This window comes from Martes martes (genome assembly GCF_963455335.1).
Source record: "Martes martes genome assembly, chromosome: 2".
Classification (NCBI taxonomy): Eukaryota; Metazoa; Chordata; class Mammalia; order Carnivora; family Mustelidae; genus Martes; species Martes martes.
In genome coordinates, this window is record NC_137889.1 from 172,156,875 (window position 1) to 172,228,963 (window position 72,089).

The 72,089-nt window shown below is 43.3% G+C and overlaps 1 protein-coding gene across 4 annotated transcripts; it reads left to right on the forward strand.

Annotated features, from left to right (window-relative positions):
- Positions 1-581: 581 nt before the first annotated feature.
- On the forward strand, positions 582-46,539 carry RHOH (ras homolog family member H). 4 transcript variants are annotated; one of them, XM_080796756.1, is made up of 6 exons: positions 654-954; positions 3,717-3,981; positions 6,458-6,614; positions 9,942-10,027; positions 43,662-43,750; positions 44,296-46,539. In XM_080796756.1, the coding sequence occupies exon 6, from the start codon at positions 44,542-44,544 to the stop codon at positions 45,115-45,117; it is 576 nt and encodes a 191-aa protein (XP_080652882.1). In that variant the 5' UTR covers positions 654-954; positions 3,717-3,981; positions 6,458-6,614; positions 9,942-10,027; positions 43,662-43,750; positions 44,296-44,541; the 3' UTR covers positions 45,118-46,539. The 4 variants fall into 4 exon arrangements, with proteins under 4 accessions (XP_080652884.1, XP_080652882.1, XP_080652883.1 ...); XM_080796757.1 differs by lacking the exons at positions 3,717-3,981; positions 6,458-6,614 and having other exon boundaries at positions 684-954; XM_080796755.1 differs by lacking the exons at positions 654-954; positions 3,717-3,981 and having other exon boundaries at positions 5,976-6,614.
- The last annotated feature ends 25,550 nt before the right edge of the window (positions 46,540-72,089 follow it).

Genomic DNA, 72,089 nt, shown 5'->3' on the forward strand with positions numbered 1-72,089 from the left:
CCCACTGAGCCACCCAGGTGCCCCAAGAAATTTTAGAACCTTTAAAACTGTTGAGACAATAAACACATGACATTAGATTCCTATGTATGATATATAAGCATGTATGACTTTATTCAGTCAGAATTTGAGCACTGACAGAGCTTCTCAAATTATGAAATTTAACACTTGCTATTCAAAGAGACAATAGGGGTGGAGGAAAAAAAACTCCAGAAGGCAAAAGTCCAAAAGAGGTCTGACTATTAATAGTCACTATGTAATGAGCCATCTACCATATTTCAAGGACTTTACAGCCTTTTTTTTTTTTTTTTTAAACAAAATCCTTCCAAGATAGGTATTATTATACCTGTCTTCCAGAAGGGAAGATCAGGGCCACATCCTTGCAATTAAATGGAGATGGGATTTCAATCTTTCTTTGTCTTAGTTCAAATTGACACTTTCTCTAAAATTTCAGATTGCCTTTGGGTAGAGGCCTCAACCCATTCCCTCCAGAACTGGGCAGGAGATCTGTTATTTTGGAGAGAGGGCAAGTTAGCACTCTCCGTTCTCTGCTTTATAACTGAAACCTTTGCAACCCCCGCGCTGGGCAGGTGTGCTGAGCTGCAGTTAGACGCTGTGATGTTTGCGCCTGAACTGAAGATCCCTATCAAGGCAACGAGTCAAATATGAATGTGAGAAGAAGCCGTGATGGCCTTCTTCTGCTTCTTCCTCTTTTCTCAACAACCCAGCATTTCTGCATCAGGGTGAAGGTTGCGCCTTTCACAGGGGTCCCCTGGGAGTTTAATGCACTTGACCCCAAGACGCTGCTCTGACCTCATGTCTCATGCTCTTCTTCTGGCTTTGCTTTGAGCCCGAGGCTCATTCTTTGACCTCTCTTCGAGGATAGCTCGTCTTTGTCCTTTTCGAGAGGATGTGATTTGGAGAGACAGCCCTTCGGAACTTCATCCAGTGACCAAGGTGGGTGACCAAGCCAGATGATGTTTGGAGTCAAGAACACGTTGCAAACAGAGTGTCATGATTCTGGGTTTCTTCTATGGTTTACTAAACCAGGTCAGAGGGATATTATACAAAGGTTCTCGAAGTGCTTTGACTAAAGCCTGCAGCGGCGGAAAAATGGTCCAGCTGCTAAGGGACTGCCTTGAAGAGCAATGGTCATCTGACCAAATGAGCTCTATTCTGATGGTTAAAAAAAGAAAAAACCCATAACTTTCGAGCCACCGGTTGTAGGACGACTTTGGGTGCTCTCATCTTCTGCAAGGAGGGTCTGCGTTGCTCTGAACGATGGTTCTGCAATAAAAAGAACCAGGATGTCAATGCTTGCTAGAGACACACAGTTTACACAGAGCACACAAACCCGGATAAAAATGGCAGTTGAGAATTCTGAGAACCTCCCAGTCGCTCAAACAAAAGGCAGCATGTTGCATTAAAATAGTCGAAGAGAAGATAGATGAGGAGCGGAGTGGTGGGGGAAGTGATGGTTCTGGCAATAAGCGGGAGGCAAGGAGATGTTTGAAATGATTTTCTTATCGGCTGAGGGTGGCTGTTGTTTATAATGAGTTAAAACGCGTCAGGAAGAAATTGGGCATGTGATGCCTAGCCCTACGGCATTTCTAAGATAGCTTAATATTCAGAATTTTAAATGGCATTTTACGTGAATGTATTTTGCACCAATGTATCATACAACAGGATTAAGCTCTTTCTCTTACAAAGGGCTAACATTTTACAATCCCCATCATGAAATCTCTCGATCAGAAGGAATGTGTGTTTTGGCTTAATACAGTTATCACGCAGTGGGGAGCTGGGTAAGCATGATTACAGTATGACTAATGCCCTGGGTTTCAAAGCATTCAGACAAGGTTTTAGTTCATATTTTCCATCTTCAGAACCCACTGCAGTATTTTATCTTATTAGGTGGTATATCACAGATGGGGGTCTGTGTAAACATTAAAAGGTACCCACTAAATCTAAATCGTTTCAGTTAATATGTTAATAGTAAGAAGAAGGGGGAGGCATCTTACTAACCCAGGGGAGAAATAATTTAGTAATGATTGATATATCAATCGCAAGGTTCCCAAGACCTTACTGTTTGTTATGATTACCATAGTTATTAAGAGTTCTCTTTGGAATAAATGGCAAGGTGTTTTTACAATGGGCAAGAATACCACTTCTGCATGAGTCCCGGGTGCACAGATGGTTTTCTTATTGTTTACATAAAAATCCTCAGTAAAGAAGGTCCTTGTTTTTAGGAGACTGTTAAAGAGAAAATAAACCGTATTTCTGCCATAGCAAAGGGTTTTTCAAACGAAGGTGTTTTTAGAAAGCAAATCCTGGCTTTGTGTTTGGATTGTGTCTGCCTGGGAATCTCAGAGGAGGGGCACCCTGGACACAGAAAATGGACTGGTGGCCCCGGGGGCCTCTGGCTGCGCCCTCCCTCCCTACAGTGGCCCAGCTCGCCTCATTGGGAGACGGTGGTGTGAAGAACCAGGACAGCCGGACGGGGTAAATCTTAGTTCTGCTTTTCATAGGTCATAGAGTTCCAGTCAACCCGCTGAGGTCTCGTTGGTTGTAGAGCATATTTTAAAATGTTTACCACATAGAGCTATGGCCAGACTTAGACGAGAGAACCAATCTGTCATTCAGCAAATGGTTCTCGCATGACTGACTGGTTAATGCCTAAGAGACGCCAGTGAGGAGAGCCAGGCCCTGGGCCTCATGGGCCTTGGAACTGGGCTTCATGAGGCTGTTTGGGGGGTGGTGTGTGTCTCTGGCAGGGTCAACATGGCTAGTGTGGGAGCTCATGGAAGATGAGTTCCCAGAATGTGGCTTTTAACAAGGGTCAGTTCCCTATTAGGAACCTCATACCCATAGCTTCCTTCCCGCCTGTCACTCTGAATTCCCCAGGATTTCCCCCCACCTCGGTCTCAAGGCCGGATTATGTGGCGTAATAACGACACCCCGAGAGGTTTGGGGGTGTGTGTGTGTGTGTCTGTGAGCGTGTGATGTGTATGTGTATTTTAAGGCATTTGCTTTCGTCCCTCAACATGACCCCTGTCTATTAACAGAATGGGGGGGTAAAAGCAAGAGAGAGAGAGGTGGCAACAGAGAGAGAGAGAGAGAGGGTGGGAGGGAGAGAGAGAGAGATTGGGAGAGAACCAAAAAGAGAGATTTCCAGAAAAGGAAGGAAGTTAAGTTGCTGTCCCCAACCTGCTCCCACCCCCAGCAAAAAAAAACCCCTCTGGGATTAAACTGTGTGTGAAAGTTAGACGTGTGGAAGAGGCAATAGGAGAGACGTTCTCATGTCAGGAGCAGCAGGAAGCACGGAGCCTACAGGAGAACACCAGAAACGATAATCATGTACACAGAGTGAGCCAGGCCACCAGAAGAAGAGGGGTCGGCCAGGAGCCATGAGGCAAAGGGGAATGTTGGGAGTGCTTAGACCTCTGGACACACCCCACCCGAGGAGTACGTGTGCCTTTTTGTGACGAAAAGGCACAAGGCCTGAGGCCTCCTCCCTGTAGCCCTCTTGCTTTGGGACTTTTGTCTGAAAGGGCAGAGCCTTGCCTCACCTTCTACGGCAGGTGGAGGGGTCTGTCCACACAGGCTGCTGTCGCTGGTGGCTCCCCTGCTCTCTCAAGAGATGCTGGGACACAGAAAACCCCTGAATCTCTTGCTGGAAGTATGACCAATTGTGAACCCTTTTGCCGCCCCCGATCTTTCAGGAACATGGATGAGAAAACTCTTCCAGCCCCCATTTTCTGAAGAAAATCTGAACTCGATCTTCATCTCTGCATTAAATTGGTCTCTCACAGCAGCATGAGGGGTAACATTCCTTGTATTATCTACCACCTTCCGGCACACGGTCCCCTACTTGCTCCCCACTCCCCACCCCCCCGATTGCTTTTAGTCAACTCTTTCGGGAGATGAAATCAGCCTACACTGAGAAACAAGGCAACGGACCACTGCACAAAACTCGTCGCTGGCTGGGTAAGGACAGTGTTTCATTTCAGCCATGATGTCCTCTCTATGAGAAGCCAGGGGCCAAGTTCCTTTCTAGTCTCGACATCTGGAGCAATGATACAGTTATTTTACTGAGGGGGCATTCAATTTTTGATGTTTCATATGGTGGCTTAAAGGCTTAGCACCACATGACACATCTTTTCTGTATCAACCTCACCCCTGGTTTTAGAATTTCTGTCTTCATTTCTCTAGGTGTCATCTTTTTATTTCGCATTTTTAATTGGTTTGATCTCGCTAAGGGGTGTATATTTTTACAAGCTGCCCTACATCTTTTGATGAACAAAGACAGAGGTAAATAACTAAAGGATCCACAAGCCCTGTGTTCAGCTTATCTAATAATATCATGATGGTGATCTGGCTTTCCACAGGGAATTTTCTAGAAGGAGATAATGTACTAGTCTGAGAGCTCAAGGATCTCACCTGGCAGTTTGAATTCTTCCTGCCCATTAAGGATTTGACACTCGGGTTCCTGTAAGAGTCTCTGGTGGGCTTAGTGAGTGTGTGCCCCTCCCTGAGAAGGCTGTTCTTCCACCCTTTAGGCCCGCTATAGCTGCACTCCAGACATAGTAATCCTCTTCCAATCCCTTGAGTATGGCAAACTCCTTTCTGACTCAGGGACTTTGCGCATACAACTGCCTCTGCTTGGAGGGCCCTTCCTCCAGCTCTCTCCAGGCCTCTTTTTCTCATTATTAGAGCAGTAGCTGTAGGGGCACATTAGAATGATTGGGTTGGGGGTTGGGGGGAGAAGAGTGTATTAATACCCAGGCTCCAACCCAGACAGATTAAACTAGGGGCAGAGCCTTGGTACTGGTATTTTTTTTTTTAAAGCTTCCCAAATGATTCTAATTTTTAGCCAGGGCTTAGAATCACCGATCTCAGCTTAAATGTTAGCTTCTTAAGAGGCCTCCTTGGGCCACCTCTAGGACACAGATACCCTCTTGCTGTCCACCTCAGCTTCTTCTCTGGTTCCTTTGTAGTAATCACTACCATCTGTAATTAGTGCATTCATTTGAATGGTTCTGTTTGTTCCCCCATCCCCCCACCCAACTAGGACATAGGTGATGTGACGACAGGAAATCTATCTGTCTCGGTCTTTGTGCTTCTCTTCGGCACACAGTGTGAGGTGCGTAACAGAATTCTAAGTCTACGATGATGAGGATGGTCCTCAAACGATGCTACTGCTCTGTGGGGCCTCTGGGAAGCCAGTGAGTCTCCCTGAAGTATTTCAAGAGAATCCATGTCAAGGCTCAGTGGCTATTTTAACTGGTAAAATGGTTGTGCACGCTTTCCTTTTACCTGACTCCTGTGTCCCAGGATTTTTCCAGTGAGATCTGTAATGAATCCTGATTTGGAGTATCTCCTTTATGTGCACGTCCTTCTCCTTCACTTGGTTTTAACCATTCTGAGTGAGGGAGTCCATCTTGTTTATCTTCGTGTTCCCGCCCTACTCCAGCACCCCGCACAGAATCTTACACATAGTAGGGGCTCTAGAGATGATTGTTGACTTGAATGGAGTTTCTTTTGTCTCTAGGGCGCATAGATATTTTGACGAAGATTTCACCCTGGACAGTAGCATTTGTCATTATTCAGGGCTTGGAGGCACGGGGGATTGTGAGCATGTCATAAAAGTTCAATTTGTTGGTCTAGGCAACCTCACCATAACCTAGATACAGATGGTCTCTACACCTGGATTGCACAGAAGGAAAAAAAAAAGAGTAATTTGTGTTTGGAGGCATATAATGAAACTGTGAGGAGTCTGAAAACAACTCAGTCACCTACCTCACAACACAGGTGCTGGTCCAAAAACGGGTGAATTCATGGTGGGGCTGCTTGAGCTCTCGCTCTGGCTGAGTCAGTTCTTTCTAAATTATTATGTGAGAGTTATTAATAAATCAAAGAAAAACAAACCACTGACCTACTGTTTTCCTTCCATAGTTAGTATGTTCACCAAGTTGACGCGTATGTTCTAAGGTGTTTTTCCCCCCCCAAACTTAAATTAACTAAGATCAGTTAGAGGAGTGGACATGTTTTCTTTCTTTCTTTTCTTTTCTTTTCTTTTTTTTTTTTCTGTTTTATTTCACTTCCTTAAGGAATCATCTGTGTTTTTCGCTCTTCCTTTCCTCAGTTTTACACAGGCGATTTGTTGGTGGGAAATGGAGAGACCTCTTCTCTGGGGAAGTTTTCATGTTGTCACGGAGAGAAATGCACGTGCGCGTGCACACACACACACACACACACACGGGTAAACCCACACAAATGAGATCCCCTCTTCAGAGAAGCCAGCTACAGGAAATTGACTTATACACAGGAACTTGCTAATCTCTATCGTCACATTCCGATTGTTCCTGCCACTTCAGTCACCGCGCACATGAAACCCGACCGTCTGGGGTTGGATTCTCTACCAGCTCAACTCTTACATTTTTGTTCTTCCAATGTGAATCAGTTATGTTCTTGGGGAGGAAGGAAACGTTGATCCCAGAAGGAAATCACAACGGTGAAAGGGCTTGGGCAGATTTTGTTTCTGCTTACCTGTCCTGAACAGATTAACTTCCGGAGTCAGTCATTTTGGTGTCAAGAAATTTCTTCGGCATCTACAACAGGTAAGACTCTGGCTTCTTTAAAAATATTTCCTCGGTGTCAAAAGAAATCTCTCCAATTTAAGTAGCTTTTACTTTAGGCTAGACACAATAACGATCTTGCCCTACCTGTTGTAAAGTTTGAAACCATTTTATGGGGGAAAGGGCAGTTGCTCTGGTACCCAACTCCCCCCCCCCCCCGCCCCACCATCCTGACAAGGTACATGTAGTTTTTGAAATGTTACAAGTTATAATAGTTGGCTTTTGTTTTTTCAGATATTTTCCTAGAGAATTCAAGCCCTTGTGATTGACTGTGACTGAGTTCAAATATTTGGGTAGTTTAAATATCACCCTATATTTGATAAGTAAATATAAAGATCCTCTCAGTTGTACAAATAAGAATTTTTTAAAAGATTTATTTGTCAGAGAGAGAGAGAGAGAGAGAGAACATGAACAGGGTGAGCAGCAGCAGGCAGAGGGAGAAGCAGGCTCCCTGTTGAGCAGGGAGCCCGACGTGGAACTTGACCCCAGGACCCCGGGATCATGAGCTGAGCTGAAGGCAGATGCTTAACTGACTGAGCCACCCAGGTGTCCCTGTACAAATAAGAGTTTAAACTTTTCTAAATCAGAAAAGAAACCAGCCAAGATCCCGATGATAAGGATTTGGATCTGGAATTCCCAGCTTGTTGGTTTCACCTATTGTCAATGCTCAAGTTCTCCTTCTACAAATAGCATATGATGTCCAAGTATTTATTTTTAAATTGAATTAAATTAAATTTAGTTTTTGAGGTGGTTGGATTTGGAGACGTGCTGTGACCATCCATAGCCTGGGTTGTAGCTAAATAAAACTAGGAAAATCGCTAGTTTTAGGTGTTTCCCTGAACTAGAACTGCCAGTAAAATATTCAGGCAAGGAATAAATAGTCAATAATCACTTAATGATTCCAAGCTGGTGTGGAGGATATAAGACACATATAAGGAATCCTCCACCCGAAGGAACTTATTATCTAGTAGTCGTGGTGAGATGTAAAATTCAGGAAGCAGTACAAGGTGGGAATTGTGTGAATCCTGGGGTGATGTGGGCTGTAAGTTAGAGGAGTTCCAAGAAGGGGGTCTGAGGGTAAGCTAAAGCGGGTCTGGAAGACATGGCCTGGCCAAGATGTGAGATTTGAGTAGGTGGGAAAGGGGAGGTTAATTAGCGTGGGAGCACTGTGTGAAAAAAGACCCACAGGTGAGACTGATGAGATGAGCGGTTCAGTGGAGGAGACTGGGCCCCCAAAAGAAGAAAAGATTGTTTTATACATTGTCAGGAAATAAGCTTGGAAAACTCGGGTGTAGACAGGTTGCAGAGGACCCTGAGAGGCTGCTGGGCAGAACAGATGCCTGTCAATAGTGTTCTGGTCTTCTTAGGCCATCAGGCTCCTCTTCTCAGGTCTCACAGCTCTCACAGAATTCCAGGTGGCAGGGAGCCCAGAGAGCCTGGCCTCCTCATGTTGGGGCTGCTTTATGTGTCTCCACGTGTGTGACTTTCCACTTGCTTTCCTTCTGCTGGCTTCCCTTACTACACCATTGATGCCGAGAAAGGCTTGTGTGGCTGGAGGTTCCTGTAAGACTTCCATCTCTGGGTCTTACATGTCCAGCATCCAGTATTAAAGTGGCATTCCTCTTGGGAGGATGACTTGTTTGACCCAGTGAGCCTCTAGTCTTCAACAACCAGTCCAAAAATTCCATGAAATCTGTGTTGCTTCCTTTGCATATCTGAATGAGATGTTATTGATTAGCTGGTACTTTTCCCCCAGTGATTCAGAGCACTTTTCTTTTTTCATGCAAAATTTGCATCCACCTAATGACAAAAATACAGTATGGTGAACAAGAATCCGGAGTTTGGAGCCAGATTACCTTGTGTTGAATCTGGTGCTTTTGCTTCCGAGCTGTGGGATCCTCGGACACACATTCTTCAATCCTCAGATTAAAAACAAATATCTGTAAAGTAGCTCCAATAACTGAAAATACCTATTGAGATAAAAAATATGTAAAGCATTTAGCCTAGTGCTTGGCATAAAATAAACTGTCAAGAAATGTAGCTATTACGGTTGTTATTAAGGACTTGGGGACACGAGAGTGAAGCTGATATCGTTCCCGGTTGGGAACAAGGTATCTGTAAGTAACTCTCTTAATGCCAGCGTCCCTTTCAAAGGAAAAGGGGGCTACTGGGTGAAAAACAGTAGTTTTTTTTGAGCACCAAGTATGGGATAGGCACAGGGTTAGGTATTTTATGAAAAAAGGAAAACAAGATTAGAAATGGATTTTTTTGAGGCTCTCCATATCTGATGGTCGGACTTAGAAGAGAACTCTCCGAGGGACTGCTGTGTTATATATTGTGTTATTGTTATTTATCTGGGGCTGATGTTGCCCTCTGAATGCTTCGGGTAGAATTTTAGAGGTGTTTTGGCATTAGAGGAAGAGGTAGAGGGTGACTCTTCTTCCCCGGCCAGCTGAAATTAAATTATTTAATTTTATGGTATTTTAGTATTAGTAATTTTATGGTATTTTAATATTAGTAATATTAGTAGCGAGGCATAGCCAAAAATCCATTTCTATTCATTGACCGTGTTGATGAGGAGCACCCAAAGTGCCTCTCTGGGTTCTAGATGCTGGGGTCTTGGGTGAGCCAAAATTGAAAAGCGTTCTGTTTTCCTGTTCTATTCTCCAAACTAGAGATTTTTTGTGCGTGTGGGGGGGTGTATAGTAAGCACCCTTTGGAAAAAAATGTAAATATGGCCAATATGTTCATTATACAGGAATGGCTCAATTATATGTGCAGATCACCTTAGGCAAATAGTAATACCGTTTTTCTTCTAGAACCCCACTCATAACAGAAGGGAGGCAAGTTTGGGGCTTTGTGTATGCGAAGGGGTGAGTCCAAGTCAGGATAGGGTACCAAACTGGGGCATAACAGAAGGCAGCACAACAGTAGTGGGTGCTGGGGTGGGCAGTGCAGGCAAGGAGGGTGTCCAAGATGGAGAGGGTGAATGGAGGCAGGGGGCTGGGCCCTGGAAACAGTCACCTTCTCTGTGGCTCTTTGGTCCTTTGACTCAAGCAGTTGCTTGAGGCCCCAAGCAACCTCTTGGTGCTTTGTGTAAGAAGACGTACTGTTCCCTGGATGTGGACAGTTGCTCAAAGATGATTTGATTTGTTCAGTTTTGGCCTGGAATCATAATTCCTAAAGTTGGCTGGACATCAAGACCACTTGGGGAATTTTTTAAAACTAGCATTTCTCATGTATCGCCTTGCAGCCCTGGGGTTTGATCCAGGAATCTGTGTGATAATCAGTGCAAACCCTCGCCCCCAGGTGACTTGGATGCGGTTGTTCTATAGATGAGCATCTGAGAGCCATTAATCCAGAACTCTTCGAACAGGGCCCCAAGCACCAAGATGGTAAGTTGAGTTAAGTGCTAAAATGAGGCCAAATGGTCTTCTCTTTGTTGTGATTCATATCGACATACAAAAGTATTTTCCTTTGTTTTGAATTAATTTCTTAGGCGAATTCCTGGGGGTGGGATGACTTGAGTTAAAGGTGGGGACGTGTTTAGAGTTTTCATCAACCACATTTACATTTTAACACTCCAGTCGTAGGCGCCGCTTTAAAAAGACCGTATACACGGAGAGGCTGTTCGTTACTACTCAGGGAAAGCCCAGAGAACGGAATTTGCTTTCAAGGGAGAAAGTGCCAAATCACCCTTACATTTCTCTTTTCCAGTAAAACAGAATACTAATGAATTACCTTTGGAAAAAATTTTCAAAACATTGTAGAACACTCAACTGCTTCTTCGAGCCCAAGTTGGAGCCTTCTTATCTCCACGCTTAGATTCTTGTAATACTGTAGTCAGCAGTGACCTCTTCCCCATTTCGTAGAAAAGAAAACCAAAGAAGAGAGTGGTTAAGTAACAGGCAGTATGGTTCTAATCACATCTGCCGTGAGAACTGCGCGTGAATGTCACTCAGTCGTTGCTTGAGTTAATTAATAATTGGGTAGCTGTTATAGGTGACCCCATGAAAAAGACACTAGTGGGTAAGTGCATGAAGAGACTACTGTCCAAATTGGGAGAGGGTGGGTGGAATTAATTGGCTCAGATAGACCTCCTGCTCTATTTTTTTTCATTATTCCTTATTCATTATATATTTGCATAACTTGCTAACCTAAAAGCATGGTTATTGTTTGTGACTGCAGATGGGCATAGATTTTTCAATGGCTTCAGTTAAAAAAAAAAAAAAAAAGACGTGCTCTTGCAAAATATTCATGTGAGATATTTGTAGTGGGTGAGGGAGCCTGCCTGTGCTTGTTTGCAAAAGCCGATTGTAATATTTTCAGAAATTTTGCAATTTTGTTAAAGCACAGCTGCCGTTAAAGATGAAATTCTGTAACTTACAGTTCAATAAGTTCTGTTAGAAATAAAGGTAGGAGATGCTCAGAACGTGTTACTTCCTAGTAATTTACTACATTTTACTATTATCGATGCTCTTGAATTTATTTCAACTTACCTGTTTGATAGAAACATAATATAATAGTATGCTACTGAGCGTCTCTTTCCAACTCTGTATTCAAGTTTGTAGCTTGAACCTGGACATGGTAGGAGTGTTTACACCATGGAAATTGGCAAACACCATAAATCAGGCTCCCTGCACTTGTTTTGAGGGGAGGCGGTTAAACATCTTATCAGTATACCATCAAGGAACTATGGAAAATACAAATATGGCAACTTGGCAATATGTGTTAAGAACTGTTAAAATGCGGGAACCTGGGTGGCTCAGTGGGTTAAAGCCTCTGCTTTTGGCTCAGGTCATGATCCCAGGGTCCTGGGATCGAGTCCCGCATTGGGCTCTCTGCTCGGCAGGGAGCCTGCTTCCTCCTCTCTCTCTGCCTGCCTCTCTGCCTATTTGTGATCTTTGTCTGTCAAATAAATAAATAAAATCTTTAAAAAAAAAAAAAGAACTGTTAAAATGCTCATACATTTTGATCCCTTAATTCTATCCCTGGAAATTTATTCTAAATAAATAATTCAAAGAAGGAGACTATAACATGCAGGAACATAGTCACTCATAACCTGACTAAGGAATAATGATTCTGAGCATTAATTCCGTGGAATACTTTGTAGTTATTCAAGGTAATGACTTTGTGGTAGTTATGAAAATATATCTGGTATGGTGTTAGATTAGGAAAACAGGTTTAAAATTTTAACTTATATTCTGATTTTTTTATGAAGGAAGATTAAATGTGGGGTGAAACAATGCAAGCATTTAGTGGGTTAGTATGGTGAAATGACAGAATTTTGTTTTTATTTCATTTATTGGAGTAGTATGTGTGCATTTAAAAAATAAGGAGAGGGCCTGTAAATAAGTGATCTTAAGCAGTTTTAACATTTGACTGGGAAGACTACGAGTTTTGTGGTCCAGATGTGGTTTGCCTTTGACATGCAGATATATGACTCTCTGGGCTAAGTGTTGTAAAGGGAGTTTATACCCAGGCAGCCTGGAGTGGTGGATAATAAGAGGGTCCCTTCCTTTCTTTTCTTTTCCTTCCTTCCTTCCTTCTCCTTTCTCTCTCTCTTTCTTTCTTTCTTTCTCAAGATCGATTGACTGATTAAGAGAGAGAGAGAGCAAGCAAGCATGCACACCCATGAGCAGGGAGAGGGGGAGGAGGATGGGGAGGGAAGGAGGAGGGGCAGAGGGAGACAAGCAGACTCCCTGCTGAACTGGGAGCCCAATGGGGGGGCTCCATCCTAGGAGGGATCCTAGGAGGGATCTCAGGGTCTGAGATCATGACCTGAGCTGAAACCAAAGAGTCCGAAGTTTAACCGACTAAACCACCCAGGTGCCCCATAAGGGGGTTTCTTTAGGGCAGCTCAGGAAGGAGGAAGGAGTGACTGGCTGGGTACTGAAGATTTGCTAACGTAGACTGCAGAGGCTGGGAAAGAGCCCAGAGAAAATCAACTGGCAAGGCCCAGAGAGAGGAGAGAACATTTCTTTGGAAAAGACAGGGAAATGCTGACCTCAGGGATGAGTAAAATGGATGTGAAAGAAGTTGAATCTAGATCTGAGAACAATAGATCTCAAACAAGAGGGGAAATGATTCTTCTAAATCAGGGGTTCTCAAATTTTAGTGCATTTAAGGGTCATCTGGATGGATGGGGGTCATGTTAACAAATGCAGACTTCTAGGCTCATCTTTGTGGATTCTGTTTCAGTTGTCTGGGGGGGGGGTTGCTTGGCAGGAATATGCATTTTTTTCTAATTTTTTATTTTTTTATAAACATATAATGTATCTTTATCCCCAGGGGTACAGGTCTGTGAATCACCAGGTTTACACACTTCACAGCACTCACCATAGCACCTACCCTCCCCAATGTCCATAACCCCACCCCCCTCTCCCGACCCCCCTCCCCCCAGCAACCCTCAGTTTGTTTTGTGAGATTAAGAGTCACTTATGGTTTGTCTCCCTCCCGATCCCGTCTTGTTTCATTTAGGAATATGCATTTTTAACAAGTCTTCCCACTCCATAAAGTTTTTTGATACAAATGGTCTGCAGATGATACTTTGAGAAACACTTCCAGATTAAGGGTAAAGGTTTGGATGGGCCGACCGGCATGTATATCACTGTGTGTGTGTGTGAGAGAGAGAGTGTGTGTGTGTGTGTGTGTGTGTGTGTGTATGTGTGTGTGTTGGGGGTGAGACTGTTACCTCAAGGCTTAGGCTCTAAGGGCTTATGATGTAAAGGGGTATGACAACAGAGAAGCCCAGAAGGGACAAGTCACTGTGTGGAGTCTGTTGAGACCAACTAAAAACAGGAGGCCGTCTTTATGCCACTCATTAACTAAATAGAGTTTGTACCACCAAATTCCCTTCCACCGTGAAGCAACTTTTGTGAGGCGTTTGGACCAACTGGAAGCAGCTGTGAAGGAGGGAACTACAGGGAGGTAGCACAGAGAGGAGGTCAGAGGGGGAGTCTAGGACCCACCAACATTGTATCTCTGACCACTGCGAGGTGGTCATTGAGAAGAAACGTGAGTAGAATAAGGGGTGCTATGTCCAGAAAACACTTTGGGCCTCTGTGTATGATAACATTACATTAAAGAAGCAAACAAAGTCAAATTTTTCAGTGAAATACAGTACTTTCTATATAGAATTGTAGCACTCAAAATAGTCATAACACCAGAAATATGCCATAAAAGCAACATATCACAATATGAACATATGAAAGTAAATGATCTTGCGGTAACAAGAACCATGGCATTGAGATTCTTTGCTTCACCGGGCTTTAGAAGAACTTTGGTGATTGTAATAAGCTTTCAAATAGCCTTTCATATCTTGGGTTCTTCCAACTTTATCCTGAAGATGAATCTTTGACCTTAAAAAAGTTTCCCATTTGCTATCATCAGGGTCACTAGTCTCTTGGGACACAGCGTGGTAAATCAAGAATAAATCACAATCCTTAGCACCAGAGGCACCACTCAGGGTCTGGTGGGTGTGTAAGGATACACCTCTTGACTATCCAATTTATGAAATACCCACTTAAAAGGGTTTTTCATGGACTGATTGGCTTACACTTCAGAGCAGTGTTTCCTAATCACTTTTTCTTTTTTTTGGCTCATAAATTCCTTTAAGAATCTGTTGAGAACCAAAAATGTTCTTGACAAAAAGCACAGGATAGTAGGAACATGCACATTAGCCATACAACTTTAGGGGACCTGGGGGCCTTCTGAAACCCATCTATGACTTCCCACGAGTCCAGAGTCTTTATATTAAAAACTCCTGCTCAGAGGCTGTCTGCACAAAAATGGTCTGATTTTTGCTGAGGCTGGATTTAGCTGCCAAAGAGAAATGCTGACTTTCCAGGGGGATGGTTAAAATGAGGACAAGGTGGCAGATGTACATATAGTTTTCTTGTACTGGATCCTTAACGTGAGTAAACGCAAAAGTGGACGTGTGGGGTGCAGTTGGTTTTCAGACTATCTATGACTCATGCTCTAAGTCCTTGATTTTGAATTCTCTTTTGTGAAGCCAGAGTTAAGTTCCCATCTGGGAAGGCAATCTTGCAAAATTCTACTTTAATGTCTGGTTTACGGACATGAGATGCCTTTTGGAAATGCAGGCAGGTCGTAAATACCGATATGGCCAACTCCAGAGTATAGTGACAGGTGTGGGGCCAACTGTCGCCCCTCAGTGAATACTGGATACTCATTCAGGCCGCTTTTGGGGGTAAAATGCCATGACAGGTGTGGGGCCAACTGTCGCCCCTCAGTGAATACTGGATACTCATTCAGGCCGCTTTTGGGGGTAAAATGCCACAGCTTCTGCATAATGTGCTTGGGTTTGAGTGTAAAACGTAGGTTTTCCTATCTGAAGCTGAACATCTGTTTAGGCCCTGATAACTTTGGAGATAAGTCCTTTTCCTCTGTAGCCTTAAACCACAGAAGCCCAGTTGGGTCATCTTTTGTGAGTGGGTACCTGACTTGCAGTTTGGAGAACTGGGTGTTTTTGGGGTAGGAAGGTCACGTCTTTGTTAATCTCCTATCTGCTTGGACTGTGATAGGGGCTTGGACAGGGTCTGGAGATTTACCCGAAACTCAACTGTTTAAATTAGCCAATTCTGTTAAAAGTGATAAGACTATGTTATCGTGTCACGTTAGCAGAGCGGGCAGATAGATACAGGATGGGGACTGAAAATGCACTGTGTCTTCAACCCTCCAGAGAAAAAAATATGTGCAGTTGGCTAAATGAATTGTGAAATAAGAGTCAGGTTTCTCTTGGTCTTGCATAGGGTAAGGATTATACAATCTTTTTCTTTTTTAAAGATCTGTTTATTTATTTGAGAGAGAGAGAGAGGAATGCATAGAGGGAGAGGGGGAGGCAGACTCTCCGCTGAGCAGAGAGCCTGAAGCAGGGCTCGATCCCATGACTCAGAGATCATGAACTAAGCCAAAGGCGGAGGCTTAACTGACTGAGCCACTGGGGCACCCCAGGATTATACGTCTTTTTCGAGGTAGAAAAAGAAAATCTATGACAAATATATTCAAGTAATTAGTGCAGCTCAACTTCTACAACCAGTTTCAGTATGGTATGCCCATGACCGGGTCTCCTGCCAATTTCAATTCAATGTATTCAATGCAGTCAATTTGTTTTAATACGTTCAGTGCATTTTAATAATAATCCTGCATCATAGAATACTCAGTTACAGCCCACAAAACAGAAATAGTCTATGTATACTGAAGGCCAATAGTGAAGGGTCCACCCACCCCTCTTGTCTCCTAGACATTGATTGCCCTCCCTGCTGCGTCCTTAACGCTGGGCCACCTACTTGCCAGTGGGGGGAACTGACTGCACGTATCTCTTCCTTAATGCTTTTGCATTCTTTCAGAAGATCTTTCTTTGGGACACGACCCCTACTTTTCCTTTCCTTTCCCCACTGCTCTTCCAGCTGATGCCTTCTTTTTCTTTTTTTAAAGATTATTTATTTATTTATTTGACAGACAGAGATCACAAGTAGGCAGAGAGAGAGAGAGAGGAGGAAGCAGGCTCCCCACTGAGCAGAGAGCCCGACGAGGGGCTCGATCCCAGGACCCTGGGATCATGACCGGAGCCGAAGGCAGAGGCTTTAACCCACTGAGCCACCCAGGTGCCCCCAGCTGATGCCTTCTTAAGCTCTTCTGAACACACAAATTTCAACCTGAGCCTTCTCAGTTGCCGCAAAATTTTTTTCCTGTCCTTGTTCCAACTGAAAATGATCTCGGCGATGATTGAGAAGTGTAAGAATGCCTGTGATGATTCCTTCCAACAAGGAAAAGGAAAGCCATATATTTCAATTCAAATTTAAATGATGTAAAGCCACTGCCATCAACTACAAAAACCCTTAAAGGATTTAGACACCCCCTTTGGTATACTTTCTTAGGATAAAACTTGGTTTTCCTTAAGCTCCAATAACTTTGGGCAGTAACTTGCCAAAGTTTGTATCAGTAGTCTCTCTCTCTCTTCCTCTGGTTGTGATAAGGAAGGGAGTAGAGGAGGGTGTTGGACGTACATACAGGAAATAGGAGGGGAAAGGCAGAAAAATCTCACTTCTTGACAATACCACAATTTCCTACATCTGTTGAAATAATATTGTCACTATATTCTTCTACACAGATGATCTGGTAATATCAGAAATATCTGTAATAATGTGGACTTTCACAATATAATAGTAATACATGTTCACCATAGCAAATGTGGCACATAATTTTTAATTTAAATATAGGAGTATATATTTTATTTGTAAGTATTTAATGAAGTTTTTACATATTTAAAGCGTCATTGTACTAGTGCTTTCCCTCCAAAATGCCCAGAATTTATAGAAAGAAGCTCAGAGGAAACATTGCTTCCTAATGGAATTGGGGGGGGCGGGTACAGGTGATGTTATAATGGATCACTTGAATTAACGAAGGGCTGGAAACTATGGTGTCTTTGTTGAGTCCTATCGCTACCTTTTCTTTCTTTTCATCCTCTCTGTCTCAGGAAGAGCAGCTTCTAAATGTGGTTGGAAGCAATGTTTCTACTCAATTCTAGAGCCCTAAGAACACACGGACAGCAGGGGAGGGAGTTCTTTGGGAGACCTGGATCAAAATTTCAAAATCTAAACCAGTAGTTCTGGATTTCCCCCAGGGCAACCCATTTGATAGGTCATCCAGGAAAGACCCAACACTCAGATATGTGGAAAGAAAAATTAAAGTTTCTTTTCCAACAGGGCTAGACCCTTGGGGTTTTCAGTGTAGAAACTAGATTGTGAAATTGTACTCATGAGAAAAAATCACCAGCACTTTCAGCTTTAGCTTATGTTCAATTTTGTTTTCGACGTGGGACCAGCTGAATGTACAAAGTTATATGATTTTAAAGCTTCCTCTGCCTAGCTGGTCCTTCCTTTAGAGCTTGTAAAGCTCATAATTTAAAATTTTTCCTACATTCATTCACAGTCCTTGGAATTTAAACGTCAGTGTTCTTCTGTTACATATCTGGTGATGACTGGTTTTGTTTCTTAACAGGTATGTAGCTCATTATTTTAATCCGTCGATTGTAATTACTTTTCTTTTTTCCACCAATTTTGAGAGTGCTTAACAATTCTTAAATACTAGATATTTAACAAATTAATTACTAGGATTAAAATGCAGGATAAATAACAAAACAAATTCAATTGCCTTCACAGTTTGATCAGGAACTTAAATTATTATCAAGTTTTTCCTTTTCCTATAAAATATTGACCAAAGTATGATTGATAAACAATATCACCAGCCAGTCAGGGAAAAAGAGTCGAATGATCCTTTCTTCTCACTACTTAGTAGGCTGTTCTAAATTATTATTTTGAGTTATTTGAGATAGCTATAGAAAGGCCTCTTTTTAGAAAAAATTGCAAGGACCTGAGCAGTAGGAATGAATAACCTTAAGATGTTTATAGCCTTTGACTCTTTCTAACAGTTATTCATAAGAAAACAAGAAGTATTTTATTGTAATATAAAGCTTTTAGCACAAATTTTTTTTATAATAAAGAAACCTAAAAATCAACTAAAATGTCCAACAAAAAGGTATGATTAAATAAATGATCTTTAAGACTACTAAATATTTATTAAAATTTTTTTGAGGGATGTTTAATGACAAGTAAAAAGTTACAGTGTAAAATTATATATTTTTGCTTAAAAAGACCTATCTAGGTTTTTTATACATGAATTCAGAATGTGAAAGTAAATGAATTTATTAAAAATTTTCATCTAGTGTGTGGTAAGATTACATATAATTTTTAAGTGTTTTTGATTTTTCTTGTAGTTCCTGTAATTAGCATGTATTATTCATAAAAAGGCCAAAACTCCTTATTAAAATTAAGTCAGTTTGTGGTGTTATGCTAACAATGAAACTAGTAAAATGATTTTGATATGAGAATTATTTTGACATTTGAAGGCAACCCTTTGAGAGGTTGCTTTGAGAGCCCTAAACCTATAATTAAATTTTATCTTTCAAGATTTAAAGGGATCTCAAGTCTCTTATATCTTGAAACCTGATAAGCCTTCGAAAACCACTTCTAATGGGAGATGTTGAAGTTATTAAATAGGTTTGTGAGTGTATGTTTTTAAAATAAGCGAGAATTAGCTTTAACTGTAATAAGAATTTAAGCAAAGTATAGAACACGCAACTGATGAATATAAATGAGAATTTGAAAATTTTTATGCGAAGAGTTTCCCAAAGGTATCTGTAAAGAGGCACATTTTTCTGATGCATCTAAATATTTAACTCAGAGATAACTGACTTTTAAATATTTTGAAAGACAATACATACTAGGCATATCCTAAGTGAATTCATTCTGGTGTAATGTAAGAAAATTACCCTGTAGCCTTCCACAGCCATTTTTCTACACAATAATATAGCCAAAAGTCTATTAGTTTTAAATGCCGGGTATTAGTTGGAATCTTTTAAAATTATTTCAAAGTTGGTTAGTTTAGCAAAGCAGAGAGTTTTCCTTTTAAGCATGAGTGTGATTTCGTGTTTGACTCGTGTAGTATTCTTGGTTATGTGTTTTGTTTTTGTGTGTGATTGTCTCTGGCTTTGGTTTGGCAATAACTCACGATCTCGTCAGGACAGCTATGATCTGTGAGACGTGTCATATAGCTTCGTAATGATTTCAGCTGCAAGTTATACCGTACCTGACTAACAGTAACTTACAAAAATCCTGATTAATTTCTCCCGTCTAACAAGACGTCTCTGTCTCTGTCACCAGTTCAATGGCTCATTGGCTCAGTGATACTGTCTGTGCAGTTCTCTGGTCTTTCATCGTGGTGGCAAGATGGTGGTTGTAGCCTTGAGCCCTGTGGATGCATCATCTATCCAGAGGCGTAGGGCTGGGTGGATATGGAGGGAGGCGAAGTTGGCTGGGGCTCTCTCTTTTCCTAGGAAAGCAGAACGTTCCCCAGACACCTCTCAAACAGGTAGCAGCTTCAGTGTTGCTGCAAGATCTGGGTTGCATGGCAGCCCAGCTTCGAGGCATGTGGAGAAATAGGAGATAGAGTTGTTATAATTGCCTTAGACTAGGCGTTCATGACGGGGAGGGAAGGACAGGGCTGGGGTGGGTTAGGGATAGTGTGGTGCTTTGATATCATTCCTAAGGGAAGATAGAGTTTTTTAGTGGAGAAAAGAGGCAGAAAAAAAACTTACTCTTTTTATGTACGAAGATACACAGATACATACAGATATACATATAATACATAAACAGACATATATACTGTATTAAAATTTCATGGGTGGGGCAATTAGGGGAAAAAATGTCTAAAAATGTTCTTGGGGATGATCACGAGAAAAGGTTGAGGGGCACCTGATTGGCTCAGCTGGTGAAGTGTCCAACTTTGGCGCAGGTCATGATGCCAGGGTCCTTGGACTGAACGCCACAGCGGGCTCCTTGCTCAGAGGAAAGCCTGCTTCTCTTTCTTCCTCTGCCCCTCCAACCCGCTTATGCGTTCTCTCTCTCTCTCAAATAAATAAATAAAATCTTAAAAAAATTTTATTTCTGAGAAATACTGGCCTACGCCTAGTGTGATCCATTCCTGAGGCTTTGCACATAGTCTTATAGACAAACTTGGATTCTATTACTAATGACAAAGAGAGGCGTAGATACTGAATAGGAAACTAACAGTGCCTGCCACAGACAATGTCATAAATTAAATTAATGAGCAACTTACATGATCTTGTAATGGGCGGTCTTCTCTTATTGAGAAGCATTTCTTAAGCATAGGAACTGTGTCTGAGTCATCTTTGTATCTTAGAACACCAGGCCCTCTCTCTCTCTATATATATATATATAAAACATATGTTATATATATATATATATATATAATATATAATATATATTTTGTAGATTGAATGGAGCCTAATGTATGTTTCACAGCTGGATCAGTTACCCCCAAACATTAATTTGAACGTATCTCCCTGTCCAAGAGCCTTCGGCAACTCCCCATGCCCTCCAGGAACAAGGTCTACCTTGTCATTCTCATTTCCTGCCACTTCTGTGCCTGAGAGCTGGGGTCCCCACACACTGATCTGCTTGGTCCCTAAACACGTCCTTGGTCTGGGTCATTGGTGCTTTTGCCCGTGCGCTTTCCTCCCTTGTTAACCATCGGACTCCTTTTCCCTCGAGAGTCTATTCGAAGTCCTTCCTCAGGGAGTCCTGAGGTGGTTCCACTTGCCTGGGAGTCCTTTTCCTTCCTCTCCAGTTCTTCCAAATGCTTCCCTGCACCATCTGGTTTAAGTCCGGCTTCCTCCCGGAGTTCTCGACAGCGCCCCAGCCCACATGTGTCCCCCTCCTCTTTAAACCCTACTGTGTTTCTGCTCTGTGTCATTCTTGGACGTGCCTCATTAGATAACCCAGTGTAGGTAAAGTCTTGTGGCCCGACTCAGGCATCTGTATCTAGTCTCCACAATAGGCTGAATTCCAAGAGAACAAAGCAGCCCCTACAATGCCTGGTGTTGTGCTGCGTGTCCCGGAAACAGTCAGTCAGACTTGGGTAAACGATAGATATGATGGATAAATAGCAATAAATAAAATGAAAGCCAAGGAGTACTTGGTGATTCTGTTTTCCCAAGTTCCAAACCCCACTGTATTTGTGTTTTAACATGAATGCATCTGGCATCATCAGGATGCATTTGCAAGAGGAAAATCTCGAACGGTCTTACTGAGGAGCTAGAAGCTGGCGCTCACTCTGTTCTGCCTTCCCATTCCAGATGCCCTCTGCATAAGAGAATCAGAGGTGTGGAAATGTGGGGTAAAGCTCAGGGTTTTGAAGTTAACCAGGGACAAGTTATTTAATTTCTCCGGACCTCAGTCATCATATCTATGGAATGGGGCTAATATGATTTCCCATGTGGGATTGTTGTGAGGATAAAACGCGGTCATACATGAATGCGCTTGGCTTCAGGAACAGATCCCCTGTAGGCACTGAATGAATGGTGCTGTGGATAGTTTGGCTTGGCAGCCTGTTTTTTTTGGGGGGGGGAGGGGAGGGCAATGTGTTTTTGCTTTACTGAATTTCCCTCTCGATATTCCCTTGAAAAGAAGTGTATTTTTTAAAAGGGTATTTCTGAGGAATGGGCATAAGAGTAGTAGCCACATTTCATAGCATTTTGAGCCGGAACGAAACCCTCTTGTGTTATGGATGATGAAAGAAACACTTCAAGACAGTGAGCAGCTTGTTTTTCCTTACAAGGCCAGTGGCAGAGAGGAAATCGAACTCAGATATCCTGACTCATGTTTGGAACTTTTTCTCCTTGTCTAGGGTTGCCAATCTGGCAAACAAAAAAGACTGGAATGCCAGTTAGATTTTGAATGTCAGATAAAGAACTTTTTAGGATAAGTTATATTCCATGACCATCAGTTAAAGTAAAAAAAAAAAACAAAAAACAAAAACCAGACCAACAAACCACACCTGTTTGGAGCACAAATGAGAATAGAATAGATGTGCAGGGGGTATCTGGTACATAATTATGCTTCTTGCCAAGATTTTTAAAAGGCATGGAAGCTTTGCCTTTGCAAGGGAAAAATGGCACCTTGGGGAAGTGAGAGTGTTGGTCTTTTTAAAAAGTTGTTTTATTATAAAAATTCAAATACATCTGGGGCACCTGGGTGGCTCAGTCGTCTGCCTCCGCTCATGATCTTGGGGTCCTGGGATGGAGTCCCGTGTTGGGCTCCCTGCTCAGCAGGGAGTCCGCTTCTCCCTCTCCCTCTGCTGCTGCCTCTGCTTGTGTCTGCTCTCTCAAATAAATAAATAAAATCTTAAAAAAATTTAAATATATCTAAAAGTCCCCACGCCAATCACCCAAATTCAACAATTATCAAGATATTGCCGTATTTGTTTCATCCTCTTTTATCCTTTTGCTGACGTAGTTTAAAGTAAACCCCAGACATCATGTCATTTTACCCCCCATGCTCTACATCTCTAAAATCAAGAATATTTCTTACACTACCATGCTGTCATTATCCCACCCAATAAAATTAGCAGTGATCCTTTCGAATTTTCAAATACCCATTCTATAATCATATTTCACTGTCTCAAAAATATCTTTTCGCAATTGGTTTATTTAATTTGATATCCAAACAGAGTCCATCCATTATGTAGGTGATATGTCTCTTAAGTATCTTGGATATTTCTTATTTTTAGTGACAAAAATGAACCGATGAAGAGAGACCCCGGTTGATGTATTGGGATAATTTTCTTAGGCTCAGAACAAGTTGCTCGATTGCTCTTCTGTAGATGGCAAAACCGAAAGAGGTTTTGCAAACAGGGATGTCACGAATGATTGTGTATAAGGTGATCAATTCTGATGGTTCTATTGTTTTGTTTAGAGTAGATGAAAAAGAAAGAAAAAGGAGAGAGATTTCATTTTGTCTTGTCTTTTGGGTTAATTGCTTTTTGTGTGTTGAAGCTGATTCACATGTAATATGGGGAGAATAACATGATAACCCTTCCTTCCTAGACTGTAAGGTCAGATGAGAAGCCGGTGTCTGGGGAAGCTGACCTGGGCTGTGGAGCAGTGTTTCTCCAATCTGACTGCTTCTGTGTCATGTAATTCATTACAAATAATTTCTCTGGTTCTTCCCAGACCTACTGAGTGCAAATGTCCCCAAGACGGAAAACACTGAAAACAGCCTCTTAGGTAATTGTGATGATGATCTAATATGGGGATCACTGACTTTGCCCTCCTTGCATCTTGATCGCTTTATTGGTAAATTGTGAATAATGATACTTCTCGGGGCTAATGCCTCCTTAACACCTTGGCTATGATCAGGATTATGAGTCCAGATGACCCTTGTCCAGATGCTGGACACTTGACTTTGGGATGGATTAGAATCCTTCAGCTTCCATTTTTCCCTGTGTACCATCTAGTATGGTACCCAGCACGTAGCTGGAGTGTAGTACGTGTTGGAGAAATGAATACATGAATGATATTACTGAGATCAGTGACACTTCAAATTATCCATCCACAGACAATACGAGGAACTGGCAGGCCACCAGTGCTAATCTGACTTAGGAGGGGTCCAAACTTAGATGGGAATGGCCTGGAGAATGGGATTGATGCCCAATAATATATATCTTCCCATGTCCCACCTCTCTTTATATACGGTTTTGTGTTTTGTAAAACTTCCTCCTCGTCCAATCAAAACAGGTTTTGAGGAAGTAATGAGACAGGAAGCACATTCATATAAATGTGGCAATGGTAACAAGGCCTTTACCTTTCAAGGAGACTCACATTTGAAAAAAGCACCAAACCTCTAGGAACACCTGGGTGGCTCAGTCGGTTAAGCGTCCAAGTCTTGATTTCGGCTCCAGTCATGATCTCAGGGTTATGGGATCAAGCCCTGTATCAGGCTTCCCGCTCACTAGGGAGTTCTGCTTGAGATTCTTTCCATCTGCCCTTTCCCTTCTCCCTATGTGCATCTCTTTCTCTCTCTCTAAATAAATGAATCTTTAAAAAAAAGAAAAGAAAAGCACCGAGCCTCTAGAGAAAGGGCTGCTCCAATGGTGGGAGAGATGTTCAGTAAGAAGGAAATTCTCATCACCCTTGATGTCCCCATGTAGATGGATACCTTTGGGTAAGACTGTTCCCTGAAGGAAACACGCTGGATGCCTCCTGTGCCAGCTGGCTGGAAACCTTCAGGTTCAAGACTTTCTTGCAGGGGATTCTTACCAGTAGGGATGACAGCTGCTGCTGGTAGATTGGGAAGCTACTCCCTTTGCCATCTTCCTGTGGAAAGAGTCCCCAGAACTGGGTTTCTTGATTCTCCCAGATCAAGAATGGTGCTGTGGGGTCTTACCTGATGCTTCTGAACTATAGTCCTTCAAAATAAGGAGTCTAGAATACTATGCATGCATTAACAGTGACACTGGAATTCAGTCAGGAGACTATCATTAAAGAGAGGAGATAGGATAACAGACTTTTCATGTGATTAGGGGATTATCTTCTGGGGCATTTCAGTTCACTTTGGGATTGCGGATTTAAGAAGGTTGGCCAATGGTAATGTTCAGAATGGTTCTTTTCAGAGTCTTAACTATTGTCTTTTGAAAGTAATTTCAGGTGGGTTTGCACCACTAAGACAAGACCAGCATCCCCTAGTACATTAAGGTGACTAGAGAATCATCTCCAAAGTTGAATTTATATAAAGAGATATTGATCAGAAAGAAAATGGCTGATCATCCATGGAAACATAACAAGTCTGAGAATTGTACTTTGGCAGTGACCATGCATACATTGTCAATAGAGAATCCTGGCTAATGAACTTCCTGTATTTTGATCCCATTCACAAGACCACAGGAAGGAAGTGAACCTTAGGCTAAGCCTGTTCTTGACCATTCTGGTACTCTGTGATAAAAGGAAAGAAATTTCCATAAATCCTAACAGTGGTACCCATCTCTATGACACAAGAAACTTCTTTTCTTAGGATCTTAGTTTCCTTAGGAATTTTTCTAGCATGTTGAGCAGGCTGGTCTGGGCACAGTTCAAATCCCTAGATTACTTCGGGTTTGTTTGTTTTAACCTGAGTGATGTTCTAGACTGAGTAAAAAAAGGACTTACAGACCCAGAGAGACTTGCTCATCTGACAAGTAAGGTGACAGGGTAGGGGTGGGGGCAGGGGAGTCTGAGAGTTTTCAGGGTCATTTCTTTTGTCCAAGGTTGATCCTGACCCAAGATGCAGGCCTCCTGTTTCACACTTTCTTAAAAGTTAACTATCCAGGGTTACTAACAAATGCTACTTCTCCCCAGGAAGGAACTGTAGGACACATTTATATTTTCTTTCACACAGGATCATGAGCTATTTTTGCACTTTTCTTTTCTTTCTTTTTTGGTTACAGAGGCAGTATATGCTTATGAAGGAAATTTGGAAACTATAGATAAGCACATAAAAGAAAAAAATCTATAATTATACCAATAAGAATATTGTTAACATCTTGATATAGTTACTTACTCCTTTTTCTATTTTTATTGAAAAATCAGGGTCACGTTGCAAATAGTGTTTTGAAGTTGCTTTTTTTGTTTAATGTTGTCATATGCCGTTTTCCAGATTATTAAGTATTTTTCTAAACTAATAAGGAATTCGGGGTGCGTGGGGGGCGCTGTTGGTTAAGCCTCTGTCTTCAGCTCAGGTCATGATCCTAGGGTCCTGGGATCGAGCCTCCCATCAGGCTCCCTCTTTGGCTGGAAGCCTGCTTCTCCCTCTCCTGCTCCCCCTGCTTGTGTTCTCTCTCTTGCTATGTCTCTCTCTGTCAAATAAATAAAATCTTAAAAAAAAAAAAACTAGTAAGGAATTCAACGATAAGAAGATGTGCCCTTTTCCCCCTTTGACAAGTTATCCTGTGTGGCAAGTTGTCTTATATTTAAAGAGTGGAGACAAATGAGGGCAAAAATGAATAGAAATAACAAGTCAATTCACAGGGAGTGTGTTTTCTGAAAGTCCCTGCTGCTAGAAACAGATTCGGGATTATGTCTTATGGTTCAAATATGCTAATGACAGCTGTGTGAAGATACGAGAGTTGGCATCAAGGGTGAATATCGAAGTCCAAGTAGGAGCTGTGGATAATATAAAGAGAGCTCCAAGGCCCTTGCCAAGAGCCGATGGTTTTCCAGCATCTCTCTCTCTGCTCTAGGACCTGTACTAGTTGCTCCTCCGTGGATATCTGGTCCTCAATTTATAATTGTTTTAAGGTTGTGGGGAATGTTCTTAAAAGGCTTGAGAACTTTTGCCCTTGATGTGGACATTTGGGAGGGAGAGTGATGTGTTTTTGTTTTGTTCAGGAAAGCCCCAGGGATAACTTAGAGAACTGCCAGGGCCTCCCTGATAATCACCTTTGGGCCCTTGGCCACGTAGTTGCTCTGCTTCCAAGGTCTGTAAATGGGCTGGGTGTTTTCTCTTATCAGTCTCTGAAAACTCTCTAAGGCACTCATTTTACAAGTTCTCTCTGTCACAGATTATTAGGCCAGTGAACTCCCCATTGTACTGGGACATGTTTCCAGGAAAACAGGTCCAAATTTTGTTTGTATTTTGTGGCAATCTAAGACAGCTAGTGCCAAACACACTCCTGAAATCAGAGGCCTGGGGCCCTTTATGCTTAGCTTGGCTGATGTGCCCTTGCTCAGGCCTTTTCAACATGCATGCCTCTGAGTCAAGTTTGGAGGTAGAAGGGGAAGGACAAGCAAGGAAAGGCAAAAAGGAAAATCCTGGGAGTAGGAAAAGATCATCATGGCAGGAACTTTGAGCTATGCTCCTTACTTTCTTCTCTGTTAACATCTGCTTTCAAAGTCATGTGCGCTATCAGTGTTTTCGTAGAAACATGAAATATCGGTACTGGAGAGGCCCATTGGGGTTCAGTGCCTAATTTTACAGATGAGGCAGCTGAAGTCTGGAGAAGCCAATGCTGTGAGCAAGGTCCTGTGATTAGTGGTAGAGCCAGGATTTGAGTTCGACTCACAGTCCGGGACTCTTTACCCTGTAAACTGCCTCTCCCTACAATACGGTGAGAAAAAGCCTAAAGTACCACACCGAATCTCCATTTATATTTAGTCTTATCTTCTCAGATTTATCCATAACTGAGATGGAACTCCTTAGTGCTCTACTAAAGGAATTTGGAGTCAGGCAACTCAAAAATCTATTGATAAGGAAAAAGTTTCATGATATATTATGGGGTAAGAAAAGCAGCAGGGAATATAGCAGGCTGTAATTGCATATTAAAAAAAGAATGTGTGTGTATAGGATAATTATAAATACACGCTCATTCCTTTACACAGGTGAATACCTACCGTAATGTAATAACTTTGGAAAAATGCATGAGAAACTTAATACATTGGTTGCCTCCAAGAAAATGGCCAGGAACCATGGACGGCAGGCATAAGAGGGAGACATATTTTTCACTCTTATACTCTTTGTTTTATTTTTTAAAGAAATTTATTTATTTATTTGAGAGAGAGAGAGAGAGAGAGACTAAGAGAGTGTGTGAGCAGGAGGAGAGGGACAAGCAGACCTCACGCCCAGTGTGGACCCTGATGCTGGGTTTGATCTCACAGCACTGAGATCATGACCTGAGCTGAAATCAAGAGTTGGACACTCAGTTGACAGAGCCACCCAGGCAACCCACTCTTGTACTCCTTGAATCTTACTATAGGCATGTGTTAGCTATTTTTTAAAAAAGTAAATATATACACATTTCAAGATGACATGTGAGCTCAAATGAAGGGGAAAACTAATGCTTCCTCGGAGTTTCTTGAAGGCCTCATGGAGACGTGGCATTTGAGCTGGCCTCTGGGTCAGGCAGAATTTTGCCAGGAAAAGTCAGAGCAGGAAAGATCATATTTCAGGAGACGAGAACAGGATGCTTAAGGTTATCGAAGCAGGAAACACAGACAGAATTTGGGGGATGCTATGTAGTCTGGAGAAATTGCTGCAATGGCCAGGGGACCTGGGGACAGTGAAAAGAGAAAGGTAATGAGACAGATGGCTGGTTGGAGGTCATTTTATATTTAACGTGGAGTAATTGGCCCCAGCGTTCCTTTCCCACCTCACCCCTCCTCCCCCACCGTGCTTCGGCCACAAAAGCCAGCCCTCTCTGCTTCAAATGCGCAGACCTTTCCCACTCGTGTACCTGGGCACTGGCCACTTCCTCTGTGTGGTTGCGGTCTTCCAATCCTATTTTCTTTGCCTCCTTCAAGACCATTTCAAATGTCACTCCTCTCCACTCTCTCCACCCCCAGCACCCCAGGGGATATAAGCACTCTGTCCTCAGTGTTCTCTTGGCATTTGGAATTTACCTTTACTATAGCACTTGTCCACTTAAATTTTAATTTTTCTGAGGGCTGAAGCTGAGCATGAGGTCATTGGTATGCAGAACGTTGTTTCTTTTCTCTCTAATTTAGGATTTTATTCTCTAAGGTCCCAGCTTTATGGAACCTTATTATGATGAAGCGGAGTCATAGCTTTCTGTTTTCGCATGGCTATCCCATTACCTCTCATGAAGTCATTTCTCCTATAGAGGAAAAAAAAGTGAGGGCCAGAGACATTATTAACTAAGTAAGAAAAATGGTTTTTTTTAAAAACCTCTAGGCCTCGTCTAAACTATATTAACATTTTCTTTATTATCTTTGTCCCCAATAGGCTCTTTTAAAATAGCCTAGTTTAAAGCCAATTAAAGGCAGATAGCCTGTCTTTTTTTTTTCAGACCTCTATGAATTTAGAACTTAATGTTAATAGAACATTTTATATGCATACATGATGAATTAAACAGTTAAAAACGAAAAGATTTTTGTTCTGGAGTATCCTGACAGGTTCAGGGTCATTATAGGCTTTTTCCTCCCTGTGTCTGTAAGTCCTTGATCAGAACTTGAGCATCGAGGGAGATATTGTTCTTACTAGTATGTATTTTGTCTGCAATATAATCCATATAAAAGTACAGACATCTATATTCCAAAAGGGGATTTCAAACCCTTAGGAAAAGCTGTACAAATCTGTGTTCTTCGGTTATTCCTCTCTGTTCCTCTTTCTTTTAGACATTGAGGGAATAGCTGTGGTCCCCCATGACAGCTTTATCTACAGAGGGACGTGTATAAGACACAGAACCTTGTCTCTGCCTAGATCACAGGCCCTTCTGAGCTTTCTGGGCATTCAGGAGCACCAGAACAAGCTTGTACCTTTATTTTCTGGCGTAAATGGGACCCTTGACCAAATTATTCAACTGCTTATTTTTTTTCAGTTGCTAATATGTCATGGGCATCCTTCTTAGGAAGTACACTCCTTCTTGGGCCATCCTACATAGGGGCTGACCGAATTCTTTTCAGTGTTGTATTAGATTGCGCTGCATGGATATGGCAGAATTACTTTAACCACTGCCTTTTGATGGACCTTGCGGTTATTCCCAGTTCTTTTCTTGCTGTTACGGATAATGCAGCAATGCAAGTTCTTGCATATATATTTCGACTATGGGTGTAGGTACAGCAGGATAATGTATTTAAAGAATTGGACTTGCCAGGTGGAAAGGTAGATGTACAGTTTTGAAAGTTAGTGGGGGGGGGGGCATACCAAAGGTAAGAACTTTGTATTCCCAAGTTTAAATAGTAGCTTAGAAATAAAGAGCAATCGCCCATGATCATGGAGACTATGAAACAGCACTTGATTTGCTTCAGTTGTGTCATTCGATGTGGCCTCTCAGTTTTGTGTTGAAGTTTAAAAGAGTGCAGCAGAGTATAATGTTTTTGATCAATGAATCCAAGTTTTAGTTCTTACACAAGACCTTTTGTGACATTTGAATAATTTGAAAATTGCAACATGTTTTTCTTTGCATTGTTATGTATTTTAAAGCTAAACAATGGGTTGAGAAAATGCTGGTTCCTAACTCTTAACCCCTTATTACTGAAACTAATGTTGTCATGCAGACTGGAGCAGTTACCAAGTGCCCAGCGCCAGGTGTCACATACAGGAAGTAGGCACTGGATTCTGGCACGTTGCCCTCTACAAAGATGTCACTCTTTGGCACACGTCCCAAGGGCGAGAGCGCCTGCTTCAGGGAGAAAATTTTCAAATGTTGTTAGAAATCATGAATGTCCTAAGAAAGAAGTCACCTACCTGCTGAAAAATGTCTTTCCAACAATTCCTCCTCCTCACCCAACTTTATCTTCGTCTGTTTAATTGGCTGTAATGATATACCATCGTATTTTATTTCTCTCAGTTCTGGAAAGTCTAAGATCCTGGGGGTAGCAGGTGTCTGGGGAGGTCCTGCTTCCTGGCTCACAGACGGCTCCTCCTCATTGTGTCCTCACATGGTGGAAGGGGTGAGGGAGCTCTCCGGGGTCTCTTTTGTAAGAGCACCAATCTCACTTGTGAAGGCCCCACCCTCATGACCTATTACCCGCAAAGTCCCTACTTCCCGAAACCGTCGCCTTGCGGGTTAGATTTCAATGTATGAATTTTAGGGGGACAGAATATTCAGACCATAGCAGACTGCTTTGTTTCATCAAAGTTGCAAAGCTAGATAGGCTTCCCCTAAATGAGACAGTGGGAGGGGAGGTCGTCGACACAGCACTATGAATGGGCTCAGAGGCCAGACTGCTGGGTTCAAACCCCTGCAGCTCTCCTGACTAGCTTGTCATCTTGGGAAAGTTCCTTTATTTCTCTGTGCCTTAGTTTCCCCAGCTGTAAAATGTGACAACAGTGGTATTGACCATATACTATCGTTTAATGATTGATGGGCTAATTTTCATAAAACACATCAAATAGCATCTGGCTTAGTAAGTACCACAGTGAGTGTTTATTTGTATGCTTTTCTACAAAGGGTCAGACACCCTACTAAGCACGGGAGATAGATTCCTTTTCATTGCCTTAAAAATCCTACGAACTATGCATCATTACCCACATTTTGTTGTTCTGGTTATATGATCGGCCCAAGGTTATACTGCTAATCAGCGATGGGCATGAGAATCTGAGACCCTGACTCCACAGTCTCACCTCTCTGCAAGCAATCCAAAATTTGCCATTTCTTCTGTTGAACCTGAAACTACATCCTCTCAATTCATTCTGTGCTCTCGGTTATATAACCAGAACAAACTACCTTGACTTCTTTGATAATCTGAGCAATTTGTACGGTAAGAGTTTATCCTAATTCTAGAGGATGTCAAAAAGCTTAAGGATTGCCCCTAAAGAGACAGGATCTATCTCGAAGGAAGTTATGAGAAAGGGAACATCTGTTTGAAAAGTATTTTTATATTAAAACTGGGAGCTCAAAATGTTGAGTAAAAAGTCACCAGTTCGGAACATCTATCTATAAGCTATCTGTATGCATTTTGCATTTAAAATATTAAGGAAATTAAGTATGGGATGTAGAATGTAGACATCATAGATATTTGAAAAACTCCTGGGTAGATGGAAAGAGTGCTGACTCAGCTGATCCAGTTTCTGGGCCTCAAGTCAGCCCCCAGTAGCTAAACCACTGTTCTGAGCCTTGGCTTCCTCATGGGGGAAATGAGTAGGTTGAACTAGATGAACTTTCAGGGCATCAAATCGTGCTAAGTTTCTTTACCCATCAGGGAACAAGCTATTTTACATTTTGTTTAGCGGTTGCTCAATGGTGGGAGAGTACCTGGAATTTGGGGGAATTCCCAGAATACATGGGCAAAAAATATATTTTTAAAAGTTTACAACACATTTATTTAAACAAAAAAGATTAGTATTTTAATCTCTAAAGAGATTTTAAGAAATGAAGAAATAATGCTAGAGAAGTTGATAAAACAGATGACTTACAGAAGAAAAATATAACTGGTTAGTAAACAGATGAGAGAATGTTAATTTTCATCAGTCATCAATGAAATGCAAAGGAGAACAAATCAAATTGGCAAATACTAAATCCAGTGACTGCTGGTAGTGTGATAAAGTAAATACTTTCATACACAGCTCATGGAGTAGAAGTTGGTCTAATTTTATATCTCTTTTGTTCCAGTAATTGCGCTCATATCTATTTATACTAAAGAAATAATTGTATGTTTATACAAATTTATTTTTAGAATGTTCACCCACTGTTATTACAGTAAAAATCAGAAACAATTCAAATATCCAATAATAGGCAATTGATTAAATAAATAATGTTACACTCACATAATAAAACATTCTGTAGTTATTAAAACTATGTTTGAAGAATCTTAATGATACAGGAAATATTAATGATGTAGGTGTTAAAAAAAGCAAGAAACCAAACTACATATAAAATATGGTATTAGTTTCAGGAAAAAGAAAGATGTACTGAAAAAAAGAAACAGGAAAAGGTACACTAATATCTTACAGCTTTTGGTTCAAGGTGGCAGTTAGCTTTCTCCTTTAGGTCCTTTAGATCATTTGGTATTTTGAAATGTTGTAGAACGTGCATATACTACTTTTATAATCTGAAAAAAAAAAAGGATATATAAAAAACGATCCAGAGAAAATGAGAAGTCAGCCAACGTGGGGGGCCATCTCTAGTCTGATTGGATCAGCAAAGAAAAAGGGAACCCCTGGGGTGCCTGGGTGGCTCAGTCACTGAGAGTCCGTCTCTTGATTTTGGCTCAGGTCATGATCTCAGGGTTGTGAGATTGAGCCCTGCCCTGCGTAGGCTTCCTGCTCAGTGGGGAGTCAGCTTCCCCCTCTCTGTCTACCCCTCTCTCCACTTGCGGGCACTCTCTCTCTCTCAAATAAATAAATAAATCTTAAAAAAAAAAAAAAAAAGGGAACTGCTGTTCACCACCCATGGCTTGGGTATGTGTGTTGAGTGTTGGTGGTGGTGGTACGGGCATGGGGGGCTGGGGAAACCCTGGGGTGTGATGGTGCTTTAGAGCTGGGAGCTGGGCTTGGTGGAGGTCTATGCAGATGTCAGGCAGATACAGTTTCACAGTAAGTAAACATCCTCAGGTAGGGGACTAATTTAGATCAGAGAGGAAAACATAAAATCCTAAAGCAGAAACTTCCCATTGCTCCCTCTCCTTTGTAGACAAAAAAGACCCCTAGGGCGGAACGTCTCCCTCACTCTCAGAGTTGCTTTGATTTGGGATCTGGTTTTGTTGGGGTAATACAGTTTCACTCTAGAGTTTCTCCTTTCTTTCTCTCTTTCTTTCTTTCTATTTTCATTATGACTTTTTTGCTCTTTTGCAAAAAGCTAATTCTGCAGAATCGGGGCAAAGAGGGAGAAGGGAAGTCAGTGAATGTAATTATACTGGTAAAGTGCTCAGATAATCTCAAAGTACCTTCGAGTATCCTTTGACTGGAGTATTTTCTAGAAGTTGCCCTTACTTTCCGGGGACAGATGATGTTGTCTAGTTGAGATGCAGGTAAAGGTTGTACTTGAAGCTCATGTTTCTCTTTTTACGACTTGGCTGGGAATCCTAACCCGGAATCATGACTTTTCTTTCCCCAGATCCAACCCAAAGGGAGGTAGGCTTCAAGCCTTTGAACTGCCTACCCCATGTCACTTATTTGATACACCAGCATTTTTTTCAAATACTTGAAAAATTCATTGTAGCATGAACTATACTTATCTTTTGGTGATCCTTTTTTGCATTTTCTGTATAACTAAAGATGAGAATAAAAACCACAGCTTGCCCAAAAATGCTATAGAAAACCAAAGACCCCACCTTTTAAAACTTTCATCCTAAAAGAATTTTGAACCTGCTAAAAGCAGAGAGAACAGACTAATATACCCCCAATGGAACTGTCATTCAACTGCAGCAGTTCTCAACATTGTCCCACTTTTCTTTTGTTTTTATCCTTACTTCTTGTTTTTGCTGTCTTTTCTGAAATAACCTAAAATCCCAGGCAACATATTCAATCCTCCTGTCAGGACTTAAAAAAATATGTATGACCACAATATGATTATTGCCTAACAAAATTGGCAACAGTTTCTTAATGTCATCTAAGATCCAGCCTATATGCAAACTCTCTTGAATACCTAAAAAACAGAAAATAAGACTTAAAAAACTCTCATGAGCAAGTAAGAGATGAGCTTGAGACACTTATGGGAGGAGGCCGAATTACTCAGTTTTGTTTGTCTTCTCTCTGCAAAGGAACCGGAAGCCAGAGAGAGCGCTTCTAGGAATTTTAAACAATTTCAGCTGTCTAGATCTAGAAAAGTTTTGTCTTTGGACACTGTTGGCGACTCACAGAAATTCTCTATAGCCTCAAAGGAACTCAGATCAGCCTTTTCTTTCCTTTCCATGCAAACTTAAAAAACCAAAATGACACCTTGGTAGCTCAGTCGGCTGAACATCTGATTTTGACTCGGGTCATGATCTCAGGGTCATGAGACGGAGCGCCACGTTGGGCTCTGTGCTCAGTGGGGAGCCTTCCTGAGATTCTCTCTCCCTCTTCCTCTGCCCCTTTGCCCCCTGAGCTCTCTCTCTCTCTGAATACATCTTAAAACAATGACACACATACAAAGCACTTAAAAATGGCTCAATGCAGGCACAGAAATATTTTAAAGAGCCCGTAAACAAGGAGCAGAAAATGAGAATCACCTACAATCGTAGGACTGTAGACAATCCAGGTTACTGTTGGTATGTAGTGCTCTGGGCTTTTTCAATCCTGTGGAATCATACTGTACCTATCCCTTCGAAACCTGCTTTTGCCGCCATTCAGCTTGGCGAGAATTGTCCCTGGTCAGTTAACATCCTTGTGCACTGTTACTTTAAAAGGATATTGATTAGAGGAATAAACGAATGAATTTATCCAAGAACCACCGGTTCTTACATAATTCTCTCCCCGTTATAAACAACGTAAACGGAGCATGTGTGTAACTAAAGATTTCACGTCAAAGTTCGTGGAAGTGTAAGAACTATCCTTCTGCCACCACTTCTTCCCTTCCCTCCCGTTCTAATCCCTTGTGCTGTGGCCACAGCCCCACCCCGGCTCTCTGGAAACCTTTCTGGCTCATCAAGCAGGCAGCCCAATCTGAAACCCCAAACTCTGCCTGGTCTCCTTCAGCGTTTCCTGTTTGCCAATGGCTTCCTCCCAGGCCACTGAGGTCTCTGAATCTTCTCACGGAAGGGCTGAGTGTTAGTTCTACTTGAGGGATGTTGCTGGGTCCTTCTCCTCCTTTCTAGCCCTGTCGGGCGCACTCCAGATAAAGCCCTCCTTGTTCCCACCTCTGTATTACTCCAGGAGCCCCCAAACGCACCCCTCTGGGCTTTCCCACCCGTGATACCCTCCGCACATACCACAAGAATGAACTTGCTGGAGCCCCGCCTGGTCTCCCACTCTGGACTCTCCCCGCCAGCCCAGCGGAGCTGCTTGCCAGCCTGGTTACACGTGCCCCAAGTTTCTCTTTCCCTTTCGTCTCTGTGCTTCTCAACAATGTCCCGCGCTCTACAAAGCCTTTCTTGGTTCCTGTCCACTGCAAGCAGCACTTTTTTCCTTCGTTAGCACTTTGCTTGTTCCTTCTTCAGACATGGTTGAGATTGATGGTTTGTGTTGCCTTTGGATTCTAAGTGTCCTGAGGGCGGGGGCTGTGTCTCCTTGAACCTGGACTCTGCTCCGTTTTATGGCACGATGCCCGGCACATAGTAGGTGCTCAAAACGTCTAGTGAATAGGGACTATTTGAGTAAAAAGAGAACGGACTTGTAGGAGTCTACGTGCAAAAGGCCCAGGGATTTGAGCTGGCCGGCGCTCATAGTATACGCTGTCGATGCTGACAGGCCGGAAGCCACTTTGGATTATAAGAAAACACATACAGGCGCATTTCCCACAATTCCCTCTGCTGTCTTCTCTCTCTCCACCTAGCAACCCCAGCTGCAGCCTCCCGGAACCACTTTCCACTTCCCAAACCAAACCCGTACTTTCATGCTGCTGGGCCTTTGCACATGCTTCCCTCCCTCCGTTTCTTCTTCTTTGTTTGTCAAAATCTTGTTCATCCTACACACCCAATGTCACCTTTTGAATGTAGCAGTTTCCTAATCACCCGAGAATTAATTGCTCCCTCTCCCGGGATTTAGAGGCCTGGTTCATGTCAACATCATCACAGCAGTGGCTCTTTGTCAAATTTATAACTAGTTTATAATAATCTTACATCCACTCTTCTAGGTAAGTAATAATAACAGGAGATACTTCTGTAATAGTCACTCTGTGCCACATACATTTTATGTACTTTACATTCACTATCCCATTAAATTCCATACCATAACCTTTGCAAGGAAAGCATGATCATGGTTGTTTATTTAATTTGAAGAAACGAAGGCTTAGAGGGTTTAAGGACCTTTCATGAGGTCACACAACCAGTCGTTGTTAGTAGAGTCAGAAGGCACTACAATTCTGGAATCCATATTCTTAACCATTAGGCTATATTGCCTCTACTAACAATGGAACTGAAGCTCAGAGAGGTTAGGTACTCTGCCTCAGGCCACACAGTAAATGTCAGATGTTGGAGCCCAGCCCAAGCTTGCCTGAGCCCAGAGTCTGTGCTCTCTTTTCTTACTCTGAATCGTCTTTCTTTGTAGCAGGGGTTGTCAAACTTTTTCTGTAAAGGGCAGAATAGTAAATATTTTAGGTCTGGTGAACTATAAGACCTCTGTTGCAAATTCACGTTGTAGCAAGAAAGCAGCCATAGCCAATACTAAACGAAAGAGCATGGCTTTGTTCCAATAAAGTGTTATTAATGGGCACTGAAATTTGAATTTCATGTAATGAAATTCATGAAATAAACTTTTTTTTTCAATCAGGAGAAAATGTAAAAACCATGCTTAATTCATGGCCATACAAAAACAGATGGTGGGTGTCGCCTGCGGGTGAGCCGTGGTTTGACAGTCTTTGTTTTACAGCAACACTATATCATAGAATGGTTAGATACGCGTGTCTCTTTGCTCTCTCTTTCCTGGAACAATTCAGCTTGGCCCTGAACATGGGTGCCCAACTGAGAAAATAGGAGTCCTTTGGTAAATGAAATTTACGTTCCTTAAGAAGACGTTCAGAGAGCACGTGACCTTCTTGGAGCATGGCTCGCATAGACCGCACCCCAGCTCCAAGCAGTTTTTCAGAATATGCCTTCTATTACTCTGGGCAATGCTGTGGTAGCTACATTTTGCCAGCCACCTTAGTTCTGAGATGAGGTTCTGGAGTTCCTTCATGGTGCTCTGGGCAGCTGGCTGGCTGGCTGGCCTTGTTCCTTACTTGCAGCAAGCTGGGAACTCTAGACCCGTCGTGATGATCTGATTATTGTTCTCCTGGGAATGGAAGGGACCAGTCTGGCCAGGGCGGCTGGAACAGAGGAGAGGAACGGCGCCATGCTCCCTGTTTGGCCTGTGGGTCAGAGGAGCAGGGCTCCTGGCTCAGAGGCTTCAAGGCTCAGGGCACTGAGATAATGGGAGGTCTCAATCCTTGGTGGTGCTCCATTTTAACTCCGTTATGACAGGATGAAATAGGGTTTATAATTAGGAATGTAAATATTGTTTAGAACCTTGACTCTGGAGAACACGTATTAAAAGTTGTTATATGCAACTAATGAATCCTTGAACACTACATCAAAAACTAATGATGTACTATATGCTGGCTAAATGAATATAAGAAAAAATGTAAAATAGGGGCACCTGGGTCGCTCAGTGGGTTAAGCCTCTGCGTTCATCTCAGGTCATGATCTCAGGATCCTGGGACCGAGCCCCGCATTGGGTGCTCTGCTCAGCGGGGAACCTGCTTCCCCCTCTCCCTCTGCCTGCCTCTCAGCCTACTTGTGATCTCTGTCTGTCAAATAAATAAATAAAATCTTAAAAAAAAAAGAAAAAATGTAAAATAAAATCTTTATAGAATATAAAATAAAAGTTGCAAACTAGCATCTTGCAAGCAAAGTTTCAGAACAAAAGCCATTTGAAACAGAAATCATCTTTGTATAAAATAAACTGGGGGGGAATTGGGAGATGGGTATTAAGGAGGACATGTGATGTGATGAGCACTGGGTGTTATATGCAACTGATGAACCATTAAATTCTACCCTTGAAACTAATAATACAGTATATGTTAACTAAATTGAATTTGAATAAAAAATTAAAAAAAAAAAGAAAACAAACTGAGGGGTCCCTGGTTGTTTCCGTTGGTGGAGCATGTGAGTCTTGATCTCAGGGTTGTGTGTTCGAGCCCCACGTTAGGTGTAGAGAACACTTAAAAACAAAATCTTAAAAAAAAAAAAAAAGAATTTCCTTCTTTGATTTTGAAGAGGGAATTTAGTCATTATTTGTAGCAATGAGAAACTCATTAAGGGGAATTACTAAAGCAGGACTGAAAATTAGTGAAATGAACTCTCTTAAGATGAAACTCAAGATAAAATACTACTTGAAAAGATGGCAACTGCCGGGGCAGTAACCCCAATTAAAGTGTCTTGAAACTGGGTCTGCATAGGAAGCGTGGTTGTATTTGAGATGTGGGGCCAGTGCCACAGGCTGAGGGGAACATGCAGGGCTGCTGGGGCTCTGGAGTCGGACAGGGTAGGGCTCACTTTGCCCCTGCCACTTGCTTGCTGTATGGCTGCAGGCAAAACTTGCCACAGCCTCCAGTCTCTACCGCTGTGAAACAGTGATTTCTCTACGCGTTTCTAGTATGCTCTCAGGACACGTTATGGCGCCTGCCACACAGGAAGGCCTAAACAAATGCTTTTTTAAAATGAATAAAACAACTAATGAATAATACAAAGTACTTGGTACAGACCCTGAAAGATGCCGAAAAATGTAAATAAAGGTCGCAAAACAACCATGGACCCAGTAATGCCACATTTGTGAATATATCCCCCAAGAAATCATCATCCCATATAAAAGTAACTTACATATATATACATACATATATATATATTTGTATAGGTATTTTTATATGTAAAATAGCACAGTTGCTAATGATGGAGAAATCCTAGGGAATGAACTCAAAGACTTAGCTAACCATGGAGAACGGCTGGGCTCTTATGGATTGTTGAAGCAATGGAAAGCTATTTAGCTAAAACCTGGCAAGTGTGTAGACTATTGAAAATCAACATTTAAAAAAAAAATCTGAGAAAATGTTGAGAAGATCTGTAGACGTGTATTTATTAGAGAATGAACCTGAATTGGAATCTGGAGTGATAACATTTGGAGATAATGACATTTTTCTCTATTAAGTTGCTTAAGAGTTTTTGAATTGGGCCTCACTGGCCCCCCCTCCCCAGCCAAAGAAAAGAAAGGAAATGAAGGCCCCAACCCCGTTGCCAGATGGGGAGGTCTCCGTGGGCTCATCCATGCGGGGCAAGGCCTGGTCTCGCTGTGGTGTCCCTGCTAGGCTGTGGAGGGTGGTCACTGAGGGGAGGTCCTGTTGGGAGATGAGGTTACTGAAGTACATGATGCTTTCTTCATCATCTAAGTGTGTTATATTCGTGGTAGAATCCATTTCTTAATGAATGAATTGGCTGCTGCTCGTGTGCAGGTCCTCTGCCCAAAGCCCATTTGAGGAGGATGACTTTCAGATGTATCCTCTGTAATCGAGAGGCCATCCTTGGTTCATATTTTTTGAGGAAGATAGCTTAGGATTCCATCAGCATTTGGAAATAGGCCACCTCAATCAAAGGCCAGATAACCTAGAACTCGCAATAATAATTAGTTAATAACGATCATAATTGTGGCTTCGTTGGTATGATCGCTACCTGATCCTTAAGCACTTCCTGCGAGGAAGGCGAGGCAATTCTTATTCCAGGTTTACAAAGGAGGCATAAGCCCAAGAGGGCAAATACTCTATCAGGGCGTGATGACGGCTACAGCATGGGTCTGTGGGAACCGATTATGACAACACAAGGGGGGGTGACTGTGACAGCCGTGGCTCAGGTCATTAGAAACCATTCTCAAGAAGAAGTGGGAGTTGGGGGGCGGCGAGTGAAGGGAAAGGTCTTTGCAGGCAAATAGGAAGCACAGAGTATGTCCGAAGAAAGATCAGTAGGGAAGAACGGGGATCTGCTAGGTGGCATGGGACCCAAGGCCAGAGTGACTCCTGGACTTCCTATTAGATAGCCCTCAGCTTTCCAGGAGATGAAATGGATGAGGGCACCTCATCCTTATGCCCTCCCTCTTGTCTGCCTCTGTCCTTCTACTGCAGTGGACAGAGGCTCCCGCCTTACCCTGTTGCCTTTGGGGGATGAAGACTCGCTCCCATCTTCTCTCCATGTGCAACACATCTGGCCCCATTGAAGGTGTACTTTCCATGAAAACAGTGAGAAAAGGAATAAAGGGAGACAGAACTCAAGTTACTGAGAACTGAGAGCTTCTGAGATTGAAGGTGCATTGATTCCAGTGTGACTGAAGCCTTCACAGGGTCATTTTAGTGGCCTCCCTCATGATGCCATTTGAATTCACTCTCAGTAACTCTTTTCTGCATTGAGAGACATATAATGGGGGCCCTCCTGCTGGTTAGCCATTTGTGCAGTACCACAGAAAAAACTCATCTGTTTTTCACCGACAGTCCCTTTTAGGGAGAATTTCTCATTGTAGGAGAAATTCCGCGGAAAGCAAGCCCATCAGCTTTCCAGACTGACGATGGGACCCATAACAGCTCTTTTGTGGGTACATGTGACACACCAACTGGAGATGATCTGTCATGTCTATATAGGGTAGTGCTCTAACCTGGACCGGAGGCCCTCCCCCCACCTCCCAGCTCCATATTTAGCCATCTGCTGAAGGCTTCATGTGTCATCCGAGGTTTATCATCTGTCTTTGCTGCTACAGAACAATTCAGGGGTTTAGCTTCTTGTATTCACTGAGGCTGGTAAAGAAGTTTTCTCCTTTGGCCTCAGTTTTAATAGAACCACAGAGAAAGTCAATATTCTCTAATTGCTTTACAATTTGGGAAACTGAGACCCTGAGAGCTGACCCAATGTGACTCTTAGTGCTAGAGCTGGCTGGGAATGAAGGTCATTGACTTCTGGAAGCTTGGTAGGTGGCAAGGCTCAAAATAGGAATTTCTTTGTTCACACTGTATTTTTGTTTTCACACTACAAGAAGAAATCCCCCCTTTTCTGGTCATCGTGGCTGGATGTAAGATTTACAAGGCAGTCTTTGGCAGAGAGAACTCTATAGGGCTACTTCTAATTCCCCACTTACAATTAATCATTGTTAAGCATTGCATTTGGTGACTATCATCTAACAATGACATTAATTATAAGGACTACTTACTTATGAAAGTAGGACTGACTTACTTATGTTTGCTACGTGTTGACTGTGTACATGTAGTATGTTTACATTATGCACTATGCTAGGGACTTTATACATCTAAACTTAGTTAATTGTCTCAGCAACCCGGTGATGTTGATGTTATTACACTGATTTACAGAGGAGGAAACAGACTTAGGGAGGATAAGAAACTCTGCTACGGTTGTTGCATAAGGGGTTGTTTCCAAGCCAGGATTCAGTTCCAGATCCACCCAACACTAAAGTTGGTGTTCTAGCCTCATCAACTTCTTGTTGCAGGTACCTACTCAGGAAATTTGGCCTTTGCTCAATCAATCTATTAGAAAGATTTTATTTAATAACCAAAAGTCTGACACATGCACATTTTTCCCTAGTTCCTGTCCTGCTCCATTAGCATCAAACTGAAACTCAAAAATGTCTTAAAATGTCTTGGCTCTGGACCAAGTAATGAGGGAGTCACAAACGCATATATTTAAGTCATGCGTAGATCTAAAGAGCTAAAATCAGAGACCTGACAGAACCCCTCAAGGAGACCTCGCTCAAAGGTCTGGTGACAAAGAGGTAGGTATCTAGGACCATGGTGCGTGAAAGTGACCCATTGTGAGTCTCAAGACAGAGTCTAGTCAAACATTTGACATCCTAGCCCCCGTGCCATCAACATTCAATATTTGGCATTTTATTTATTTATTTATTTTTGAGAGAGAGAGAGAGTGCACACATGAGTGTGAGAGTGTTGGGGGGAGGGACAGAGGGAAAGCAAGAGAGAGAACCTTACTCCCTGCTGAGCGTGGAGTCCTGCGGGGCTCTATCCCAGGACCCTGAGATCATGACCTGAGCTGAAATCGAGAGTGTTATGCTTAACTGATTGAGCCACCAGTTAAAGTTTTATTTAAAATTTAGCATTTCATTTATTTATTTTTTTAAATATTTTATTCATTTATTTGACAGAGAGAGACACAGCGAGAGAGGGAACATAAGCAGGGGGAGAGGGAGAGGGAGAAGTAGGCTTCCCGCCAAGCATGGAGCCCGATGCGGGGCTTGATTCCGGGTCCTTGGGACCAGGACCCGAGCTGAAGGCAGACGCTTACCAATTGAGCCACACAACTGTCCCTAAAATTTAGCATTTTAAATAAACAGTAGTGGAAATACATAACATGATGGTTCCCTGTAGGTCCCATGCGCCAAGTTCTGTACTAAGACAGACTCTCCACATGCTGAATACTTACAATAACTGCATGAAGAAACCAGGGTTCCCCAAGGTTAAGTAACTTGGCCAAAGCCACCCAGCTCATGGGTCATTAAAAAATGAATCCGTGAAATTTGTATGAATTATGTATTTGATTAACTCATTTGCAAAGCCTATTATTTCAAATTAAACAAACAGAAACTATAAGTTGATAAGAATAAAGATTTCTTGGAAGCGAGTGGCAGGATTTAGAGGAGTCATTTTTAAAAGTATTTTTTTAAATATTTAAAATTTTAAAAAATATTTTAAATTTTTAAAAATTAAAAAAAATTTAACCTATTTTTTAATTGAAAATAATATTTTAAAAATTATGTTTTGAGGGATGCCTGGGTGGCTTAGTCAATTAAGCAGCCAGCTGTTGGTTTTGGCTCAGGTCATGATCTCAGGGTCCTGGGATCGAGCCCTGCATGGGGCTCCATGCTCAGCGGGGAGTCTGCTTGAGGATTCTCTCCTTCTCCCTCTGCCCCTCTACCCGACCACCTCTAAAATAAGTAAATAAATCATTTAAAAAATTGTTTTTTGAGGCAGACCTATACATTGCTTTACACGCGAGAAGTTGGAATATCACCAATCAGGGAGGTTATAAGCCCAGATTGTCCTAATAACCTTTATTCTGAATTTTGGTCTGAAAGACCTTTCCTTTGTCTGAGGCTGGGCTGGCCTGCGATGACGTCCTTCGGCAGACGGGACACTGTCTTCAAGGCTGATCTCATCGTCTGGAGCTCTCACACCAGTAGTGAATGAGAATTTATTTGACCTTCTCAGGAAATTCAGATGTTGTCATTTATCTAGCCCTATTTAAGGACACACACTGAGTAGGGTTGCTTTTAAGCAAGTGCTCCAAGCGAGGTCATCGTCTCGGTTATAGAGCTTGATTTCAGAGGCAGAAAATGCCAAGGACAGTGCCGTTTATATTACATCTGTAGCCAGTTTTTGGCGAAACATCAAGAGAAAAACCACAGCCAATTTTTAGAGTTCTGGTGATTTCTCTTCTCTGATCTTAGTGCAAATTCCCACATAAACCGAGGACTGGCTGATTAATCAATACATTACGGGACATACTTATATGGTCACTCATTATGCTTCTCTTTGTCACAGTTCCCAAAGTGGCTAGGATCCATTAGAAACTGAAGCTACCGCGCCTTCCCCACCTTGTGGACCAGAAGCCAACAGAGAGCTGTTTGAAAGTGAGCATTCACACATCAGGTTGCTACTGAGGTCTTTTTCATGTTAATATCAGAGCAGTTGCTGGTGTTTTTTTTTTTTTTTTTTTTTTTTTTAATCACTGGGCTGATTTAGAGATAAAAACCAGCTTTTGCTTCTTGACTGGGTGGAGTTGTGGGTGTCTGGGCTGGGGTATATGCACAGCTTTCCTGACCAAAGGGGAGAGTGATTGGACAGTGGGTTGGACGGCTACATCGAGGGGAGCCCTGTGTTTAATTAGCATGCCAATGAGGAAGCTCCCCGTCTTTAAAAAGGGAAAGGGGCTCCTGAGTGGCTCAGTCGGCTGAGCAACCGACTCGTGACTTTGGTTCAGGTCATGATCTCAGAGTCGTGGGATCAAACCCTGCATCAGGCTCTGTGCTGAGCATAGTTCCTCCTTGGGATTCTCTCTCTTCCTCTGCTTCTCCGCACTCCTCCTCCACTTGCAGGAGATTTCTCTCTCTCTAAAAAAAAAAAAGAAGAAGAAGAAAGACTCAATCCCCCCCTCCCCTCTTTCTTTCTGTTGCAGCTGGTTGCAGTTGAAGACTGGCCTTTGAAGGTTTTCCATGTAGAGCGTACATCTGTACATCTCCCTCGGATGGACGGGGAGAATTGCTGTCCGAGGTCCTGAGAACAGGACCCCCCCCCCCCCCCCCCGCCCCCCGGCCCCCTCTGGATTTCATTGGCTGCGTTGAATGGCCTTTGCTTCAGCAGCCCACTGAGGGCCCTTTCCATTGGGGTTCTGAACTTGTAACTAGGACTGCAGGCTGGGAAGATGCTGAGTTCCATCAAGTGTGTGTTGGTGGGAGATTCAGCTGTGGGGAAAACCTCTCTCCTGGTGCGCTTCACTTCAGAGACCTTCCCTGAGGCCTACAAGCCCACAGTGTATGAGAACACAGGTGTGGACGTCTTCATGGATGGCATCCAGATCAGTCTGGGCCTCTGGGACACAGCGGGTAATGATGCCTTCCGAAGCATCCGCCCCCTGTCCTACCAGCAGGCTGACGTGGTGCTGATGTGCTATTCTGTGGCCAACCATAACTCTTTTTTGAACCTCAAGAACAAGTGGATTGCCGAAATCAGGAGCAACTTGCCCTGCACCCCCGTGCTGGTGGTGGCCACCCAGACGGACCAGCGGGAGATGGGGCCGCACAGGTCCTCCTGCATCAATGCCATAGATGGAAAAAAACTGGCCCAGGAAGTGAGAGCAAAGGGCTATCTGGAGTGCTCAGCCCTCAGCAACCGGGGGGTTCAGCAGGTGTTCGAGTGCGCCGTCCGGACTGCCGTCAACCAAGCCAGGAGACGCAACAGAAGGAGGTTCTTCTCCATTAACGAGTGCAAGATTTTCTAGCCTCCCAGAGACTCTGCCCACACTCATTTGCTCCCTGCAAAGACTCACAGGGACAGGGAGAGCAGGCAAGCCAGCAAGGACTGATGCTCTTTCTAGGTACGTCTGTCACAGCACTTCCCTTAGGATGCTCTCATTGATGGGACTTGGCCACTAGCTGTTTTTATGAAATATACTCTACAAATGAAAACCTCTTGCCCCGTCCGATTGGAAGGTTCTATAATGAAGATTCGATTAAAAAAACAAAGTAGTCTCCATCATTTTGGACAATGAAGTGAGTTTTTCCAAGAATTCCATATTTAAAGACACATTTTATTTAAATGATAATACAGTGCATAGCTCTTGTATACAATTAGTTTTTACATTTGAGAAGGCTTTCCCTATACGGTCCCAAACATGGACTGCTGTATGAGGGATATAACCCTCTGGGGTTCTGCCATAGGCTTGTAGTGTTTTCCCCTGAAGTAGTGATTTTCTGGAGACCATTTGCCCGCTAGGTATTACCAGGTAATCAGATTTTTAATCTGATTTTTAATCATGGCCGGACCCTTGCATTTACTCTCCCATCCCCCTGTTATTCAGAGTTGTATATAAGATACAGTTCAAGAACATAAGATTCTTCAATGCGACCTAATTAAAAATTGACATTTTAAACAGCTGTCAATAAATTGCTCTATAATTACATATTTCTTTTTAAAAAGCATTTCTTATTTATGATCCTACCTTTTACCCAGAGAAGTTCAATTGTGCACTAAGCGTTCTTCCCTCTTTCACCAAAATAGACGGAAGGGAAACCTTCCAGGTAGGGAATCAGACTTCTCCAATGCAACCAATGCAACAGAAGAGAGGAAGTCTCACTTTCATTTCAGGAACCGGTACCCTTTGCCTGCTTCTTCCAACACCGTGGTTCCTAGCTGGTTGTAGGTCTTCTGACGACGAGCAGGCTCAAATTTCTGTATGATGGTAATTTAGAAAATTTACTGATTGAGCGCTAAACTGAGCTGGCGTGGCAACATAATTTATTAATGTTAGGATTGAATCCAGATCACTGGGAAGGCATCTACCTATATATATATATATGTGTATGTGTAAGGGAAAAAAAGGTGGGAACTTATCATTTTTACTATTTCATGATTATGAAACACCTGAGTGAAAAAAAGAATTCATGAATTCCAAGCACAGGGAACAGGCACACTGTATAACAAATTGTTCACATAATAAAGTTATCAGGAGAAATATTGAATACAGAAGGACTCATCTCTACCTCCTCCAACCTCTTTCTGTCTAATAGCTTAAAAGCAACGATATTGCTCAGCTGTTAAAGTTGAGAATAGAGGACTGTGTAATGGGAGGGAGACATTGTGAAGGCGGGCATCCGGGTATATCATTTGCTCACCTAATTGAATAAAACTTAGAACTACTCTGAACCACATTTGTTGAAGTCCCTCATTGTTCTAGCACAGCATGGCCATCGCGTACAAATGGTAAGAGAGTGGGCATGAATGACTATGAATAACGTATGTCGACATAACCAACACAATTTTTTAGTTTCCTTATGTGCCCAGTCCTTTACAACTATAATCAGTGTTAAGATTAACTCTGTGCTTGTCCTCAGACTCCTTTCTCCTTCTCGTCTCCTCTCATGCACATCCAGGAAAAGGTGCGGGACCTGGGTCTTAGTCTCTCTCTGGGGCCAGGGTTCCCTTAGTTCCCTGGGACTGACCTCTCTGCCTTCACCCAGACATTTCCAGACCTCCTGTCCTGTGGCTTGTCCTCACCTCTGTGTCACCCGTGTGCCTGGCTTGAGAGCAGCCATAATTCAGCTCTCCTCACCGCGCCTCCAGAGGCTCGGAGGGCTTGAAAGCCAACCAGGTCGGGGAGGCGATGACAGCTCATCTCCTCTGATTTCCCTGTTGATCGCAATCCTCTCGTCCAACATAGGAACAGTCTTAAATCACTCAGGTAGGTTTTCCTTCAGGGGCCCAGTCGTCAGGGTAGAGGGCTATTTAACGTGTTAGCAGGAATGAATTTCTCCTTACTAAAACTGGCTGTTCCCAGGCTTTTCATTCTTTCTTGCTGAAGGGAGAAGGGGACTGTCTGAGCATGGGAGGGCCCAGGGACCTGATTCTAAGTGAGGGAGGATGAGGTGATTCCATGGTGGGAGGGGAGGAAAAAGGGCAAGCCGGAGAGGGCAAAATCAGACAGATTTGCCCTCACTCAGGCAGACACACAGATAAGCGCTCTGCCAGGAGCCAAGCTTACAGGCTCCCCCTGGGTACCCTCACACGTGAGAGCAGGAATCCACGCACAAGTCCTCCCCAGGGAGCTGGCAGACTAGTGTCTGTCCCCTGTGCTAGACCCTGGGTTCTTGAAGGCAGAGGCACTCCCCTATGCGTCTTAGTGTCCCCAGGGCCCGGCACAGGTTAGGAACCGTAATTAAAGTTGAACTGACTCGGAAAGAGAGAGAGGATTAGGGCTGTTATGCCGCAGTGTGGCTACAAGGAGGAAGGAGACCCTCATCAGCCCAGTGGGGTAGGAAGTGAAAAGAAGTCATTTCGTTGGGGTCCACTGAGGGTATGCTCTGCCTAGACTCGGGTGTATGCCTCTTGAACTTCAAACTCACTGTACCATGTCATAGACTCTTCTATGCGGATCCTTAACGATTCCAAGTAACGGTGTTAAATATGTTAGTTTCAGTTAAAGAATTGATTAGAGTGCTCTAGTAATGCATCCTATTTTGTTTTCTTTATACTGACTATCTGAATGGGGCAGCAGAGGGGCACCAGGGTGGCCCTGTCGGTCGAACATCCGACTCTTGAGTTCAGCTCGGGTCATGATCTCGGGGTTGTGAGATCAAGCCCTGTGTTGGGCTCTGCCTGCTAAGCCTGGAGCCTGGTTAAGATTCTCTCTCTCCTTCTCTCTCTGCCCCTCCCCCCATTCATGCTCTCTCAATACATAAATAAATAAATGGGGCAGCAGAATCGAATGTGATGAGATTGGGCTGAGCCATAAGAAAGCCAAAGACATCCTAATGGATCAAGTTCATTGAGCACTTTGGATGTGCCAGGCTCTGTGCTAAGCCCTTGAGTGTGCGTTCCCTTATCATATGGTGTCTAGGCAGCCACGCTAATAAGTACCATCTTACACGAGGAAACTGAGGCTCGGCATGTTGATGTGACAAGGCTGAGGCTGGGGAGCAGAGGAGTGACAGCACCGGAATCTTGAGCAGGTCCGTATGACTACAAAGCTCTGCTCCAAACCGCTGTGCCCCACTTCCTCCCTGAGCAGCCCGACTATATGTATGGCTTGGCCACATCCGATCTCAGGTCGCCTTGTAGAGCCCATCCCCACCAGTCACGTGGCTTAGCATTCGAACATCATTTTTAATAGAAATAGTCCAAATCTGATCTTAGTCCTCCCTTTTTATTTTTGTTCTGGGAATGAAGACAAGATCTTCCTTATTTTTTTTTTAAGGTGTTATTTATTTATTTGACAAGTAGGCAGAGAGACAAGCAGAGAGAGGGGGGAGGCAGGCTCCCCACTGAGCAGAAAGCCCGATGCAGGGCTTGGTCCTGGGACCCTGAGATCCTGACCTGAGATAAAGGCAGAGGCTTAACCCACTGAGCCACCCAGGCGCCCCCAAGATCTTCCTTATTAACAGAACACTATCATTTGCAAAATGTCATTTGCTGTAATCCTTGGCTTTTAAATATCATTTCGTAGGTTGATTGTATGTGAAATGGCAGAGATGAAATAAATACATTATGATATGATGCTATAAAGCTTGGAAAATACTCTCTTTTTCTCACCTCACTTTTCTGTCCCTCAGGTTTCACGTCTTTCCTCTGAATGAGGGAGTGCCAAGGGAGAGAAGAGCCTGACTCTGTTCCTTTAAGGATTTGGTAGCAAGGAAAGGCACTGACCCAGCATGAGATCTGTCGGGTTATGATAGGCAGGGGACGGGGCATCTGTGAGTGTTCATTCCCAACGTGCAGAGAAGGCAATCCTATGAGCTGAGTCGGATCAGAACAGCTCAAGGATAGGGCTTTATTTTTGCTCAGGTTGTATTTCTTCTGCTAAAGCAAAACATAATCACTGGCCAAGATCTTGAGCAGTTACTCACCAGAAAAGATAAAATGAACCCTAGAATCTACTTGTGATGTAGTTCATAAAGTGTACTGCATTCAACCTAAAGTTCACATTAACTTTTTTTGGTTGATTCTGAAATATACCCTGACATGGAACTTAATATCTAATGGTAGATAAAGAGCCACCAGGAAGAAGTAAGAGGCCAGACAATTATGGTTTATTTTGGAGTCAGAAAGTCTGGATCATGTGTCTTTCAGTCTCAGTCTCCCTGTTTTAAAAAAGATAAGTATTCCTGGGTTACTTTAAGTACAATTAGTACAATAAGTTGTACTAATTATGAAAGTGCTTTATGTTTGTAAACTATTGTTCGAATGGTGGTGACATTTTGTTTTTGGTGGCTTCCTATGTGGGAAGGAAGACTATGTTGATTAATCTGAATAAGCAAAAGAATAGTTTAGGGATAGCAATGTTCAAGAATTATGTGTCTTCTAATGACATGTTTACATTTAAGAAGCTCTGCTCTTATCCACAATATATAAAAAACTACTATGAATCAATAAGAAAAAAACAGCCTATCTAAAAATGGACAAGTGTCAGAAGAGGAAATATGCATGGCCTGACCAATAAACAATAGAAAAGGCACTCAATTTCATGAGTAGTCAGGAAATGAAAACAAAATCCACACTGAGATATCATTTCCACACCACTATATTGGCAAATAATTAAAAAGTATCACTCTCAAGGCTTAGCAAGGATATGAAACAATTGGAAATCTTATATGATGTTCGTGAGGGTGTCAACTGGTATAACATTTGGCAACACCTAGTAGTGCTGCGTAGCCTATATCCTTGACCCAGAAATTCTATGCCCTAGAAATACACTTGCATAGATTTCCTGGGAAGCATGGCTAAGAATGTTCTTAGCATCACTGTAGGTAATAACAAAAACTAGAAACAGCCCAATGTCATCAACAGAAAGTGGCTGAATTAATATTGGTATATCACACACAGAATACTACACAACAATAAAAATGATCAGCTGTAGCTGTATATATTGATATTGGTGAATGTAGACAATGTTGGGAAAAAAACACCAAGTAGTGAAATAATATATACAATATGATTCCATCAGCTGAAATTAATGCAAGCAAAGCTTTATTTATTTATGTATTTATGTATGTATGTACGTATTTATTTGTTTATTTTAAAGATGTTATTTATTTATTTAACAGAGAGACACACAGTGAGAGAGGGAACACAAGGAGGGGGAGTGGGAGAGAGAGAAGCAGGCTTCCCGCCAAGCAGGGAGCCCAATGTGGGGCTCGATCCCAGGACCCCGGGACCATGACCTGGGCCGAAGGCAGATGGCTAACTGACTGAGCCACCCAGGAGCCTCCAACAATATAATATTTAAAGTTAAAAAAAAAAAAGTTTTAAAGCATGGGAATGATGAACACAGCATTGAAACAAGTGGTTACCTTTTCTGGGCAGGGAAGGGAATATGCCTGAACAGGTCACCCAGGGATGTCACAGGCATTAGTAATGTCTCATTTCTTGATTTGAGAAGTGGGCACAAGGGCGATCACTTTATTTTTTTCTGTTAGTCTTCAAAAAGTTTCTTATGTTCTTTATATACTCTTTTGTGTACCGGATATCATTCATCATTTAAAAAGTTTTCTGAAAGTTCAGAGTCTACAGTCAAATTTGGATTTGAATTCCAAAACTGGGTTCTAAAGTTGGATTTGAATGCCAAAGCTGAATTTGAATTCCAGCCCTGCTCTCACCAGCTTTGCAGCCTTGTGCAAGCTAACTAACCTGTCTGTGCTTCAGTTTCCTCATCTGTAAAATGGAAACAAAAACAGAAGGCAGGGAGGATTAAAGGAATTCATACAGGTAAAAACTATACAATGTCTGGCACATAGTAAATGCTCAGTAAATGGCAGCTGTATCATTGACTTCTCACATTATCTCCCTCAGCTAGGAGGAGCCTCCTGCTTTACGAATGAAGACACTAAGATCTTGGGACTGTTTTGTACTTGCCCAAAGCTCCATGAGTTGGTGGCAAACCCAGACCAACCTCACTCTTCCTGCCAACCTGTTGGGTACCCTTTTCTCTAAGCTTCACCAGTAGAGATATTTTCTTTCACTTGTTCACTTCTCATAAATCTGCTTCTCAATCCAGATTTCCTTTCTTTATAATTTGTAGTATTGTTTCTTAATACAAAGCAGGCACATCTTGTGTCTTACAGAAGGGATCGACAGAAGCTTAGTTCCATAAGTGGAAATAGACCTCTGTTCATTTATTTATTCATTCAGCATGGACTAAATGTGCTAACTTCTCCATGCAGAGAAGGGGAGACTCAGTCACTGTAAGAGGTAATGACCAAGCATGTCTCCATCACTGAATTTACTGTGTTGTTTCCTAATTATGTGTTCTTTCCCCCATTGGACTATGACCTTCTTAAGATCACACTGCAAACAGCCAAAGTTTCTGCTTCTGGGGAGTTTAGAATCTAGTTGGGTAGGGATAGGTGTGTATGTGTAGATAATTACTACGTAAACAAATCAGACGAATGTGGGTGGGTGATCAGTCCTATAAGGCAAATAAATTAGGAAAAGGGAGAGAATATTCAGTAGATTTTTTTTTAACTGAGAAGAACCCTACATGGTGTACATACCACATCATTTAAAAATAAACCACGCCTCTGAAAAAGAAAGCAGGCTTAGCCTTTTCTCTGCTGTCCCTGAGAGAGGGACGCCCGTGTTTTCACAATGATCCGAGTTCAATACCCAGTTCCCTTCAGAAGTGACCGACTTCGCAGGGGATTCCAGCCCCTCTGCCTGTCCGGGTTAGGGCAGTTCTGCGGGCGGGATTGGCAAACAGGCCGGCCCAGAAAGTGACATGATTTACGGAAGGAGGGTAGTGCTGGGCCTGACACAGGCAAGTGGTTTCCCCCAGATTCTGAAAACAAGGAAGGAAATGACTAGAACGCAGGGTCTAGAGAGGAGTCAAAGCAGAGCCCAGAGCTTGCCTGCTGGGCCCGAGGGAGGGGTTCCAAGAATCCGCGGGGAACCGGCCTCCTGTGACTGAGAGGCAGCAAGGTTACAGCGTCCGGGAGCCCGTCTGCTGACTCTGTTGGACGTGCTGGCCTTTTTTTCTTTTTTTTTTTTTAATAAAGATTTTTAAAATTTATTTGACACAGAGAAAGAGAGCACAAGTACGGGGAGCAGCAGGCAGAGGGAGAAGGAGACTCCCCGTTGAGCAAGGAGCCCAATGCGAGACTGGATCCCAGGACCTTGGGCTCATGACCTGAGCGGAAGGCAGAAGGTTAACCAACTGAACCACCCAGGCGCCCCTGTACTGGCCTTTTTGGGTCGATCATAATAAGGTGCCCCAAGCTGGCTGTGGAGTTTTTACACTGAGGGAAACAGGCAAGGGTACAATTGACAAGTGAGTCACCAGAGTTAACCCAAGGCAGGGCTGTGGTCTTAGGGAACTAGGAGATTTCCTGAGGATTTTGACTGAACATATTAAAAAAAAAAAAAAAAGGCTTTCGGAAAGCCCCAGTAATCACTGCACAGATGTCCTTCTCAAAGCAATCCCCCTCTCTCTTCCTCTTCCTCGTCATCATTTTCTCTCTGCAGCTGAGGTCCCCCTCACCCCCGATTCCTCCGGCATCTGGGTAGATGTTGAACTCCGTTCCTTCCTCACTGTCGTCCTCTCACGTGTTCATTCATGTAGCTCTTCAGAAACGTCCAGGCGCTTCTCTGGGTCTCATGTGTGATGGCCGGTATGTACTTAGCGCTGGGTGCGTTATCAAGGACGCTGTGGTTCTTGTCTCCCGCGGCCTCGAGACAATACTGTGGGTGATTATTGGGCTCACCTTACAGGCAAGGAAGCCAAGGCTCGGGAAGGCTGACGCCTCATCTACACGCACAAGAACATAGAAGTGAGAGGGCTGGGGCCCAGGAAGGCCAAGGTGACTCAACTGGGACGTGCACCCAGGTACTGACCGGAAGTGAGGTCTCCATCTCCAAGGTCCGGCTGTCATTGTGAGCCTCCTTATTAGCAGAACACATCTAAAAAAAAAAAAAAAATTGGACCCATCACTGTGTAGTTGTCTGCCAAACACCTGTGATGTGAGACAGCCATAGATTATACCTTTGTTCGACAAATGGAAAAGTCTGAAAGAAGGAAACTATCGATTAATCCAGGCCCCAAACCGTATTTGCATTAATTTTCTGGATACTGCATGCAAACACAGTAATTTTTGTCTCCCTTCTGTTGGTGTATGTTTCCATTGAGGGTCTGATATTTAAATCAACGCGGCTAGAACATTTTCTTCTGCTTCTCTATTATTTTTATTATAGCTATCATTATACTATATAGTATTACTATTTATATGATATTTGTAACATATTATGTTATATGTTATTACTATTCTTCTGTTACCAGACTCACACTTTGGGACGTCAGGAAGAATTGAGCCCGGCTTCCTCACTTTACAGATAAGAGGACTAGATCTCCTGGTTGCCCACGGACACACAGCTGGTTTTAGGCAAAGATAGGACTTGAGTACTCAGTCCTGGGTGCTCTTCCCTTTAGTCTCAGGCTTCCGGACTTCTAGCCTCTACCTTTGAGCTATGGACTCTCTGCCTGTTTCAGGTTGCAGTGACAGACGTTTAAAGGTTTGCCCTTTACTTAAAATGTCAGGGTCATTGGCGGGTGATTAAAAAAAAAAAAAAATGAAAATGTCAGAGACAAAGGCCCTCACATGAAACCAGCAATAGCAGAGAAGCAGGAAGACACAAGACACACGGCCAGATAGCAGCTCTGCCTTGCCTGTTACTAACGAGCTCAAACGCCAGAGCTTCGGGCCCAGAACAGCTTGGAGCTGGGGCTTGAAGAGTCCAGGGGGATCCTGAAGGATGCTCTCCCACCTTCCACCCACACGCTCAGAGGGGAAATCTGTAAGCCAGCCTGGCTGGGACAGGTTAAAGTAATCATAAAGGAAGTAAATTCTTTGGATAAACAGATCGATCTCTCTGTGTATCTGTTTCCCCGAATTATACAAATGTATGCTTACTGTTGAAAAGATTAGAAAAAAACAACAAAGCAAAAAGACAATAGTGCAAATCACTCTGATAATCAGGGTTAGAACATTTTTTCTATTTATCCTTCCAGAATTTTCTTTTACACATGTGTGTGTATTTTTGCAAAAATAGGATTGCCTGGTATAATCTGGTTTCCAATCTGCCTTTTTTTTTTTCACTGACTGTACTGTGAACAGCTTTGAATGTCAGCACATTAGTGAATACATATACTCCTATACCATCGTGTATAAAGGCAGGATGGTAACTACCCCAGATTTTTCCAAGGAACCTATAACCACATGCTTGTTCATTGCATCTATGGCTGGCTATTGAACCTTGTACTGGAAATCTCAGGGTGTGCGTGTGTGCGCACGTGTGTGTGTGTGTGTGTGTATGCGTGTTTGCGTGTGTGGCCTTGTTCAGTGCTGTAGTAACGACCACAGATATATCCCGCCCCGTGCGCTTTACATATATTGATTCATTCATTTGCAAGCACCCAAGATAAAGGTGCTGACTGCTATGATCTCTATTTTACAGGTAAGGAAACTTCCACACACGTGCGAGCCAGGGCTCAGTCCAGGTAGTCTGGCTCAAGCCCTTGCTCCCGACCACGACGCTTCCAACCGTGGTTCCTCGTATTGGGTTCCCCACTCTGGCTCCTTGGTTATCTAACTGGGAGGGCCTATGGGAACATCCAGACCCAAAAAGAAACGTATGACAGATGTGAAGTCCAGAGATTTCTTTACTTTCCGAATGAGCCACCTGTAAGTTCATCATAGGCTTTGACAGCCATCCCTTCACTTTTCTCTCTGGTCTTTCCTGCCTATATTTCCCCCTCTGTCACCCCACATCCCCCCCATTTCCTCTGCCCTTCCTACAAGGTTGGTCTCCGTGTAGAAGCTCCCTGGAGGAAGCGTAAGCTATTCAGAGAAAAACAGCTGTGGGACAAACATTCCTCTTGTTCCTGTCGCCACCTGTCAGACGGAACTTGTACCCATCGTTAGGCTCGCATGGTCACGTTCCTCCATTTTACCAGACTTCCTTCCAGGAAGGGCTGGGAGGGGGACTGGGGAGAAAGGTAAAGGGGGGGAGGGGCAGAAGAAAACCCCCATCCTGCCACAACACAGAGCCTCGGATTTTGCTCTGCCTTGATGCTAGCGTCTCTGATTCTGCCTTGATGCTAGCGTCTCTGATTCTCCCCGGTTCGTTCTGAAGTTTGGGGGGAGGCGAGGGAAGAGACCGTGAGAGCGCTGAGCCTCCAAGCTACCGTATGGCTCTAGGAAGTGCAGAGGAAGAGGTGGGATGGACACTTCTATTTCTCTCCCCTCCAAAAAATGACTAGTCCTCTCAGGTGTGGCTGCTGAGAGAGCTCACTGGCTGGGGGTTGGAGTAGGGTAGACTCAGGATCTCTTTCTCTGCCAGGGTTTTCTTTTTTTTTTTTTTTTTTTCAGAATGGAACTTCTCATGTGATAGAGTCATCTGGCCTTTCCAATGTGTCTGTGATCATCTGATTAAACGGTTGTAGTAAGAGACTTTCTTTTTTTAAAATTTCCAACATGGCAGACCAATACTGTTTAAAAGCATGTCGAGGGGTGCCTGGGTGGCTCAGTCAGTTAAGCGTCTGCCTTCGGCTCAGGTCATGAACTCAGGGTCCTGGGATCGAGCCCCACATCGGGCTCCCTGCTCCTGCCTGCAACTCTCTCTGCTTGTGCTCTCTCTCACTCTCAAAAAACAAAAACAAAACCAAAACAAAACTTAAAAATAAAAGCATATCGAATTCCTAGAAGAAAATACACAGAATTAATACAAACAATGAAAGAAAAAGGACCTAGACAATGTAAGTCCTATTGTTTTATTACTAGATTCAATAGACATTATCCAGTTGCTAAACAACTTTGAGTATGTCCTCTTGATTTCTGTGCTTACGTTGCGGTGGCCTGGTAGAAGTCTTCAGACCTACCCTGCCTGGTCTTTGGATGACACATGGAGCAGTGTTGATCTAATTCACTCATTTCTTCTCTGTTTGGGAAAGTTCGTTCATTCGCTTATTCATCCTCTGATTAAACATTTAGGAGGCACCTGTCATAAGCCAGACATACAGGTTGGTGCTGCCTGAGGACGACTGTGACACTATGATTATGTGTTCTTACTGCATAATTAGATTGCACCGATCGTGGACTGTATCAGTATAATGTGATGATCACCATAACAGCATTCAGAGAAAAATGGTCCCAGAGATGGTCTGGGACAGACCTTTTCTGTGCATGATGTAATTCAAAACCTTCTCTTGGGAAGAAAATCTGTACTCCTGATAAAACACTCATGCAATTTTCTGATGGGACTGTAATGGAATTGACTTGTTCTGAGAAACCAGTCACCCTCACCGCACCCCCGCCCCACCAACCCCATCCCCAGTTGACTGTCAGACAATGTCTGGTTGACTTTTTTTTTTTTTTTAAAGACTTCACTTATTTATTTTAGAGAGAGAGAGAGAGACAGTGAGAGAGGGAACGGGGGAGTGGGAGAGGGAGAAGTAGGCTTCCTGCTGAGCGGGGAGCCCTGTGTGGGGCTCGATCCCAGGACTCTGGGATCATGACCTGAGCCGAAGGCAGAACCTAACGACTGAGCCACTAAGGCACCCCGTCTAGTTGACTTTTACTCAAACATTCTTTCCCTTTTGTGTCTAGTCTAATAATGGCTATCTGGCCATTTTTATCAAGCGTGGATCTTTGAAATGGACTCCTAGAGGCTGCTTTCCTTGAAGAAAGGCTGCAATAGAGTTTGACAGATGTTCGTGTCTAAAGAGGAAGGAGGAGATCCTTTTGACTGGGTTCATGGAATGTGCGGGAGCTGCTGACCTTGCTCAAACTTAACAATATTTCTGAGTCTCAATTTTTCTCCTCTCTGAAATGGAGGAAATAGCTCCACAGGAGGTGGTCTTAAATTTGGTGAGATGTGAAACAGAAAGGGCTTGGTACCTAGTAAGTGCACCGTAAAGGTTTGCCATTATTCTAATGCCGACTGTGGGCCCCTGGTCACAGCTTGGAGGAAAAAGCCTTGTAGCACCAGGTTACTGCTTGGTTCCGAATCGAGCTCTGGGCCTTAACTAGCTCTTTCAGGAATGAGACTAGCAGGAGCAGACCCACACGGGCCGGGGGGTGGGGGGTGGGGGGTGGGGACCATCTATGGCAGCTGGAGCCTAGTCCCCTGGAGGGGGAGGGGGCTGCCTGAAGTGAGGGAAGTCAGCTGGGCTTGCCTGTGGGTTAACACTCCCATTTCCCACACTTTCAAAGCTTCTCTTAAGGTGGAGGGGGAGGGAATTTGGCAAGATTGAACTTGGGGCTTATTCCAGCCCAAAGACTTAGCCCAGAGCCTGGGCCCCAACAGGTGTGTGATCTGGAACCCAGCCAAGCCTGTTTACCCCCATAGCAGTGGGGGGAGGGGCACACTGCTCTCCTGTGGTTTCGATTCTGTGGCTGTTATTCAGGTACCATTTATGGGCTGCCCTTTTCCACAACTTTTCTCTTAGCTCGAGGCTTGGGCCAAGGGGAGGAGTGAGGCTGCTATATTCCATCTGGGTCAATTTTCTTCTTTCTGCTCTTGGTAGAAGAAGCACACTTGTCTAGTAGTGAGTCCTTTCCCCCTTCCACCTCAATCTCCTTTCTTGAGCTAGAGAGGTCCATGTGTAAGAGGCTCTGGGAGGAGGGTAAGGGTGGGATGGAGGAGCAGAGTAAGGAGAAGGTGGAGGGGAGATGGGAGTCTGGTCCATGTTTCCAGCCCACATTATATTGCAGAGACTTACAAACTGACAGGTGTCTGCCAAGGCCCTTGTAGTAAAGGGAAGGGGAGGAGGCAGGTGAACAGAAAGGGTGTAGATGCCCCCAGGACATCTTTTTTGGAATTCGAACATGGCTCCTGCTCCGGGTGCACACGGCCCCAGACCAGCCCACAGAGCTCAGGCAAGCCTAGCACAGGCTGGGTTTCAGTCTCCCCTGCACCCTGGGCTGAGAGTCTTGTTCAGTGAACAGCCTTCACGACTGTGACAAGCAGTCCTGATTGGAGGAAGACCAGTCCCAAACGCCGTGGAAGGCTTCAGAGTGGAATTTCTAACCCCAGTCTCTCTGCTGCTGCTATTTACTACCTCTTCGAGGAAAACTCTGGTGCCTTATTCTGCTAAAAACCATTCTTTTTTCTTTCTTTCCTCTTACCAAATGACAGCTATTTTTAGAAAGAAAGAGAAAACAAGATAAGAGGGTAAAGAAACATGAGAGTGAAGAAAATCCTGCCTTGTTACACACAAGTTTTTGCTTTATTTCACTCCACCCTCCCTTCCCCGGAGAAAATATCTAAGATTTTCATCAGATTTGCAAAAAAAGTCCATGACTCTAAAATTTCAAGAGCTGCTAGTATGCACTGATTCATGAAATCCAGACAAAAAAGGGCAGAGAATGTTAAGGGAGGGTTTATTGAACTTATTCTACCCACTGTCTGATGTCCAGCAAATGATCTAATTGCTGATAGACCATCATCACTTGCTCTGCTCTTTAGCCAGCCCCTCCCTGCACTGGCCAGCCAGGTTGGTCAACGTACTGTCTACCATCTGGGCATCACCACCTGCCTCCGGATCATCACTCATCATCTAGGTCCTTGGTACCCTTGCCCTTCAGTTTACCAGAACTTTCCCATCATGTAAGGCCAGCTCTCTGAAGTGGGGTGCCCTGTCTCTGTGTTCTCCTCTGTGTTTCCCCCATCATAACCCTCTTGCCTGCCCTGTGTGTCTCTCCCACTGGTTGGTGAGCCTCTTCAGGACAGGACCTGTCTGGCCAATGTTCCCAGCATTGCCTGGAACTCAGTGTGTGCTGGATAAGTGTTTGTTGGGTAACTGAAGCCTTTTCTGACAACTGTGGTGCAGACTCACCAACGGGCCTTATTTCCCCAGACTTTATCAGGTGTATATTTCTACTACTGAGTGATGATCCCAATTACAGGCGGAGTTCTTACAAATACAGATTCTTAGAGCTCTATTCCAGCTCAGCTGAATCAGAATTGGGGGGGAGGGATGCAGAATCTGTATTTTCACAAAGTTCCCAAGAGATTCTAATCATTTAATTTGTTTCATTTCTACAGTTCTCAAACTTTCTGGTCTTGGGACCACCTTACACTCCTAAAAAATCATATAAAAACCTAAAGAGTTTTTGTTGATATGAGTGGTAGCTATTAATATTAACCAAATTAAAATTACAGTGGGTAAATGACAAAAATATTTATCTAGGATTTCATTTGAAGTAACAATATTGAAGTAACATTACTGAAGTAACAATAATCATACATTAAGGGTTAACATAAATGACACATTCATAAATGAAAGAAATCACTGTACTTTCCTAAATACAAAATTGTAATGAGGAGAGAACCATTGTTTTAGGTTTTTGAAAATTGCTTTAACGTCTAACTTAACCGGATCTCCCATCTGCTTCTGCGTTCCGTCTGCTGTAATCTGTCGTGTGCAGCTTTGGATATAATCTGGGGAGAAAATTCAGCTTCACAAACAAAGAGGAGTACTCTCATAGCCTTTCCAGATAATTGTAGATAGTTTTCTTTGGTAATACTCTAAAAATGGAAAAGTTACAGTCTCTTCAAGGTTAGTCGCAATGTGGAATCTGAAACCATATCAGTGAACTCTGTACATTGTAGAGAATGAATGAAACGGACAAGTAAGGTTTTAGTATGATTATAAAAATAGTTTTGACCTTCTGGTTTCCTGAGAGAGCCCTGGAAAGCTCCGGGCTCCCGGATCACGTTTTGAGAAATACTGCTCTCTTCCACAATGATCAGCCTTGCGTCTTGTTCTCAGACTCATTCTCTACTCATTCACTCAATTCACTCAATTCACTCATTCATCAACAAATATTAACCAGTGCTATGTGCCTGGTGGTGTTCTAGGCACTGGGGTTCTGCATCTAACTGATCTCACGGCCACATTATATTGAAGACAAAGACCCAATTTCGGAGTTGCTGCTGGGGAACCCCGTTTCAAGGCTTTGTGCAAATTAGAAAAAAGTCATGTCCTCTGAAAAGACACGTCTCTTGGGCACACACCCATGCAGGCAGAGTCCCTTCCTTCAGGTGGATATAACTCTTTACTGCACACTGGCTCGGTGAGAGGAGCATGGACAGAGCACGATTTCTCCTCCCTCCGCCGGGCACTTTAATGCAGAGAGAATCTTATGCAACTGCTACTGACAGCCTTGAATGTTTTCTGTTTCTCTTGTTCTCTAAGCTCGTAAAGCCTCAGGGCCAGCATCTGAACCTGGGCAATGAGGTTTCAGAAGGTTCCAGTAAAACCGTGACCTCAACCACAAGACGATACAATTCCTGACGCATTCAGCGTCATTCCTGGCTCACCAAGTGCAGGAGTAAGGAGAGCGATCGATGATGTTATATCCTTTAAGGATTAAAGGATTTCTAACAGATTTATGCAACTTGATAGATTTGGTACTTCCTAAAGACCATAAAAAAGCTCAGTCAAGGGGCACCCGGCTGGCTCAGTTGGTAGAGCATGTGACTCTCGATCCCGGGGGGTTGTGAGTTTGAGGCCGACTTTGGGCATAGAGATTACTTAAAAATAAAATCTTTAAAAAAAAAAAAGTTGAGAAGAACTCTACGTTAAGAAGAACTGAACTTATTTCATAGAGGAACCTATACACAGTTAACTTGAACATAAATATATATTCAACAGCTCCCGAAAATGCTAGTCTATTTTGGTGTTAACCACCCAAACATGGTCAGCCGGGCATTGATGAATCTCTCAGATAAGTGACAATATTTTCTGGGCATTAATCCTTCTTCGGTTGTGTCCAGTGCTACCGAAATGCAAATGAAGGAGAACTGAGACTTGTCCAATGACGTGGTAAATACAGTAACGACCTTGTCAACAGCAGCTCCATCCAAAAGGGGTTGGCCAAAGCTTGACTGGAGTGCCTTCCCTTGAGGATTTTCCATTTGGGTCTCGCTGAGATGTATCAGGAGTGGGGCTCTCACCAGCTATATTTGCCTAGATCTCACTCTTCTGTTCGGTTATCTTTCGGGTCTTTGCTCCTGCATGAATCTATGCAAAGGCTAGAGAGGCATTCTGCGGACCTCGGCTGCCCTTGTCTTCCGATGTGGGCAGCCATTCTGCAGCAGAGTGCTAAGACTACCTGGAGTGTGGCGAACTGAGAATAGCTGGGGTCTGGGCGGGTGTCTCTCACGATTTAATTAAAGCTCACACCTGCAGGTCTTCCTGCACCTGCCTGCAGGGCTCTGTGAAGCAGACGGCCCAGCAGGAACACGCAGCTTGAGATGACCGAGGGCCCAAGGATGTGGTTGATGGGGGCTGGGGGAAAGGGAAGGGAGACCGGGAGGGAGGGGGGACAGGGACGTTTTTCAGGGCTTCCAAGGACCATCTGAAAAGAGATTAGATTAAAGTTCTGTGGAAGGGAGCAGGGGAGAACTAGGTGAGGCCTGGCAAAATTGGGCTTGGACTGGAGCCTCTGTGGCCTTGCCATGACCCCCTGCTCTCCCCACGGCAGTGTCTTCAATTATGAAAGGGGGTGACTCGTCGCTGTGACCGCGAAGGTCTGAGCCAGTATCACAGGACTGCAAGGTCCCTGGGTTGAGAACTATTCTTTTAAAGAAGGCTTTTTTTGTTTCGCTTCTCTACAAGTAGGAAAAAATGTTTCAGAAATGAAGTTTATTTTGGAGCCCAATACTACATCCAAAGGATAATAACATGAAACTGCTTTCATTACTCTGCTTTTTTTTTTTTTTTTAAAGATTTTATTTGAAGAAAGAGACACAGTGAGAGAGGGAACACAAGCAGGGGGAGTGGGAGAGGGAGAAGCTGGCTTCCCATTGAGCAGGGAGCCCAATGCAGGGCTCGAACCCAGGATCCTGGGATCATGCCCTGAGCCGAAGGCAGACGCTTAAACGACTGAGCCATCCAGGCGCCCTTCATGACTCTTCTAATATGTCTCTTCCAGGCTTTTGAGCATTTCACATGATTTCCTATGATTTTTAAACATTTACTATCGAAGTATAGTCAACATACCATGTTATATTAGTTTCAGGTGTACAAGTCTAATCGGACAGTTCCATACATGACTCAAAGCTCAGGATGACAAGTGTCGTCACCTTCTGTCACCCCATATGATGTTATTACAATATTATTGCCTATATTCTTTGTGCTGGAGTTCCCATGCCTGTGACGGATGTGTTTTATAATGTTTGTCCTTCTTAATCCCCCCTCACCAACATGTCTCCCACCCCCCACCCCACCCCCCACCCCTCTGGTAATCACCAGTTTGTTCTCTGTGTTTATGAGTCTGATGTTTTACAAATGGACATCAAGGAGATACAGGACAGAGGGTAAACCCAGGTTTTAGCACCAGCAGATGGAGCTGAGCCCAAGTTCGTTCATGGCCATTTGTTAGCTGTGTGACCAAAGGCCAATTATGTAGCTTCTCTGAATCCTTGTTTTTTCAAATATAAATTGGGGGGTAATGCAAATACCTTTCATAAGGGCTTTTGTGGGGATTAAGTGAGACAAAGGTGTGTGAAGAGCTTAGCCGAGGGTCTGAGACATGGTTGGGCATTCATTAGCCTCTCTTCACACCATCACCACTTCCTGAGAAGTAGGAAAGGACAAAAAGAATCAACCTATTTTACAGGTAGGGAAACCAGAGTCCACAAGCAACTGGCACGATATGGGAGGAGAATGGAGTCCCACCTTGCTCCTCAATGAAGCTGTCTTTGGTCAGTAGCTCCTTTCCTCCATTGTTAATGTAAACCACAGAAGCATTCTAGCTCTCCTCATCCTTGGATGCCCTCAGCATCCAGAAAGAGGGAGCTCTTCCTTTCCACATGAGCCAGAGCGGGGTATGCTGGAAGCTGGGTGTGACTGAGACAGACAACTATTATTAAAATCTGGTGAACTTAAGATGGCACTTGTATGATCCAATATTTTTTCCCAATAATTTTCAATGTGTAGTTTTATTTTGGTAAAATTGTAATTAATGTGTGTATGTTATTTTATGTACAGATGTTTTTTACCTAACATTTTTTTCTGCACAGATTTCCATGTTTTTCCATGGTGATATTTATTCTGTGGCTAAATATTCCATTGGCTAAGTGGATGCTGTAAATATCTAAGTGTTTTTGCCTTTACATTATTTCTCTGGGATATTTTCAGAAGGCATTTATACTTTGATCAAAAGGCATACATGTTTCATAATTCTTATAAAAGTTATCTAATACTCAGCAAACTGATGTTGTTTTGGTCCCTATCAGTTCTCAGAGTAGTTCTAAAGTAATAATCTTTACAGTTGGCTTTGATTGATAGGAATGTACTAGAATAATGTATAGATTAGAAATAATTTTCACAGGGGAAAGGGACAAAAGTATCTTTGTTATACATCTATCGGAAGCAGTTTGCATCCCTCCAGGCACTATGCAAAGATTAAGTTAGGAAGTGGAACCTGTACCCCTGGGGCTAATAATACATTATATGTTAATAAAAAATAAAAAATTATAAATTTTTTTAAAAAGTTAGGAAGTGGGAAATCTGGGATTTAAACCCTGGCAATCTAGTTCTAGAGTTTATGTACTAAACCACTATACTGCTCTGCTAAACCAAACTCAATTCTTAAAGAGTCCTCTGAGGTGTGTGTCCTTCCCTCCATTTTATGGAGAACGCTGAGGCTGAGGGGGTGAAGTCAAGGGCTCACACTGAGAGGTTAATATAAGGAGTTGATGTAAGAAGATATTTTGTCCTCCGTTCTCTCATTTTGATTAGAATATATAGCCCTCTTAATCCCTATCAAAAGTCACGGTTATAAGAACTATTTTAGTTCGTTCTTAACACAATGTTGAGGAAAACAACCACTCAGGACTGATAATTACTGTCATCTGTCATTCAGCTACTGGGTCAAAGAGACAACAGAGAAAGGCAGCAGAACAGTGGGGGGCTGCAAAACTCACACCCCACTTAAGGGGTTGCTCACCCCAGCTAAGTATTGTCATGAGGCACAGCAGGCCCGACCTGACCAGGTATACCAGTTAGCTGTTCCTACGTAACAAGTTACCCCAAAACTCAATGGCTTAAAACAATAAGTGTTTATGATTGTCTACAGTCTATGGATCAGGTGGGTGATTCTTCTAGTCTTGGCTGGAGACGCTCACCCATGTGCAGGCAGCTGGTGGGTTAGCTGTGGGCTGATTGACTGATCTTGGATAGTCCTTCGCACACGTCTCCTGCCTTGGCTGGGACAACTGAGACGACTTGTCTTTGTTCAATATGATCTCTCCTAGGCCAGTGGGCTGGTCCAAACTTGCTCACATGGAGTCATAGCAGGTTTCCAAGAAAAAGAGAGAAGTAAATAAGTCCTTTTAAGTCTAAACTCAGAACTGATACACTGTCATTTCTGTCATATTCTATGGCCAAGGTAAGTCACAAGGCTAATCCAGAGGAAAAACATGGGGATATAGACTCCGGCCCTTTATTGAAAGAACTATAAAGGGACATCACAAAGGGTGGACAAGAGGAGGGGTGAAGAATGGAGGCCATCTTGGCAATCAAGCTACTACATCAAGTTTTCCACGTTTTCAGAAGCCAGAAATCCAGGTTTTTATATGAAATCTCCTGAGTTTTATGTATTTTTAACTGATTTTAAGACCCTGGTGGATCAACACTCTATGGGCCAAACAGATCATGTCTGAGCTGGATGTAGTTTGTGGGTTGTTCGTTTGCAACTTCTGAGTAAAAAATTTGCTCCATTTTCATAGGAACTGACCAAGAAGGAGATTCGAACACAGGACATTTGGACTCCAGGTCCATATTCATTCAACAAACATTTGCATGCCTTCTAAGAACAAGGCTTCCGCAAGGGAAGATATATAAAACATAATCCCGAACCTCAAGGGGCTTACGGTCATAGTTGGGGGACAATATGTAAACAGACATTTAATTCATGTGATTGAAGGCTACAGATGTGTCTTAGTGACGCATTTCTTTCCCACTCCTGATGCTCCCTTCCTATGAAGGAAGCTTGATTACTTTAACTCTGGGTCTCTCTCTCTCATCAGTAACTTTGGGGAAAACAACTGGGTATATTCAGCTTGGTTCTTCTCTTTATTCTTTTGGGGCCAGGCCTTGTCAAGGATGGCGTGTATTCTTCTCTGAGATTTCATGCTAGAAGTCCTCCCAGAGCGGGTCTCCTTGGGCTGCCCTCTCTCACCCCCCTGTCCCTGGTGAGCACTGTTGAGAATGGTGGGGAAACCTACCTGATTCTGGGGATCAGGAAGCAAGATCATTTAGCTCTTACATCAACTTATGTCTCACTATCTAGCTTTATCAGTGATAAAGGTGACATCTTGGACTCTGAATTTCTCTTCTATTTTATTTCTTAACTTGCTCAGAACCCGGATAGGGAAGAGAAATGTTATTTATTGTGGGAAACCTCAGAGGCCTCAACAGGGCCGTGATTATGATTATAGTGTACGTATATGGATATCTACAGGCTTATACACACATGCACACACACACATACACAGTGCTGTGAGCACCTGACTCCTTATACTCCTCAAATGCTGCCTTCCAGAACTCAACCCCATGTCTGAGTGTTCCTAAGGGGGACATAATCTCATATTCAAGCAAAGGAAACAGCAATGTTCTTAACCCAAATAAAAGCTAGAGTTGAAAACGTGGAACAACTCTTCCTATCACGTTGCAAAATTACCTGCTATATTTTGACACATACATTTCCTTTTAGGAGTCTCTCTAGAGAGCACCTGCTCTGATCCCACAGTAGCTTCTGTTCCCACATTGTGGCACCTGTACTTTCCTAAGCTGAGGGCCTGTGCTCTCCTGAAGAAAACGGGTTTGATTTCAAAGGACTCCTTCGGCTGCCTTCTGGGTCTCAGAATTTCACAAATGTGTTCACCAAAAGGATCCTGAGCACCTACTATGTGGGGAAGAGGGGGATTGGGCTGGCTGCCAGGAAGGTTGGTGATGTGCTGGGTGCTGGGGGATCAAGCATGCCTGCCCTCAGGAGTGGGGGATGGGAAGTGGCCATCTCTGAGGGAGATGGGAAACCAAGAGAGGGAAGTGAGCAGCCTAGGCCCCAAGGCTGAGAGGAAGGTCCTTCTCGAGAGGCTGAGAAGGCAAACTCAAGTCAGTGGTCCTCTCATTTCCTCTGACAAATTTCTTATTTCACAGTGTTGTTGTTTTCTTTTTTCCTGGTAGGGCTCAGGCTCCGTTGTGTTGGGAAGACAGCTTGAGGGGAACCATTCACCTCATGACAGAGTTTCCATCTGTTGAATGTGAGAGGCAGATTGTGAGGTTGTGAGGGTTGGGGGAAGCCCAGCTTCCTTGCGAGCTACGGCTACAAGCTCACCCACTCGCTCTTTTTAATTTCCTTTGCTTTCCCGCCTCTCTCTGTGCCGCAGCCAAGATGAGTAGGAATTTAGTCCCGTGGAAGGAATTTTATTTCTCTCTAGCAGTTTGGCAAGATAAGTTTGAGAGGGAAGCCACATCAAAAAAGGAGGCTGCCACCACCGGTCGGCATCCTCAGTACGGATGAGTCAGTCAGAGCTCTCGTTTCCATGAGGTACTGTGGCAAGCTAAGGGGCACTTAATACTTTCCATTCACAAAAATCTGTGACCATTTTACAGTATATGCGTAAGAGTCCCCATGACACAACATTACCCGTGTCGTCTCATGTTGACAAATCAATTCTAGGCCCACAGTAAACTTTGGTCTAATCACCATGTCACCATCTAGCCCCGTCCTTTGACCAGGGGACAACATCTGGGGAATGTAAGAACTGTGGAGTCAGACGACCTGCGACCTGCGTTTGAAACCTGGAGTGACCTCGGTCAAGTGATTAAACTTTCTAAAGACCAGTTTCCTGTCCTGAAAGAGGTCATGATAGTGTCCACCTCAGAATGTAATTCAGTTTAAATGAGGGGATGAGGTGATGAGGTGATGGGCTTAGCCCATGGGTGGGCCTTATGGCGACTCAGTAATAAGGTCACCTCTGTCCTTTCTGGGACACCCTCTGGCTTGCTGGTGATGGTGAAGTAAAAGGGGTGGGAAGAGGTTCCTATAAAATAGGTTGCCCAATGGTGCACGGTATGCACTTTGCCCCCCACAGGGCACTGGAATGTTCCCCAATCCATCAAGGTCTTCGTGAATTGGATGGAGGGCACAGAGCTGGGGATGCCTTTTCTCATTCCGGAGGCAGCAGGTAGAGGCAAGGCCCTTCTGCCCAGATACACCTGGATGAAGCAGGAAAAATGTGTATTCCAAGCACTTGAGGCCAAAGGGCCACCCAGGAAGAGATCTCCAGAGGCATCGTGAGAGGAAGGCCCTGAGGTCAAGCTGTTGGAGAAATGGCAGAAGACAGAGAGAAAAAAGAAAAAGAGAGTGAAAACAGAGAGGGTTTGACCCAATCCTCACCCTCTGCCTGATTCTCTCTCTCTCTCTCACCTCTGCAAACTAGACAGGAGATGTTCCCTGGCTGCATTTGGGCCGTTTCAGGAAGGAGAATGAATACAGCACAAGCCTGACCCCTTATTTGGACACTTACCTATTTTGGGAGAGACACTTCTCTTAGGAAGTGCTCATTGGAGCTCCTGCTCTAACAAAAGGATGGGTTGGCGGCCCCTCAGTGGGGAGGATGGTTTTAGCCCCTCAGGACGCTGAGGCTGATGGGAACCAGCGTGGGTGGAGAGAATGGAGCACTTCTCCTCCTTACGTTGATTTAGGCTGATTTTCACTGTTAGACTCTTTAATAAAAGCTCTGGAGTGGGTTGCCATGGTTATGCTGGTTTTAACAGTTGGGAAATTAGGGCTAAGTGGCTTCCCTCGGGCCTGGCAGCTTTTAGCTGCTGCATTTGGATTTTTAAATCTCTCCTCCTGGGAGACACTGCTCTGCAAGGAGGAAAGGATCACAGACAAATGTGTCCCAGGAGCCACTGGAGAGGTGCGTGAGCTTGATATGGAATAACTCGGGCTTTCTCCATAGCTAAGAGGTAGGAAAGGGTCAGACAGCTTCATCTGAAGCCCGGCCTCATCATAAACCAGCTATGTGACCGTAAGCAAATGATTCAACCAACCTCTCAGAGAAATGGGGACCCCAACTGTACTCACTCAAAGGTTGAATGAGACGGTGTGGGACCCATGAGAAACTTTCAGGTTGTGCTGGTCCACCAGGTCCTTTCACTCATGTGATCGCAGGGGCTTCTAGAATCACCCCCAGATGCTGGTCTCAGTGCCATCCATCCTGCTTTTCAAGAGGAGGGAACCGAAGCAGAAGCTCGAGGACGTCTGACTAAGACTGACTTGCATACGTGTTTCTGCTTCTCCACGGGGCGGAGGGTGGGGGCTGCGGTGGGGGTAGGGGGCAGGGCTCTCCCTGTCCACTATCTTTGTGACGCTCTTTGCTGCCTTCTCCTCAAGACCAGCTCCTTCTCTTCTTTCGGGTTCAGCTGAAAACAAAGCCCTTTTCCAGTCACCCTCATCGACCAACCTAATTGCTGGTTGATCCCTAACACTTTATTGATTTTCTTTAAAGAATTCATTATAATCTGAAATTATTCTGTTGTCTTTAAAAAACTCGTCACAATCTGAAGTCATTGTGTTGATTACCAGCCTCCCCCGACTTGAACGTAAGCCCCTGGGTTTCCTACTATATTCCCCAGATTTAACCTCAACTTAGGGGCCCTCCGGCATCTATGGCTAGAATTTGGGCTCTATGATTTGGATAGGGGGAAAAAAATGACATCTTTATTTTCACCAATACCTAACTGAAATTTAGCCTTTTGTTCCATTGTGAATGTAGACGACAAACCACAGTGGTATGAACGGTACTTGAGTCTTTGTCACACACTACGGATATCTTGAAATACCATTTACCCTGATCACTAATAGGAAGTTATTCAGACCCACTGCTACATTTTGGTTTTTAATGCAATAGTAAAGTAACAGATATGTTACTATATCACAATTTTAAAAGATTTTGGTAACTATTTCAGCAGATTTGGTTTCTTTTAGAAACCTCCATATTTATTTTATGCATCTAAAAAACATTGGCCTGGGACACAATTCAACCATAACAGCTGTCTCTCCATCATCACCTCCAGCAACGGTGGGTCAGGTCCTCGGTATTTCAAATCTCTTCTATCTCTTCTTCCATCTTGCCTCTCGGACTAACTCTTATACCTTCCTTCCTCTTCCACCTTTAAGGGCCCATGTGATGACATTGGACCTACCTGAATAAACCAGGATAGTCTCCATATATATATATCCCCTATAGGGATAGTCTCCATATATTAAAGTCCTTAATTCTGATTGTGAAGAATTTTTGCCATATACCATAGCATATTCACAGGCCCTTGTTAAAGCACGGGGGAGCGTTATTCTGCCTATCTTACCAGTGTCCACTGTAATATTCTTTTCAACCTTGTTTGTAATGTGTTGGGGGAAAGAGGGGTACAATAATATCTACCTTATCTAACCATAGGCTTGTGGTGAGGTTCTAGTGAAATAAGGAAACAATGATATGAAGTGATATTTAAATAAGATATCATCATCCTTAACAAACAAACAAAACAGAAAACCATTAGCCTAAGAAAGGTCCATAGTTTTCACCAGATTGCCAATAGGGTTCACAGTACAAAAAAGGTTATTTACCTCTATGGCCTATGACAGGGCTTGGCACAAAGTAGGAGCTTGATAAAAAGGAAGATTTTTGGCTAAATGAGTTACTCAGAGGCGGAGAAGGAAACTGTTTGGGTAGAGGAGACAGCATTCAAAGATTGGGAGCTCTGCTCTAGAAACAGAAAACCTGTCCTGGTTTGAGCTTTGAGAGAGCTTGTGGGGTTGCATATTATGTGCTGACACGAACAAGATAGGTTGCTTGAACTTCATCTTGGGGCAATGAGAAGCCAGTGGGAAGCAGGACAGGAGTCATTATATTTGGCTCTAGGGCTGCTGAGAAGAGAGGAAAATGAAAAAAGCAAGTGTGGACAGCAATGAAGAAGCCATGGTGGGTGGTTTGAAGGAGGCTGGGGGCGGAGGCAGTAGGAAGAAGTGGACGGATTGAAGATCAATTCTGGAGATGAAATAGACACCCCGTGAGGACTGATTAGAAGTAGGGGGTGGGGGAAAACAGGAAGTACAGAACGACCGTGGATTTCCTGACCGAGTTCCTGAGTGGCGATAGGTGACTTACTGAAGGGGGGATGCAGCAGGAAGGAAGAGGGGGTATAGGGCAGGTTTTGGGGCAAAACTGCAGGAAAAGTGTTCTTATTTTCTCAGACTGACTTTGTTAAAATGCCTTTGAACTCTAATGAGGCACCTTTCTCAACTTCTCTGCTTTCTCATCTGCACAATGGAACTACTGATACTAGGTCCCACACACCTTGAATGCTGGAGTGACACCCTTCACCCACCCACTTTCCTCAGGTCACATTAGAAACATTTGAGCCTCTGACTTTGCCAAAGGAGTCTCAAAGTTGACGATTTTCCTATCAGGCTTGAATAATAGTTAGGGTCTTATATTAATATTATAAAAATATTAATGACTATTAGTAATAAATCTAGTATGAATTGACCCTTCATCATATGTCACACAATACAATATTCCTTCCAATTCTCTATGATGACATTATGAGGTAGCTATTATGATACCCAATTTACAGATAAGGAAACTGAGGTTTCAAGTTGTAAGTAACGTCCTTGAAGTCACATAGTTATAGGTGGTAGAATACAAATTAGAACACATGCCATCTGACTCTAGAATCTGTATTCTTCATCACTACACTTTCCTGCCATCTTGGATTAATCACTGTTTGGTCCCAGTGTTCACTGGAGTTATCCTGACTCCTCAGATCTAGACTGCATTGAAACATCCTTCCATTCCATATCCAGACCTTCCTTGAGATGTCTGTGAATTCAGATGACCTCACATTTTCACGTTGACCTTTGGCTCGGAACTCCTACTTCTATGGGGTTATTTTGGTCTATGGGCCGTCTTGCACCCATTCTCACTCTTGGCTGTGCTCTGTGGGCCCAGATAGGGGACCCACTTATTCTCCTTGATTGCTACCCAGTCTCTTACACGGCCTTTACGTATGTAACACGTTTTGCCAAAAGTCAAAAGATGGAGGTTTTAGAACACAGAAAAATGCAAATTAAAAAAACCTGAATAATCATCTCTATTTTTTCAAAAGTCTCCTAGTGATTTTGCCATTGTATTAGTTAAGATTTAGGCTAAGCTGCTGAAACAATGAGATTCTTCCTTGGGCCCAAAGGAAGAGCCGTCCAGGATGAAGGGCATCTTTACTCTCTACCTTCCCTCCACCAGAGCACCTTCTATCTTATTGCTTTGCCATCCCCTGGGAGTGGCTGTGTCCTCATCTGCATGGCCAAAGCTGTGTCAAACCATGTCCACAAATAGCCCATTGGAAATAGAGAAGAAGAGGAAATGCAGGCAAAGATTCCCTTCTAAGCAGGTGGTGACATACATCATTTCCATTCTCATTCCATTGGCAACACGTAGTCATGTGATCACACTGGTTGCAATGGAGCCTGGGAACTGTAGTCTTTAGCAGGCAGTTAACTCTATTACTCTATTACTGGAACTCTATTACTATGCAAGAAATAGGGAACAGATTTTGGAGACTGCAGGTCTATGCTTCAACCAATCTGGGTTCCAGCCCCTTTTGCTTAATCTCCTTCTCTCTCTTATTTC

What these genes read in the sequence shown, in the direction of transcription:
- RHOH (XM_080796758.1), top strand. Translation starts at nt 44,542, where the DNA reads ATGCTGAGTTCCATCAAGTGTGTGTTGGTGGGAGATTCAGCTGTGGGG.